The following is a 51,484-nucleotide window of genomic DNA, read 5'->3' on the forward strand; positions in this document are numbered from 1 at the left end:
TGTGCACTGAGCCCCTAATCTCTATTATAAAAAGCCAGTGGTCCTAACGCTGTAACTCCCAAACAACCTGTCACCAGGAGGTGCACTGATGGGTCCTGTGGTGGCGGGAGGGACTCTGGTCTTTCGTGATTTTGCTCGCTGGGCCTCGTCACTCAATAATAGATTATATACTTTATGAAAATTTCCCAGAGCATAATCTATTTTCAGACAGGTTTAAGTTAAGGGTCCTACTAAGGACTATAAACCAAAAGAAAACATGACAGTTACACAAAGACAATTATTTAAGACCTTTATTAACAGGTGCTTGCAGTTTGTTGACTTTTTTGAAAAAATCAAGCTGTAAACTTTTATTACAAATTAAAAATGAGGTTCTTAAAAATCTCAACTTGACCAGATATGAAACAATTTAAAAACCTTTAAAGGTGTATTGAGAAAAACCAGGCTTTTTTTTTTTTTTCTTAAAAAACACGTTTGTCATTACCAAAAAGAGACGTCTTTAGATAAAAATAATAAAAACCCCATGCTGCATAGATAATGCAGATAGTTCTAGTTATCTGGTCAACGGGCAAAAAGCAAGCACTTAAGGTCTTCAGCTCCAATCTTTTGTTCATTTCTTATTGCTGGAATTTCGTATTTCTTCTTGTTGGATGACTAAACTGTAAAAGAAAAAAATAATAAAAGAGATTATCTTGGTAATTCACTGCAATGTTATTTCAATATACCAAATGCTCCAGGTCACATCGACTAAGTAGGGATGTGACCTGGAGGAGTCCACATAAATCAAACTGGTTTATTCTAGGACAGTGATTCACAACAGGGGTGGGCACTGCTGCAACAACACTGTTGCTTGCAGGTTTCTGGATGACCTTTGCCACCCAAAAAATAGCATAGAGGGACAAAACCAAAAAGCATCACTGGCTAAAAAACGCTAATTCCAGCTAGTCCGGTGTAGCTCAGTGAGATTAACATCATCCCATGCACCAAGGGGGCGTACAGGAGGCAGATCAGTGTTTCTGTCTCATCACTGATGGTTCTTTTCCCCTCTCCCCCAAATCAATAAAAACATATTTAAAAAAAGTTAATTCCAGAGCCAACAAGCCTCCCGGTATCAAGTAAAAAAGAATACCGTACTTTTGAAATTGATTAATATGTTAAGGTAACCACTTTCTCCAAAGAGACTATATTGGCCATCATTATCTAGGTTATTAATTTTAGTAGCTACCCCATTTTTTTTGAAAATGCAGAATAACACAAGGTAACTAACATACTTCTTAGGGCAAGGTTATCAAAACTTTCTCAACTGGTGAAATCACAGAATACATTCAGAAAAGTTTGAAAAAGCCCTGATTATTCAAGATACAAACTGAAATGGGCTTTTCTCTTGCATAAATGAACTCATGAGTGCTCAGAGGCTAGAGGTTATTTAGGGTAAATTACCCGGATGATGGTAAAGATGGTAAGCCGGCATTTTTACTCAGCCCCGCCCTGCTCAGCCTCGGGAGCGGACGAATTCTCAGCTGGTGGATCGGCTGCTTTTGTCTCTTTGCCATCTTGTGGTTTAGGGTTTTCTGGGCGTCTGCGTCGGTAATTGAAGTTGCGGCGGTACCGACGTTGAGGTGGCTGCTGACCTTGGGTCTCATCTCCTTGATTTTCCTTATCTTCTTCATTGCCGTCCTCTCTAGGCTGTCTTTGGCGAGGAGGGCCCCTGGAATGAACATTGTGCAAACTTGCAATGATGAAACCTTATTTCTTTAACCACCCACTAGTGTTAACACCATTTTCTGGTTCTTTGCTAAATTGCTTGCAGACCACTTGATAAACAAAAACAAAAGAGCAAATTTATATTTCCCAAACTGAGGGATGACTTGGTACAAGATCTTGGGAGTGTAAATTGGAAGATGAGTCTTTAAAACTGGATTTTGGACAAGCAAACTTTTACCAATAGCATAATCTATTACAAAATTAACCATGAAATGACTAACACTTGATGTCATTTTATAACATTTTTAAATAGGCTTTATAGTAACAAAGTTTGGGAACAAGTGCTACTTAACCTTTATAGATGAACACTGGCTTAAAAGGCAGGAAATCAAATTTAAAGAAAAGATGCCCTCTTCATGTAAATGAAAGTATAGTCCCTGGGGAAATGAATGAGATACCACTTCATACTCACTAGGATGGTCATAATCAAAAGGTAGAAAAATAATCAGGGTTGGTGAGGATGTGGAAAAATTGTTAAACCAAAGTGTCTATCAACTGATCAATGAACAAAATGTGATATATATAGAATAGAATGTAATTTGGCCATAAAAAGGAATGCTATGACATGGATGAACCTTAAAAATAGGATAAGTGAAAGCCAGGTTAAAAGAACAAAAGCCACATTATATAATTCCATTTATATGAAATGTACAAAATAGACAAATCCAGAGACAGAAAATAGATTAGTGCGAGCCAGGGATTAGGGTATAGGGGAATTGAAGAATGCTTTATTGGAAGGTGATGAAAAATGCCTGGAATTAGGATACTGGTAATGGCTGCATAACTTGGTGAATATGTTAAAAAAAAACCACCACTGAGCAACACACTTAAAAAAAAACACAACAAAAACCAACAAACCCCCACAAAGTTCAAGTGTTACATTGCAGCAATTATCCTCAATGGTCTAAAATTAAAGATATCAGCACCACAAACAATATCAGGACAAGACACAATTCAAGACAAGACACTATGATTTATTTTGCTGGTGATCATAAACACTGACAACAGTGATGTTTTCCTGGCCCCTCCTCAATACTTGGCATTGATACTCACAGCACCCCCTAAAGTCTAAGGAACACCAAGATTGGAATCATGTCTTTTTATATGTTCTGATAATCATGGACTCTAATTCCCTATTTAGATCTCTACATTCCATTTTTCACCTGTAAATCCCCCAAATCTACTTCTTCCAACCACTGAGCCTTCTGAAACCCTTTACCCACACTTTCTTTTATTTTAATCCGTACCTAATTTTTTAATCCTTCCATTGATTTTTAGAGAGTGGAAGAGAGAGGGAAATACTGATGTGAGAAAAACACATCAATTGGTTGCCTCATGCATGTGCCCTGGGCCAGGGAGAAGCCTGCAACCGAGGTATGTGCCTTTGACTGGACTAGACCCTGGGACCCTTTGGTCCACAGACCGATACTCTATCCACTGAGCCAAACCGGCTAGAGCCCCACACTTTTTCCTAAGAACTCATGGTCTTTAGCAAAATTGCTGTGGCTTTCTCCTTGCAGCCTTTAAATGGTGGCTGTCCCGTCCCACCACCGTGACTTCTAAATCCATTCTCCCCATTTCTTTCTAAAACCCCAAGGCTTCAAATGTCATGTTAGGCACATTCCATTTACTATCCTTCCCTGTTGTAGCTATGACAGACCCCAAAAGCCTGGGCTTTTACTCTTTACCACCCATCATTTTCTATTTTTGTCTTAATTTCAAGCTTTCCAATCTCCAATCATTCCTTCTTATTTTATCCCTTCTTGTTCTCCCCTACTTTATTTCCGCTAGGACCTAACCTATACATAATCTGATCACCCATGTTCCCAACTCTTCCTGAATCTTTTTCTTTTATCTATCCAATACAAAGCCCACCATTAATCATTATAACCAATCCCAACCCTAGTATCTTCATTTGGATAAACAAATGCTGGACAAATCAAACTCTCTGCCCAGTCTGAGCCTGTTGTTCAAAATGGCTCAAAAAACACAACCATGCTGGTGGCCCCACTTTAAATAACTGTCCTCTTCTACTGCATTTTTCAGTCTACAAATATGCTCTGATTTCTCATAAGCAAAAATCCTTTATAACATATTTTTCTCATTGCCACGTCATTTGTCCTCTTTTCAGCAAAACTCCTGCTATACTCATCTCGGATTTCTTTCAATTTGCTCTTGAACATACACCAATCAGGATTTCACCCTATGTATATGTCACATGCCAATCATTTTGGGAAAAAAAATCCTGGTTAAACAGTTTGGGAAGCGCTGCATTCATTAATAGAGTCATTATAAACTTTAAGGCAATTATGTGTCAACATAGCAATTATCTAGTACTCCCAACTAGTCTATCCATTCAAATGAGACTAAGTCAACTTAACCCAAAAGGCAAACAGTAAGACCAAAGCACTTATCCTCGCCAGTGCGGCTCAGGTGGTTGGAGGATTGTCCCATACACCAAAGGTAGTGAGTTCAATCCCCAGAAGGGGGCGTGTGAGGCAGCTGACTGGATTTCCCCCCCTTCCTTTCTCTAAAAACAAACAAACAAGACCCAAAACAAAAACAACTTAAGCACTCAACAAAAAATTCATCTTCTATTTAAAAATACATATATTTTTTATTGATTTCAGAAGATAAGGGAGAGGGAGAGACAGAAACATCAATGATGAGAAAGAATCGTTGATCAGCTGCCTCCTGCACGCTCACACTGGAGATTGAGGCCAAAGGCCAGGCTTATGCCCTGAATGGGAACTGACTGTGACCTCCTGGTCTATAGGTTGATGCTCAACCACTGATTCACACCAGCTGGGCCATGTTCTATTTCTAAGGACCTCAATGAAACTAGGCAGCTCTATAGTGTTACATAAAAGGTAAATCAAGGTTTCTGGGGGGGGGGGGGGGGGGAAGGGGGGAAGAGAAGGATTCTGTTGTTGTATCATCCATGGATGTAGAGGATAGATTGCTGAGAGCCTCTTTTAGACCAACTTTAAAAACATTTATCACTATTTAAATAAAAAATGACATTGTGATATTTGTAATATAGTATTTCAAAAAGGTATCTATCCCTAGGTTTAAAATAGTTTGAACTGTAGTTCAAGATCAACAAAGACCAACAATCAGTATCAAAACAATCCTCGCCCTAGCTCGTTTGGCTCAGTGGACAGATCGTGGGTCTGTGGACTGAAGGGTCCCTGATTCGATTAGTCAAGGGCACATGCCCAAGTTGCAGGCTCCATTCCCAGTGGGGGGCATGCAGGAGGCAGCAGATCAATGATTCTCTCTCACTGATGTTTCTATCTCTCTATCCCTTTCTCTCTGAAATCAATATTAAAAAACAAACAAAAAACAGTCCTTCCCATCTACCTCCAACATGTAGGATGAGGCTAATGCAATCTTCCAGTGGCATGAGAATTAGAAATCTCAAATTTTAATGAACAGCTGTAACTCCAAGTCCATTTTCATTAATGAAAAACTCAAGACAGGGCAATCCTACCTAATAATAGAGTAACATGCAAATTGACCGTACCTTCACCACACCCACAAAGCCACGCCCACCAGGAAACCGTTGCAGGGATGCTGGGGTGTGGCGGAGCCCAAGGCCGGGAAAGCCTGGGGCAGAGGCTTTCCCGGCCTTGGGCACCAGTGGGGAGCCTGCATGGATCGCAGGCAACCACGGGGGTCGGCTCCTACGATCCGTAGCAGGGAGGCTGGGGTGCAGCAGAGCCAAGGCTGCCGCCCGGGGCCAAGCCCCGACCCTGAAAGAAGGCAGAAGGCGGTGGCCACAGCCAAGGCCTGGGTCCCCGGTGCTGTCAGAAAACTGGTGCAGGCAGCCAGGTGAATGAAGGTCTATTGCACGAATCTTCGTGCAAACGGGCTGCTAGTGATCAATAAAATAAAACATACATTATATATAGACACTGGCTATTACAAAACTCTCACTGCACATTTATAGGTGGTATAATCGCAACTGGATTCCATAATTCCTAAATTTTATTGAGTGCTCCATCTTTGGTAAAATACACAAAACTCCTAGTCAGAAACCTCCCTTCCTGTAAAGTCACAAGATATTTTGAAGACTTCTATATTGTATTTTGGGTATTTTTATAGTAAGAAACTTGTTTCTTAAAACTTATTTTGGCATCTACAGTTAAGGCTGGTATTTAAATGATCATCACTTAGGAGGAGTAATTATTAATGTATTAGTTTGATTCTTGAGTAGACTGTTAGTTTAGAAATCACATCTGGAGACTCTGATTACATTTTGCCATTTTGGGGTGACTAACAAAAGTATATACCTAAAATGAGAAATGATTAATGGAAAATTAGGCTACCTTCAGAAACTGCTCATGTTTGAAAGGTAATGCTCACCTTTACCCTTCTCCCTCCCAAAGGTCCTAAAGATATAATAATGCAAAAACACACACAAAACAACCCTGAATAAGCAGACCCTATCTATGCAAATTGTTTTTAACCAGAGCCAGCAAAAAGGATGTAAGTAACACATTCTCAAAGATAACTGATTGACTTCAGGTTTATCTTCAGGCATCTGACAAAAGCAAATGTGAAGTGTTAACAGAAAAATGATTCTGCAGATTCTTAAAATATGCTCGGGGAAAATTTTAAATACAAACCATACCTGCGGAATCGTGGTCTATAGCCCCGATACATATTCTGTCTCACTGGTCTGCCTTGTTCTCCTGCACCCTGGTTGTCAGCACCCTGAAAAGACAACGGAAATCAAGCCAACTGGATCAGTAATGGAGTAAAAGCCTAACAAGACAAATCCAAAGTTTGAATACAGGGATTAAAAATAAATAAAACCATCTAGTAATTGTGATTATGCTATAAGTTAGTTATTAATCCTGTTGGTTCTTATTAGGAGTTAAAAGTGCTTCTCATTATGATTATATAGAGAATATACCAAGAAAATGCTCATAATGCAGTCCTATCAAGTTATCACATAGTGTTGATCCTTTTATCTTTTTTAAGTTAATCCTCACCCGAGGATATTTTCCCATTGATTTTTTAGAGAGTGGAAGGGAGGGAAGGAGGGCTAGTGAGCGAGCAACAGTCTCAATGTGAGACATGGATTGGTTGCCTCCAGCATGCAGCCTGATCAGCCTAGGGACCAAACTTGCAACCTAGGTATATGCCCTTGACCAGAAATCAAACCCATGACCCTTTGGTTAGAGGGCTGACCCTTTTACTTTTTGGCATAACTTACCTCCATCACTTCTCCCTGTACAGGAGGGTTGGAATACTGTGGTCGACGCCCATAGGGTCTCCGCATGTAGTAAGGTGGGAACCGTCGCCTGCGATAGGGCCGGCGCTGTTGGCCCTGGCCTTCGGGAGCACTCTCTGATCCCTCATTCTTTTCCCCACTCTCACTATTCTGGTAATTCTGCTGGTAATTGCGTGGAGGACCCCTGCGACGTGGATAGCGTCTATAATGGTTACGGTCTGCTGCATATTTACTGCCTTGTACTGGAACTCCACCAGGGCCTGTAACATTTGCTGCCTCCGCACCCTACAAAAAGCCATAATATATTGACAGTGACAACAGAAGTAAGTACACTAAATAAAATTTACATAAAACAAATAAAAAAATAAAAGGGTCTGTGGCCAGGGGTGCATAGAAATGATTAAGTATTAGTTCCTCACTGTTCTGATGAGATTGCCCTCTAACTGCAGCCAGCACATACATTAGCTTGATGCACCTGTGTTCATGTGGTCACCTGACCCATCCATCCACATTAGAGCCACCATCCTAACGGATGAGATCTCCAAAATATTTCCACACTGAAGTCAAACCTTTACACAAAAAGCATCCTCACCTTTTCTCCTTCAACAACATCAAACTCCACAGTCTCTCCATCTCCTACACTGCGAAGGTACTTCCTGGGGTTATTCTTCTTTATGGCAGTCTAGTAATATCACATTCCAAAAATAGATTAACAGGGGAGAATAACGTGCTTTTTCATTTAAAATGTACCAGAGTCAATATTATTTTAGCTTTAAATTAGCTTTAAATAAGACCAAACCATCAATAAATTTACAAAAACAGGGACCAATACTACCCCCAACCTCAACCAAAATACTCCAGTCTTACAATGTCCCAGCATTTTACCACTATTTTCCAAACTAAAACATGTAGTTTTAATACTCAAGAAACAATATATATACATATAATATTTAAATGCTTTTAGCAAAAGCATTGTTACTTTAAACAAAATGAGGATATCAATCTATCCCCCAAAGACTGCACTTAATAGTAGAAGAAGCTAGCCCACACAGGGCCAGTTTAGATGACAGGCGAGTTTAGTTTTGCATGCTTCAAAGTTGACCAAACCAACTTTGTCCCTGTGTTACCGTATCAAACTCAATTACAAATATCAACCAAAATCCCTTCCAACCTGTGATAATACTTCAAATGGAATGTAATTCAAATGTTATTAACTATGCCACTTTTTGTATTATCTAACTGCATGGGACAGCTGGTTATTAACTCCCCACAATACAGTAAATCTCACATTTACTTTTTCTCTAAACTGCTATGACAAAGTAAAAGGGGGAAGAATAGCACCTCACATTTGTGGGTAATACTTCTATAAAGTTCTTTCACACATTATCTATTCACTCTCATAATGACAAATGATATGAGATATTATCATTCCTTTTTTTATTATGTTTTTTACAGATAAAACAGGCTTTAAAAGGTTAGGTGACTTGCCCAAGGTCACACAGATAATAAGTGGCAGAGTATAGACTTTTCTAAATCCAGGTCTTGGGACCCCAAATCCCATGTTAATTCAACTACATCACAGCGATACCATTACAGGATCCCTCATGCGTTTCCATTCCAAAGGAGGCAGGACAACCAACAATCTGAAGCCAATTAATCTAAGTTGCCCAGAACTGCAGTCTCCTTGATAGTACATCACTAAGACCTGAGCAGCCAAAGTCCCAAGAAACAAGTCAATGTTGAAGCCACTTCCAAAATAAAAAGGAGAGCATATTTGGTGACATTTGTGGGTCAGTACAAGTGGGTGACACTCATTCAGCCAAAAACTTGATCTCATCTGTCATCTAAACTGTCACATAGTTTTCAAACCTTTCATATTTAACCAATTCTAAATTACTTGCAGTCATAGGGGATAGCAGAAGCATGGATAATTAAAACCCCCAAACTCTTTCAGTCAACCCCTCCCCAACCCTGTTAGTGTTTCTAACAAATCTTGCTGTTTTTTTTTTTGTTCCTAAGTCTGCATATTCCTTTGAACAGGCAGAACACCCATGAGGATATTCAAATCCAATGGAATATTTGATATAATGTATGGGATATTATATTGAGATATTAGTATTCACAGGGTAGTGGCTTAACAATGAAGCCTTTAATGCTCAAGTATTCGCCAAAATATTTTCCTTAAATGGTACCTGAGAAAGTTTAGCATGTAGAACCTACTATTAGTTCTTTCATCTCAAAACACTAAAGTCAACCTAAAATTTATTTGAGTGCTTACCAACTTTGCCATACTGCCTCTTCATTTAGCCTTAAACTAGCGAGGATTTCAAAAAATCCCAAGCCAGCCAAATTTCTCCAAAGGTAAAAACATATCTTACCCATTCAAAGTGCTTTAGAATGAGCAGAAGAACTAATGTTAATCTGCTAGTTTTCTAGCATTCATTTCAAGTTAATGTCGTACAGCTCTGTTCTACCTCTCCCATGATTACTGTAATCTGTCCTTACCATAGTTAAACCTAATAGCATTTGAAAACATCTTTAAGTTTAGATTAATGGAGGTGTGTTTTTTTTGCTTATCTAAAATTAAGATTTAAAAACTTAGTGTAATGACTTGAGTGATTCTATTTTAAAAAGCTGTAACTATTAACAATATAACAATTTGAAACACCTATCTTAATTAAGTAAACTGCCAATATGTCTCAATGAATAGATTTAAGCATCCTATCACTCTTCCTGTGGGAATTAAATGAATTAGTTGAGAAGACACCCTCCCCTTTCCTCTCAAAAGCCTTGAGTCAGAAGCATAAATATCCACACAAGCACCCACCTGGTGTACAAATACATCTTCCTTGGTGTCATTCCTGAAAGAAAGAGAACCAAGTTGAATAAGTTAAAAATGGAATACATTTCATGATGCCTTTTATGCATTTCCCCCTATTTTCCTATTATTAGAGATTTTGGGCTGCCAACCAGCCATTAGAAAATTTAAAAATGAAACAAAACAATAAAAACAAAACTAGCAAGCCACTGTGGTTTCTGCTTTAAAGACTAAGCAACTGCCAACAGTTGTTAACCTCACCACCTGTAGGAAGGATAAAACAGTCCTAAGAAACCAAAGGGTGACCTACTAAGCCATTAATTAATTAGGAGGATAGCAGTGACTAGAAACATCTACTGCCACTCCTTATCCTACTAAACATTACCAATGTTCCAGCACACCCCATTCTTACCTCCTAGTGCATGGTTCCTTCCATTACTAGCTTCCTTCCTCTTTGAGATCATAAAAATGACCACTAAAAACTCCACAGATGTACAACACTAGGAGGGAATCCTAATGTCAACATGTAGTATAGGTGTTGATAATGTGTCCATGTGAACGCACCAACTTTGGTTCTGGTGTAGGACTTTGTGCATGTGTGGGCATGGGGTATACAGGAACTCTGCTCAATACTGTCATGACTTAAATAAAGTTTTGACTTTTTAAAAAACCACCCACCACAATTAAGTACAAACACAGACACCACCAATATCCACATCATTCATGTGGTAAGCATTACACTGGAGAACTAAGCAGGTAAAGATGAATAAAACTTTCCACTAGCACACACAACCCCTTCTAACCTATTAGGCATCATTTTACATCAATCATTAGTCTAGTCAAACTACTGATAAGTAGTTTTCCACTATATTTGCTTCAGGACTTTAAGTAAATTCAATGCAAACTGAGTTCAAACTGGCTGGAGCATAAAGCGATATGGCTGTGTGGGAGGTTAAGAATAAGAGGTGAAAATAGTCATACAGGTAGAGAAGCCAGTAAAACCTTCTAGGTAGAGGAATGTGGCATGATACCATTATTACATAATAGAGGCTGGGTGCATGAATTTATGCCCGAGTGAGGTCCCTTGGTCTGGCCGGCCATCTCTCCCAGTCCTGATCAGCCCTATTAGGACACGCTGGCTGGGGAGAGGGACAGCGGGAGGTTGGCTGTGGGAGTGCACTGACCATCTGCCCCCTGGTGGCCAGTGCATGCATGTCGTGTCGTAGCTACCGGCCAGTAGTCCAGTCATAATGGTCACTTAGGCTTTTATATATATAGATTAAAATCTAGTGGCTAATATGGAAAATTTGAGGTGTCCATTTAAAAGCTATTTCAGAAATCTAGAAGAGGACTGGGCTAAGGGTCTGTATGTTAATTGTATTTGATATGTCTTGCAGTAAAATGGGAAAAACTTTGTGGATAAATGGATGTTAGAAGTGAGAAGTGGAGAATTATGTGCATTTTTAGGTTGGGGTTAAGGTAGTGATATCATGAGCAAGAACCACCACTGGAGGTGAAACATTCCTAGACTGTTGTGTTCTCCCACCTTCTTCATTCTGTTAGTAAGCCAGAGTGTGAGGGTCAACAGTAGTTCTATTATTTAATGTCAAGGAACAAAGGTTGAGGCCTCGTGCACCTAGGCCCGGGTGAGCCCAAGTGGCCCTGGGTCTGGGAGAGGCCAAGCGTCCCTGGGTCCGGGTGAGACCATGCGTCCCTGGATCTGGGTGAGGCCTCGTGCACCTAGGCCCGGATGAGCCCAAGTGGCCCTGGGTCTGGGAGTGGCCAAACGTTCCTGGGTCTGGGTGAGACCATGTGTCCCTGGATCCGGGTGAGGCCTCGTGCACCTAGGCCCGGGTGAGCCCAAGTGGCCCTGGGTCTGGGAGAGGCCAAGCGTCCCTGGGTCCGGGTGAGACCATGTGTCCCTGGATCCGGGTGAGGCCTCGTGCACCTAGGCCCGGGTGAGCCCAAGTGGCCCTGGGTCTGGGAGAGGCCAAGCGTCCCTGGGTCCGGGTGAGACCATGTGTCCCTGGATCCGGGTGAGGCCTCGTGCACCTAGGCCCGGGTGAGCCCAAGTGGCCCTGGATCTGGGAGAGGCCAAGCATCCCTGGGTCCGGGTGAGACCATGTGTCCCAGGATCCGGGTGAGGCCTCGTGCACCTAGGCCCGGGTGAGCCCCAGTGGCCCTGGGTCTGGGAGCGGCCAAGCGTCCCTGGGTCCGGGTGAGACCATGCGTCCCTGGATCCGGATGAGGCCTCGTGCACCTAGGCCCGGGTGAGCCCAAGTGGCCCTGGGTCTGGGAGAGGCCAAGCGTCCCTGGGTCCGGGAGAGACCATGTGTCCCTGGATCCAGGTGAGGCCTTGTGCAACTAAGCCCGGGTGAGGCCACGTGCCCCTGGGTCTGGGAGAGGCCAAGCGTCCTTGGGTACGGGTGAAGCCAGATCCTGGGTCCGGGTGAGGCCGTGCGCCCCTGGATCCATCCGGGTGAGGCTGGGTCCCAGGCCCGGGTGAGACCACGCGCCCCTTGGGTATGGGTGAGGCCACGTGCCCCTTAGTCCAGGTGACGCCGTGCCCCTGGGATCGGCCGAGACCAAACCAGAGGGAGTCAGACCTCCATTACCACCATTTGTCCACCATCCAGAGCTGAGGGGTCAGTGCTGACATGTACACATAAGGAACTACTGGACATCGAAATTGGGTCTCAAAAGAACTGTTGGTCCAGGGGGAAGCTCGCTACAGATTGATTCATTTGCCTGTCAGCATAAATATTATTGCTCGTCTCACATTCAGTTCTTATTAGTATATATCTAGTGACATTGGATCTCGTTCATCTAGAGGAAATGAGGAACAACATAGACTGAGGAACAAGAACAGAACCAGAAGCAAGGAGGCATCGATCGGACTATCGGGCCTCAGAGGGAGGATAGGGGAGGGTAGGGGGAGGGTGGGGGGAGGGGGAGAGTTCAACCAAAGGACCTGTATGCATGCATATAAGCCTATCCAACGGTTAAGTTCAACAGGGGATTGGGGCATGCGTGGGGAGAGGGGTGGGATGGGAATGGGGGGATGAGGACAAATATGTGACACCTTAATCAATAAAGAAATTAAAAAAAAAAAAAAAAAAAAAAAAAAAAAAAAAAAAAAAAGGAACAAAGGTTAAAATGAACTAGATTGACTGGCTTATTGACTATGGGGCTCCTGGCTGATCCATAGTGCAAAGCATACACCTAAGAACCCATATAACCTGGAATATCATTAACAGGAGGATATTTAACAGGACAGCTTTACTGCCCATCTACAAAGTTTCATAACCACCACCAATTAGTTTTTAAGACCAACATGATGGCAGGGGCTGGAATGTCCAGCCTCAGCAGGCCATTTGGGCTGGCTCTTCCAAGGCATTGGGGTGAGTTAAATATCTGACCAAATAGAGCAGGCTAACCTTTAAGTTGACAATTTTGTATGACCCGTGAATGATGTTATTAACATCCAAACGGCCCTTGGCAGAAAAAAAGATTCTCCACCCCTGCTGTAAGGGGACAAAAAATTGGTAGAAATTTAGAATATCAGTAGAGAAAAATTAGGGAAGGTGGGGGAAGTCTGTAAGAGTGATTCTCAATGAGGGCAGTATTGGCCACCAAAAGGCATTTAAAGTTGTTCCAGAGACAGGGGGCACTATTTGCATTACGGGTTGAAGGGTGTCAGGCTTGCTGGATGACTAGGTAAAAACTATGTGGTATCCTACTCGACTTTCTTGTAAGCAAATGTATAATGTATTTGATTTCTGAATCTAGCATTTTTTTTCTGTTCTAATATGCATTAAAATTTACTAAATAGGCAACTTCCATGGAGAGGGATTTTTAAAATTAATAACGCTGCTAGTGTATCTGGGCAACCAATATAGTGCTTTTTAAAAAATATATTTTATTGATTTTTTTACAGAGAGGAAGGGAGAGGGAGAGTTAGAAACATCGATGAGAAACATCAGCTGCCTCCTGCACACCCCCTACTGGGGATGTGCCCACAACCAAGGTACATACCTTTGATCGGAATCGAACCTGGGACCCTTGAGTCCGCAGGCCGACGCTCTATCCACTGAACCAAACCGGTTAGGGCCAGTGCTCTTTTTATCAATCCATATTTATAGTAGCACTGACTGTTCACCATGCCTTCTAAAGAAGTTGCAAATAGTTATTTATATCAAAACATTATACACTGTAATAAAAAGAAATAAAAGTAGTTTATCTGCCCTAGCTGGTTTGGCTTAGTTGACAGAGCATCAGCCTACGGACTGAAGGGTCCGGGTTCGATTCCGGTCAAGGGCACGTACCTAGGTTGCAGGCTCCTCCCTGGGCCAGGCCCTGGTCCAGGCGTGTACAGGAGGCAACTAAACTCTCACATCGATGTTTGTCTTTCCCTCTCTCTAAAAATCAATGGAAAAATATCCTCAAGTGAGGATTAACAACAACAAAAAAGTAGTTTATCTATGAATTTTATTTCAGGGTTATAGAAGGAATATTAGAAAATGTTCCTAAACTACTTATCTAGTTAGGACAATCTTCTTAAAAACAGTACAAGGAGACTCTCTGCTCCTCCTGTTCAACAGACAGCTGCAACCTTGAGACATGATGGTGAAGGTCAGAGCAAATGGATTTGGCTGTTATTGGGCATGTGGTCACCAGGGCTGCTTTTAACTCTGGCAAAGTAGATATTGTTGCCATCAATGACCCCTTCATTGACCTCAACTGGTCTACATGTTCAGCATGATTCTACCTATAGCAACTTCAAAGGCACAGGCTAAGAACACAAAACTTGTCATCAATGCAAAGTCCATCTCCATCTTCCAGGAATGAGAGGAGATCCTGCCAACATCAAATGAGGTGATGCTGGTGCTGGATATGTTGTGAAGTTCACTAGTGTCTTCACCACCATGGAGAAGGCTGGAGCCAAGAAGGTCATCATTGCTGTCCCTTCTGCAAATGCCCCCATGTTTGGGATGGGTGTGAACCATACAAGTAATGACAACTCCCTCAGTCCACGCCGTCACGGCCACCCAGATCATCCCTGAGTTGAATGGGAAGCTCATTGGAAAGGCCTTCCGTGGCCCTATCCCCAATGTGTTGATGTGAATCTGACCTGCCACCTGAAGAAAGGTACCAAATACAAAGACATCAAGGAGGTGAAGTAAGCATCAGAAGCCCCTTCATCCTGTGCTATCCTAAGAAGCAGGCCAACTCCTGCAACTTAACAGCGACACCAATTCTTCCACCTCTGATGCTGGGGCTGGCACTGATTACTTTGTCAAGCTCATTTCCTGGGATGACAATGAACTGGGCTACTGCAAAAGGGTGGTGAACCTTATGGTCTACATGGCCTCCAAGGAGTAAGAGGCCCTTGGCTATTGGGGAGTCCTTGCCCCAAATCGATCCAACAGAGAATCTCCTGACAACCAGTTTCCAACCCAGACCCCCTGAAGAAGGGAAGGAGCTTAGAGAGCCCTACCTTGTCATGCACTAGCAATAAAGTTCTCTGGACCCAAGCAAAAAAAGCACAAGATCGTCATCTCCTAGAAAACAGTTGGACCCCTACACCTGCAGCTTCCACACCCCGGGATTCAGCCAACCAGGGTGCATGCGGAAAGGGGGTTTCGGGAAAGAAGAGTCACTGATGTATGCTATGTATAGCATTTACTTTCATTCTGATAAATGCATCATTTGGTGATTTTGTCATGCAACCAGAGTGCCTTTACACAAACCTAGACTACAAACCTGTACAAGATGTTACTGTAGGCAACTGTAAACACAATGGTGTTTGTGTATCTAAACAGAAAGGACACCATAAAATACAGTATAAAAGATAAAAATGGTATGCCGGTATATGGCACTGACCATGAATGGAGCCTGTAGGACTGGAAGTTGCTCTGGGTGAGTCAGTGAATTAAGTGAATGAATGTGAAGGCCTAGGGCAGTGGTCAGCAAACTGTGGTTCTCGAGCCGTGATTTGCCGCTCTGTTGACTAATGAGTTTGACAACCACTGCGTAAGGCATTACCCTTACCCAGAAGTTTTGACTTCAGGTTAAAGACATTAGTACATTATTAAAATGTTTTTTTAAGTGTTTTTCCCTAAGGCAGTGGTCGGCAAACTCATTAGTCAACAGAGCGGCACTGGCCTAGGGCATTACTTTCCATTACTTAGACTTTTGTAACAACACTTAGCTTAAAACATAAAAATTGTATAGCTGCACAAAAAAATCTTTTCTTCATCTACTTACACGGTAAGTTTTTAAAATGTTCTTGTTAAAAAAAACAACTAAGACATAAACACACACATTAGCTTAGGCCCAACACAGGGTCAGGATCAACATTAGGGTCCTTCCACCTCCACATCTGTCCCACTGGGAGGTCCTTCAGGGGAAATCACTGCATGGAGCTGTCATCTCGTATAACAATGCCTTCTTCAAGGAATGCCTTCTGAAGTACCTGCTCAATCGAAGCTCTAGTGTGTCACTCGTCAGAAACTTGTCTGTAGTTTCTTTTTTTCATCATAGAATTGTTGTATGCAGATAATGCACCATGAACATTACTCTATTAAGGAAAATCTTTTGATGTGGGGGGGGGGGTCCCATATTTTCAAACTTCTATTTTTTTTTTCTATATTGTACAGCCCCCTTCAGTGCTCACAGCCCAAGGGTAAGGAGGCTGGGCAATGGTTTGAGGCTGCAACTTCCTCTGGCATGGGTCCACTATGAGAGGCCCACAGGGAAGGGCCCCCCATAAATCATGACCATGCAATTTTCAAACTTTTAAACAAGCTTGTTGAGGTCTGCAAAAGCTCCTGCTAAACCCTTCACAGTGAATTTTCTTGGGGGCGGGGCAGCTAGCTTTAACAACTCTCTAGCTTTAACAACTCATTAGTCTATTTCTAAGGAATCATAATTTAAGAGTTCCTCGATGCCATCCTCATCCATACCCAGGTTAAAAGTTGTTTGCTATTTCAACCAGTCTTGATTTTTGCAACCTTTGAGCTCAGTTACAGTAAGCATTAGGACTTGAGTATCCTCAGGATTTTGGTGTGTGTGTGTCTTGAAACCAATACAGGTTGACAAATGATGTCATGTCAAGAAACACAGCACTCATTTATTATGTTAGCCTACTAGGTAAGAATTACAGTAGAGCTCCCTTTCATCCAGTTTGAAAATATTAAATGGAAAATTCCAGAAAGAAACAATCCCTAAGTTTAAAATCACGTGACTTTCTGAGTGGTGTGATCAAATCTTATCTTGAGGAACTTGGACTATATTCCCCATAGACATGGGTGGGGTGGAGAGAGGGAACTATTTCATCATGACCAAAGTGTATTTGATTTTAGAAGGAAATTTGACAGCAACAAATTTAGTTTTTAGCCAAGATAGAATACTATGGTTTAGATGCAGTAAATAAATCTAGCTGCAACTTGTTAAATGACTACCCAGAAATTCCGCACTGCTAACAGGGAAGACTTTTAGCCCTCATTCTACTATTAATAGCTGTGTAACCTTGAAAAGCTGCCTCCTCCTCACTGGATCTTTTTCACCTGCAAAATGGGAAAACTAAACCAGATAGATACATAACAGCTTACATTACTACGGGTTTAAGTTCCAGATACTTTGCCAAGTGCTTTATCTGTATCATTCAATCCTGAGGTAGGTGCTATTATTAACTCCCCATTCTACAAATCAGGAAAATGAAGCATCTGCTCACAGTAAAATTTTGAGTCCACAAGTCTTGGTCTTTACTATGTTGAGAACTCAATAAAAGATCAGTTCAGAAATCTTTATATTTTAGCTTTAGAGGTAGATTACTGTATATTGGTGTCTCCCAATTTTTAGCAAGAATGACGACAACAAGCATCCCTAATACATCATCTGCAGTACGCAAAGTTATTCCACGTGTTTAGACCAGGGCTCTGCTACACCCCTCCCCCAACCCTTACCATTCAACCCAATGCAGCAGCTGAATTACCAATTATGATTTTCTACATATTATATATTACATTAAGTCATACTAATCAGATGAGGCATGGGAGAGGGCAGGCAGAATATAGAGGACAGTGGTTGAGAGCTCCTTACTAGGACCACTGAAAACCAAGGTTGGAATGGTGGCTATTCTATCCCTAACTACATGATCTTGGGCAAGTTGCTTTATTTATAAAGTGGGGACTTTATACCTATTTAATGTTAGATAATTATCACTTTTTAAAACCCTAACCAAGGCCACACTATATAATCAAACCTAAGCTCCTCCATACTGCTGCCAATTGAAATAATCTTAACTTGCATTCTGGGTTCTAGAACTGCTGTCCAACAGAAGTAAAATACAAGCCAAATACTGCATCTAAGTTTGTTTTCTAGTAGCTATAATAAAAGCAGGCAAATTAATCTTATCATTTCAACACATATAATCAAGATAAAAAATTGATGTTACATTTCTCTTTTCATACTGTCTTTACAACCGGATATGTATTTTATACTTATTACTACTGTATTTTGTACTTATTGTTACTATTCCAACAGTGTCATTCTATAGATCACACATCAGTCATCCCATTCTCCTGCAGAGCAAATGTACTCCGCTTATTTTATTAATAAAGACATTATTTACTACTGAAAATTTTTACTGAAAAAAAAAAAAAACCCACAAAAACTAAAACACAAAAAACAAAAACATTGTTGGCAGGTTGTTTTCAACCTGTCTAGAAATAGTATAGTATTGTCAATTCAGTAAATTAGAACACAGTATGACTTCAAGAGAGAGAGAAAAAAAAAAGGAACCACACAGATAGCAAGAGGCTGAAGGAAAAGGAAGAGCGCAGCCGCTTGGCTCAGTGGTTGAGATCAACCTATGAACCAGGAGGTCATGTTTCGATTCCCTGTCAGGGTATAAGCCCAGGTTTTGGGCTCGATCCCCAGCGGGGGGTGTGCAAGAGGCAGATGATCAATGATTTTCGCTCATCATTGATATTTATAACATCACTCCTTCTCCCTTCCTCTGTGAAATTAATAAAAATGTATTTTAAAAAATAAGCAAACAAAAAGGAAGAAATCCTGCTGGATTAAAAAATACCCCCAAAAAACAGAAGTCTCTTTAATAGTTCCTAATGTAGCACAACGTAAAAACATGTAGCCAGCACTAAATTTCTATACTATTAAATCTACCCAGATTTAAAATAATTTTAAGATATCCTAAACATTTCAGGAAACATTTTTTTTACAAACCACAGGATTGGTTTAAACAAGACCTACCATAGAAGCTTATCTAGCCATATGAAATGCTCTTATTGAAGATTACCACACCAAGCCAATTTTAACAGCTTAATTTGTCCAACTGCATAAATTAATTTATAGCCCTTTGGTTACACAAACTCCAGCATTTACCATCTACATGGTGTCCCCCCCAAAATGGAAACACACTTTGAATACCATTATTAATTCCAATGAGTTAAATCTGAAAGGAAACATCCAATTGAGCTATCAACTGTTAAAAGTGCTTCCAAGGGCTGAGATTTGAAGGGTGGGAGACTCAGCAATTAACAGACCCTACTAGGAAAGCCGAAAGTGAATACATTACTTGGCTATTCTAGATTTTACATATCAGCGACTTGGTGAACACTGCAAGATTTCTGGTCTTCATTCAGATCAGTGGCTAACATAAACCAGCATCTAAATCAATCCTAAAGTGCTCTATATTCAAGTCATTGCCATAAGAGCCCAGCTCTAAGTCATGTTTTAAGACATAACTTGGGAACTACTTAAATATATTATTATGCCTCCCCTGTCCCCAAATCTATTCCTTTTAAGAACCATATAGTATTTAAGGCTTTGTGGGGTCACAGACGCTATTGCATGTTTTAAAAAACCCTTTAAAAAGGTAAAACCCGCCGAAACCGGTTTGGCTCAGTGGATAGAGCGTCGGTCTGTGGACTGAAAGGTCCCAGGTTCGATTCCTGGTCAAGGGCCTGTACATTGGTTGCGGGCACATCCCCGGTAGGGGGTGTGCAGGAGGCAGCTGGTCGATGATTCTCTCTCATCCATGTTTCTAGCTCTCTATCATTCTCCCTTCTTCTCTGTAAAAAAAAAATCAATAAAAATATTTTTTAAAAAATTATAAAAAGGTAAAACCCATTCTTAGCTCAGCCATACAAAATCAACAAAACAAGATTCAGAAGTGAAATTAAGGCTCGATGTTCTCTCCTTTAATTCCTTAATTGCCTCCCAATATTAACTATTAAGCAAGTCCTTTAATTTGTAAAGCCAATCTTGTATCTCAAAGGCTTGCAGATTACATCGATTGGTTCATTTAAGGCATTTAAATAACGGTAAGTATTTGATAAACATTACTTGTACTTATTGTGTGAAGGAAGTCACCTTTACACACATGAAATCACCAAAAAGGGACACCCACATTCCCCCACCCCTGCCAAGAGCTATCCCTCTTTACAAAAATACTGTACTTAGTCCTGTCAATGTTACGACTAAGTACAGTATTTTTGTAAAGAGGGATAGCTAAGTGTTGTTTCTTAGCTCATGGGTAATACATTCAAATGCATACACAAAAGCCAGACAGGAAGGGAAATCGGTGTCTTCTACTGGACTGGTTGAATTTCAATATAACAGTATGCCTCATTTAAATGTGATAATAATATTCATAGCCAGAAGAACTTTTTATTTGCCTGGGACTATAGGTCCTAAAAGTAAAATTCTCGATATTTTCGGTGCTAACTCCTGAATTTTAAATGACAGAAATTAATCACATTTCTTTTTAAGACACTGTATTGTCCAGCCTGGCCAACATTGATCCATGAACCAGGAGGTCATGGTTCTATCCAAGGTCAGGGCACATGCCCAGGTTGTGGGCTTGATCCCCAGCAGGGAGTGTGCAGGAAGCAGTTGGTCAATGATTCTCATTCTTGATGTTTCTACCTCTCTCACTCTGAAATCAATAAAAAATTACCCGGGAGAACAGAAGAGTATTCCTATTCTGGTCATTATAAAAGATACACGTCCCATTGAAAATTTTTACTTATTCATGCCAACCTTTTATGAGTTTGGTAAACATGGATCAATCCACAACAGCTAGAAGCAAAGGACAAAACCAGGTTTCTAATTTAAAAAAGCAGAGATTCAAATCCTGAAACCACTGACCCATGTGGTATCCTTCTAATGTCGCCTTTAACAGTTTTGAGTCAAGTTTTTCATAGTAAAATTTAAAAATTAAAAATAAGGGGGGAGGGTAAACAAGACCCTATTGGTCACATTTTCTAATTATCTTTTGCAGACTCAGTATACAAACAAAATGAATTTCTCAGAAAAACTAGATGAAAAGGCAGTGCCCCCGCCCTCCCCAACCCCACGTCTCCAGGTGGCTCTACATACTTAACCAACTGTTAGCCTCAAGAACTTTAGTTCTTTGAGACATACATTTTCCCTTAATCAAGGCAAACCTCTCCTGGATTTAGCCGCAGTCAGATTGTAGAGTGTCTTATTCAAGTCTCAGAATCATTGAAACAACTAATTTAGAAATATAAAGCTCATTTGAGCCAGTTAATTTGACAGAATAGTTGAGGTTTGGACATTCCAAACAAAGGATCATCAAAAACCAATTTACATTTAACTTGCCCTGGAGGATGACCAATTGTGTTGATTGCAAGTCAGAACAGAAATATTCAAGCAATGGCATCTCATCAAATAAAAATTTAGAAATGTAAAGAGCCACTCTTTCATCTTGAATATCAATTATTCACTTCAAAAAGATTATAACCTATATGCATTTAACAAAATACAGCCAAACAGAAGGCACATGCTACAATTTTAAAAGCACACACAAACTACAATCTACAGGGAAAGGGCTGCAAATTACAGTCCATTCTACTGTGCACACCAGTGATAGCCTTTGATTATATTGGGTCAAGGTTAAAAAGCAGTTTTTCAAGGTATTACCCACAAGCCATAATCCCTTGGCATTCTTATTAAAAATGTACCCTAGACCCAGAGAATCCAAGGCTGGGTAGGAAGAGTGCAGGAATATGTACTCTTCCAAAGTAAGCACACAAATTCAAAACTCACTGTTAAAGGTTATTAAGATGGAAATACTAACTGAAATGCTAGTAAGTTAAGAGATCAATCAACTAAAAAGTGGTTAATTATAAGCACCAAAGTATTCCCTTCCTTGCTCACTGGTAACCCATTATCAAAAAACTGATGAAAAAATGTAGCCTTGGCCTGTCGCAGGAAGGCAGTGTTAAGAACAGACGGAAAATTCCTAAAGATTTTGGAACAAAATATTTCCCCACAACTGCAAACGTGGAAAGCAGACCATCAATACTTACAATTTCTTTTGCTCTCCCCAACAATACTTTTATGGTTGAGTAATGAATGGTTTTTCATCAGCCAATTATGTCTGTCTTTAAACTTGATCTTGCCCATTTGGTTTTCTGCAGTGTTGTCCATTTCACAAGCATTCGGTTATTACTTCTTGTGTTCTTTTAAACCTCTAGTTGTTTAATGCCTTCTAAAGTAAGGATTTAAGAAAATGCTGAGATGACTGTATGGTGTCACTACTGAGACTACTATGTAAGATGCTGAGCCTACTACTAGCACGCAGGGTGCACTACACCCATGTAACTAACTGCACTACTAGCCTTGGCAGCCATCTTGAAAATGATGCCTCGCTCACAAGGGAGACCGTGAAAGAGCACTGAGCAAACTGCACCTTACCACCACGGTTGCTACAACCAATCCTAAGCATTATTCCCGAAGATGCAGTCTGTACCCTTGCCTTCAAATACAAAGAAAGCTGTTAGGATGGACTAAGGCCTCTATGATTATTAAAGCTACAAGCAAAGCTTTAATAAAATTGATCTAATAGATATGATTTGGGGACAAAGGAGTGGAGGAAATAATTACTGAGGAAGGCAAGGGCCATTTTATTCCAGATGTTACTTACTCTATGAACAAATGAAAACAGCTCTTGTTGTCAAAGCAGTCCTAAAATAAAATTCATCGAAGGCATTCAAACAGTGTATGTTGAAACGTTAAACAAAGGCACTATAACCTTAGTCAATTTGATGACCAGACCTCACATAATTGAATTGTTAAATCCTGTTACCTCCAAAGGTTAACCAGTTGTAATAACCTATATACTAATCAATGGGTCACAGTTTCAAACACCAATTTCAGTAACGTATAAAACAATAAGCATAAAAATGTGGTGGGCCGGAGTCTTAACAGAATGACATAGATCTTAGTTACATCAGTTTGCCCTGAGATGGATCACTCATTCCACTTGCCTTTAAGTTAACTTCAAATTAATATTTGTTGCAAAACAAAGACAATCTCTAGATCCACTAATCGCTTCAGTCCTAAAGGAAAACAGAAATCCCACTCACACACCAGAGGCAGCAACCTACGCACGCATGCTTAATCCCAAATTCGCAAAGCCTGCAGCTTGGAGCAGAGAGTGCAAGCGGTAGGATGGTCAGCTCACCTGTTGATGAAACCATATCCGTTCCTTACATTGAACCATTTTACTGTTCCCAAAACCTTCGTTGCTGGAGGAGGAAAAAAACCACGATTACCAGACACCCTTTTTTTAAAAAACCGCCACGCTTCAGCATCCGGTCCCTCGGGCGCTTCCCGGTGGCGGCCCGAGGCCACCTGACAGCCTTTCTCTTTATCTTTAGAGCCTGCTCCGGAGCCGCGATCCGAGGCCCTCGGCGCCTCCGCGGTCCACGTGGGTGAGCTCGAGGACGCCACCGAGAGGGGCGCGGGCCCCGGCAGGGTGCGCACGGAGGCAGCGGGCGGGGGCTGCGGGGCGCGGAGCACGTGAGGAAAGGGGAAGCCGCCCAGCCCACTTCGGCCTGCGTAGGCGGCGCGCCGCGCCCTCAGGGTACACGCGGAAGGGAACGGGTGGGGGACGGAACAACGGCACGCGGGCCCCGGCGCACGCGGCCCACGGGGAGGGAGGGACCCCGCCGCACACGCGGTCGGTGGCGCGCGGCCGCCTGGGGGGAGGGGCGCACGGCCGCGGGGTCCAGGGGCGCAGGAGGCGGTGCGCGCGCGCGCCTGCCGGGCACGCGGACCGGGCGGGCCTGCGTCCGCGAGGGCGCAGGCCTGGGGGAGGGGCGGCCGCGCGTCACCGAGTTGGTCCCCGCCGGTCGCGCGCCCGCCGGCTCGCCCCGCTTCGGGTAACGGTTCCGCCGCCAGGCTCTCCTACGGCCCCACCCCTGTTCCCTTCCGGCTCTCACCGATGACCTTCTTGTCCCCGCCGGCAGGCGCCGCCGATGTGAGGCCGCCCGGGCCGCCGCTCCCTGCGCCGCTGCCCGTGGTGCCGGGCTTGGTGTCGGCAGCGCTGAGGGTGGGGGCGGCGGGGGGGGGCGGCGGGCGGCTGCTGGGTTTCGGCCTCGCTGCTCATGGTTGCGGTGATGGTGACTGGGGCCGGCTGTGGCAGCTGCGGCTCCTCCCGGGGTGTGATGGTAACTAGGCCGGCGGCGGCGGTGGGGCTGCTCAGGGCTCTCTGGGGTCCGCTCTCCGCTCCCGCTACCGATCGAACTAGCGAGAATGGCGGGACGGGCGGGATATGCCCTGCGATCGACCCGCCCTAAGCATCGTTCACTGGTCAGGAGTGCTGTCAATCTGGCCACCTGACCCCAAGTCCTGGCTTGTATTGGCTAATACTTCATTACTCCTCCACGTTCATTGGCTCTTAGGCGGCTAATTCTGCCGACCTACAACCGTTCCTGCCTCCGCCGCCGCCATAGAGACCGGAACTAGGATTAGAGTCACCACGAGAACCATAGAGTACCCGAGAGGACGGGCAGAGGGAACTTGACTTTCACGAGGCTGTAGCATGGGCGGGCGGGCTACACGTCCGCGGTGGTGTCCTGGCCTGAAGAAAGGCACGGCCAAACGCCCGAGCCGGAGTTACCCGGCCATCCAAGGGCTTGGAAGGGGGCTCGTCGATACCTTAGCCCCAGGTAGAGAGAAGGCCTCCCACCTTCCCTGCTCGGAAGACGGTCCTTGTGACCTCAGACCATTACTGCGAATAGAGCCGTCTTCTACAATGGCCGTGTCCCCGCGGCACAGCCGAGGGTTCCTGAAACAGACTTAAATATATGCATTCAAAGAGTGTCAGTTTTTGGGCGGAGCAGTCACCTTGGAGGGACCACGCGGGCTCTCATGCGGTCCCGGCTCGGTATATTTAGGGCGGAGGGCGGAGGTATATTCCAGGAGTACCTGCTTTCCCATCCATCTTACCAACAGGCACATAAGGACCGTCTTGTTAAGTATTCACGTCTTTTTGTGTTGGCCACAAATCAGATTTAACTTCACGTCTACGGAGCAAACTAGGATTTTTTTTCTTGCATTTTATCCTTACACCAGCCACGTGAAATAGGGGTTACTATCTGCGTTTCACAATTGATTTATAATTGAGGTTGCCACATGCTGTAAGCTGAAATCCTCCACCTTCATTCCTTATTAAGCGTCTATGATCTGGGGGTGGACTAGTTCGCCAGTTTCTGCCTTCTTAAATTCAGTCTAGGATGAAGGTAGAAATTTAAACACCCAACACTCCAGTGCTGCAAAAGCACAAAACATTTTGGGAGTGGAGAAGGTGGAATGCTGATTCCAGGCACATGGAGGTTTTAGGTAAGGCCCACAGGCAAGATGGGTCTGAGAAAATGCAAGTAGAGTTGTCCAATAAAACTAGAAGACACTGGGTTATAGAGGTAGGCAGGGTCAAATTAGGGATATTTTATTGGAAATTTATCCTAAGAGCAATAGTGACAAGGGTAATTTAGAGTTGTAAGTAGGGAGTGACATTTTTTTTTTAATGGCTGCTGAGTGGAGAATGGGTTGTAGAAGGGCAGAACTGGAAGTAGGGAAAACAGGTAGGCCTGTCAATTCCACTTTAAAAGCCTCCCTGAATCAGTCCTAAGAATCTTTGATCTCTTAATTTCTACTGCTACTACTCTACTGTAGGCCATCATCATCTATTGCTTAGAGCAAAAGTAGGCAAACTTTTTCTGCAAGGGCCGGATAATAAATATTTTAAGCTTTGCAGGCCAGACAATCCTCTCTCAGCTACTCAGCTTTAGAGCCTGAAAGTAGCCATAGCCAATCAGTAAACAAATCTGTGATTAAAGAAAAACTTTATTTATGGACATTATAATTTGGATTTCGTATAATTTTTACAACACAAAATATTCTTTAGATTTTATCAGCTAAACATTTAAAAACTACTCTTATCTCGAGCCATTGAAAAATAGGGAGTGACCCTCTCCCTTCCTCTCTGAAATCAATAAAAATATATTTAAAAAAGGCCCTGACTGGTTTGGCTCAGTGGATAGAGCGTTGGCCTGCTGACTGAAGGGTCCCGGGTTCAAATCCGGTCAAGGGCATGTACCTTGGTTGTGGGCACATCCCAAGTAGGGGGCGTGCAGGAGGCGGCTGATCGATGTTTCTCATCATAGATGTTTCTAACTATCCCTCTCTGAAAAAAATCAGTAAAAATATATTAAAAAAATATATATATATATGGAAAAATAGTGAGATAGATGGCCTGCCCACTGGCATAGAGCACTGCTGTGACCTCCTGGCCACTCTCTCTCTTACTCTAATATTCCCCACCACAACACCCAGAGTGTTCTTTAGAAAACCTCTATTTGATTATGACAGTCTTATTTAAAAATCTATCAAAATTCCTTAATATGGTTTATAGGACTGCCCAGGACTTCTCTAAATTTGCCTCCCACTCTTTCACATTCCTTGTCCAACCTTCCAAGTGATCATTTAGCCATTGCTTCCTTTGGATTATCACTTATTTCCCTCTACTTGTAACACTCTGCCTTTCTCCCTTCTTTTCCTTTGCCTGCTTAACTGTTCATCCTTTAGGACTTGTCTCAAATGTCACTAGGTTAAGAGACCCTCCTAACACTTCTTAAACAAAGATTTAATACTAATTAAATCTTCCCAGCCAGACTATGAATTCCTTTAGCATCTAGCATAATACCTGAGACAGAGTATCTTAATAAATTTGTTAAATGAATGAGATAGTGTAGAAAGTGGATTGGAGAATGAGGTACTGGCAGCAGAGAGGTCATCTGCAGCTGTGCCAATATTCCAGATGAAAAAGGCTTGCAGCAACAATGTGTATGGAGAGAAGTAGGTGGATTCTAGAGTTCCTATTCCTCTATTTCAGCTCTAGGTGACCTTTGACTGCTAAAAAAAAAAAGTTTCCTCAAAAGGCAGTTCTGCCAACACTGAGGACATTTAAAGGTCCTATAGGCTTGAGAGTTTTCCCAAAGTGGAGTTACAAAGACAGAACAATTGCAGCAGCACCTCTGAGAATATATGAACAACCTTCCCTATATAACAGGTTTGAAGAGATGGCTTCTCAAGCAGAAATACAAATTCTGTAACATTTGCCTTTAAAATGTTACTTAACAGTATCATTACATACTCATCCAATCACTTCACTAAGCTCTCTTATGATCAGTGGACATAAAGATGTGCTATTTCCTACTAGTTTTCTTGTAGCCACCTCTTCACCACTGCAGAAGTGGCTCTGAAGCACTGGATGACATACCATTGATGCCAAAATGCATCTCCTATTCCTGGGTGGGAGTTCTCCACTCTAGAGTTCTGCTAGACCCCCTCCCACCCTGAGAGTTCACACTGCCCAGCATGGTGATCACAGTTCAGACAACTCCAGTGCCTACCTTTAAGTGATGTGAAAGGCAAGAAAAGGGGTTCATTCCAAGAATCTCCTTTGCAAAATAACTTTCACCTTGTCCCCCATCTCTTAACGACTCTGGCCCAAGGACAGTTCCCTCTTCCTAGAAAGCCCTCTCCACCTTCATCTCCTAGCTAATTACAATCTGTCAATACTTACCTTGGATGTTATCTCTCTCTCACCCCCCGTCTCTCCACTCCTCTCCCATAGCATCTGGTACAGACCATTATCATTCATGCAATGAATGTTTATTGAGCACTTACTAAGTACTAGGTGCTGGGGACACAGCAGTAAACAAGTATTGACCAAATTTCCTGCCCTCATAAGGGGTCACATTCTAATAACACATTGTATCAAAACTGTGCCTATCTCCTGTCACAAGCACGGGACACATCTTACACATCACTGCAGCTCCAGTGCCCAGGGCAGAGACTGGCACAGAATGCAGGTACCAGGTATAACTGACTTACCTGAATGACCCATCACAAGAACATTAGCTCAGGATCTCAGCTGATCATTCTCCTTCCTATCTCTTTATAATCTACCCTATATAGTCACGTGATCACGGTTCTTTCTTCATTGTGTCCCATGAACCCCGTTTACTTAGCTGTAGAGTTGTGAATATCTATACTCTAGCTTCCTTGTCCTGCCAATACACTGAAATGGCACTTTTAACCAGGTTCTATTGTCATAGAGTTCAGCTCTCTGTTGCTGCCAATAGTTACGAGTCATCCTATCCAAGTTAGGAGAAAGTAGAAACGGGAGAACATAGACATTGCCTCATGAAAGGAACATCAGGGAAGTCTTTATCTCTTGAACATTATACTGTGGGAATTTTTTATATTGGGTTGTTTCCTTTTAAAACTAACATTTGCAAGGCCTGATGCTGTTGACAAGTTACCTTCATATCCACTCTCTTACTTGACCCTTTCAACAATGCTATGAAGTAGATAGGTATTATTACCCCCATTTTATAGGGATAATACTTCTCAAGACCTGAACTGTTTTTTATAAATGATCCAAAGTTCAAACCAAGATTTTTGACTAAATTATTCCCACTTTGTCATGATCAAGATACATTCTTCCCGATGGTCTGCCATCCAAAAATATCCCAAGTTAGTGATCCTCTTCCCACAGGCTTCGGAACTACCAAACTAAACCTACTGGGAACACCCTTGGAATACATTGGGGCTTTGCCTTCTTTGCTCAATCAGCTTGGACCTACGGAGGGGAATGCTATAAACGCTTATAAATTTGAGGCATCAACTATATATAGCAAGGGCGTGGCTCTGGTCAACACTGGCCTTGCAGTTGGAGAACCAGGTCCACACTGGCCTAAAGCTAAGTTGTGAGGAGATGGGGCTATCATTACAACAACACACATACTAAAAAAACAAACAAACAAAAAAATAACTTTATTTACAGTTGAAAAACATGGAAAATCCTGGGTTCTGAATTGTGATACTTCCAAGGTTTCTTGATCAAACAGGGCAACAGCAGGCCAGGAAGCAAACACAGGGGCCAATCCAGATTTTCCTACTCATGAGCATCACCCAGAGCAAGGGCAGGCCTACAATGGCAGATACATGGAGGTCTGTAAGGGATGGAAGAGATTAGCAGCTCAGATGATTGGAAGGGGACTTTCCATAAGACAACATTCCCACCTATTCTCTACACTCCTGATCCTCTTCGCAAAAGTGTAAAACCGGTCTGATTCTTGCCATAGGCCAGACCTTTGGTTCTCCAGAGCAAAGTTGAAAGTAAAAAAAAAAAAAAATTATATTACACAAGAACCAAGAAGAAACCAACATATACTGCCAAGTATATTATCTCATTATTTACCCTTTACAACTCTGTGCAATATACATTATAAATTAAGCAAAGGAGAAAACTAGGGTCCCAAGCAGTTCAATGGCTTGATAGTGATGGGGGTTCCTGATGTACTGGTACCAAAGCACGTGTCTTTTGCCAGACCTGTAGCACTCTGTGGAGCTGTAGAACAAAGAGCAAACCTCCTTACTTTTGGGTTTTGGTCCCAGGGTTATACAGAAAGGAAATTGCACTCCCTCTGTTTATGGCCTTTTAGTTAGTTGTACTAAAAGAACAGGGTGAGTTCACTTTGACACTACTCTCCCCTCTCCCCAAATGTGGCCACACACATCCCGTCCGGAGGACAGGGAGTCCTGGTGTCATACTACAGGCTCAAAGAGTAGTTTATGGGCCCTAATGCAGAACGTACAAAAATGTATAAATGCACTTATAAGTTGCATTGTGCTCCAGGACCCAAGCTCTATCATAGACCAGGCACTGGGTCAGTCAGCATGGTCCATGCCTCAAGGAGTTCTCAATCTAGAGAAAAACCAAACACATTTGTGTTAAATGTTGTAATAGACTCTATTTAAATAGAGAGATGAACCAAGTACTAGGAGCTCACAGGAGGGGATCACTGACTGCCTAGACCAGGGAAAAGGAGATGGAGGGACCAGGGAATGATTCAAATTGATGTTAGTCACATGCTCCTGGGGAGGGGCCAGGAGGAAGTAGGATTAGTTAAACCACATATATACAGTATGTATTTATTATAAGACTAGTAGCCCATTTGCAGGAAGAATCCTGCAAGCAGCCGCTGTGGCCGCTTGCGCTGCCCCTGCCGCCGTTGCAGCCGCTGCGCCTGTACCCGTGCGCCCCTGCTTCCCAGCCCGCTCTGCCCCGCTCCGCCCCGCCCACACTTTCCCTCTGGCAGCCACCTTGTTTTCCGCTTTTCCTCCCTCTTCCTCTAAGTTGTCTTCAGTCTTCACTCCTCCTTCCCTCAGTGTATGCAAATTAACCACCATCTTTGTTGGGTAATTTTCATACTCGCCCTGATTGGCTGGTGGGCGTGTCTCTGGCTTATGGGAGTGGCTTGGGCATAGCGAAGGTGCAGTCAATTTGCATATTACTATTTTATTAGGTAGGATATGTGCTTAATATAGGAAATTCAAGCATCTACAGGACAATATAAATTGAAAAAGTCTCTTTGCTATCTCTACAGAGGTAACCATTATTAATAGTTGGCTACATATCACTACAGAAATTTCTGAAATAGTTATTCAAAATAAATAGTAGTATGGTTTATATAATAGACTATTTCTTGATGTTGTCACATAATTTACCTTAAAAATCTTGCCAACATATTCAGATCTACCGCTTTCTATAAGACCTGGTTCCAACACAGGGAGCTTTGCTTTTGTATAGCCGTGCACCACACAACACTCCGGTCAACAATGGACCGCATGCATGATGGCAGTCCCATAAGATTTTAACAGAGCTGACAAATTCCTGTATCTAGTGATGTCGTAGCCACTATAACTTTGTAGTGCAAAGCATTACGTGTTGATGCTGCTGCTGGTGTAAACAAATGTACCGCACTGCCAGTCACACGAAAGTACAGCACATACAATGATATACAATGATAATAACAATAAATGACTATGGTTTATGTATTTACTATACTGTAGTTTTATTGCTATTTTAGAGTGTACTCTACTTAGGAAAGTTTGCTGTAAAACAGTGTGCTGTGCTTCACCAGCAGCATCTCATGCTTACCACATCTCCTGATGGCATCATTCTCTTGTGCTTGATTTAATCTCATATTGTTTTAGAGATTTAGTGTAGCCTACGTGTGGAGCGTTTGTGATGTCTACAGTAGTACACAGTAATGTCCTAGGCCGTCACATGCCTCACACTCACTCACTGGCTCACCCAGAGCAACTTCCAGTCCTGCAAGCTCCACTCACGGTCAGTGCCCTGTACAGCTGTACCATTTTTAATCTTTTACACCATATTTTTACTATGCCTTTTCTATGCTTAGATATGTTTGATACACAAATACTTATCATTGTGTTACAATTGCCTATAGCATTCAGCACAATAACATGCTGTACAGGTCTGCAGTCAAGAACCATGGGCTATACAGCCTACGTGTATAGTAGGTATTATCACCTAGGATTGTGTAAGTGCGCTCTGTGATGTTTGCACAACAGAACTGCCTAATGACACATTTCTTATGTATCCTTGTTGTTAAGCGCCTGTGGCTGTACTGGAGTGCCCTGGAATGGAGCCAGATGTTCTCCTCTTCCCTCCCTTTTTAGCTGGCAGGGTTTCTGACTTTCAGGGCAGGGGACAAACCGTGTCACACACCCAGCAGGAACACAAATATTTGTTGCCAAATCTCTAGTGCTTCCAAGACCTATATTTTCATGCGGAACCTCCTCTCTCTTGCCTGGACTACAGCAGTGGATTCATCACTGCCCTCTACCCCATCCTCCACATTGCTGCTAGAATCAACTTCTAACTAAGAAAATGCAATCACAATGTTCTCCTGCTCAAAATCCTTTAGTGGCTCCCATTGATTTGGTTCTTTTTGCAAAGTCAGGCCCCCTTCTGAGAATTTCAGGAGCACAACGGACTCTCACCCAGGAAGAAAGAAAAAAAAAAGCACATAATGCCTGAAGCCCATCCCCACCCTCAGGATAACATATGAACTCTCAGCCTACACTGGTTCTCACAACTGGCCCTGGTCTCTGCCAACTTCACCTCTTACTGTTTGCTTTTCCTATCTTCCTGCTTTGGCCATATTGAATTTGCAGTCTCCCACACACTGTCTGCTGTTTCCTGCTCCTGTGCTTTGCTCATGCTGTTCCTCTGCTTGGAATGCCCTCCCCAGTTTCAGCCACCTGACAGGTTCTTATTCTTTCTTGTACTCAGTGGAAGCATCACCTCTTCTGCAGTCTTCACAACCATGCCAGGCAGACACAGGCCGTCACACTTTCCTCACTTTGTCCTAGAGCCTCCAGTCCAGTGCTTTATTGTATTGTAACCGTCAGTTTCCCAAGACACTGCGAGTTCCCTGAAGGCAGGAACTGGGCTTTTCAAATTTGTAGCCTTATATGCAGTATGGGACCTGTCTTCTTTGGAAACTTTTTTTTCAATTACAGTTGACAAACAATATTATATTAGCTCCAGGTATATGGCATAATGATTAGACATTTATATACCTTAGGAAGTGATCCCCAGTATGGGACCTATTTTAATTAATTAGTGCTGATTTGTACAATGAAGGACCAGCGAATGTGCCACCAACATGTCTTTCATAACCTTTCTCTGCAGGCATGTATCACTTCTACAGGACATCTCAGAACGGGGAGCAGTGTTTCCTAAATCTATTATTCCAAATAGCACTTTCACAACTACTACCGTATCCACTATCCACAGGTATGATTAATTTCCAACCTAAGCACTATTTGAACTTCAATGCCTCATTATAAGCTATAATAATTATAAAATTACTAGAGGCTCAGTGCACGAAATTCATGCACGGGGGGGGGGGGGAGGGGGAAGGGCGGAGGATCCCCTCAGCCCAGTCTGCATCCTCTCCAATCCAGGACCCCTTGGGGGCAGTCGGACATCCCTCTCACAATCCTGGGCCACTGGCTCCTAATTGCTCACCTACCTGCCGGCCTGGTCGACCCCCAACTGCCCCCTTCTGCCGACCTGGTCAGCCCCAACTGCCCCCCTGCCGGCTTAGTCACCCCTCACTGGCTGCCCACCCCCACCAGCCTGGTAGCCCCCAACTGCCCCGCCTGCCAGCCTGGTCACCCCCAACTGCCACCCCCTGGTCGCCCCTCAAGGCCTGCCCCCCCACCGGCCTGGTCATCCCACGCAGCCTGCTGTTCAGTCATTTGGTCATCCCTCACTAACCGCCCTGCTGGCCTGGTCGTAGGCAGACATCTTGTGAGGGTTAATTTGCATATTACCTCTTTATTATATAGGATATGTTGTGCTAATTATATATTTTTTACTCACATGCAAATATTAAAAGACTTTCATTCCAGCACCACTGAAAGCGGCATTACCCACATTCCTCTGATAAGCATTTGAAATGCTTGTTACAAACATAGAATCCTGGGTCCCACCTTAAACTAACTCACTCAAACTCTCCAGAAGGAGGGACCTGGGAATTAGTAGGTTTTTCAAATGCCCCTAAGTGATTCTTCTCTGTAGGGGAGTTTGGGAAACAATGAAGTAAAGTAAGTTCTCTACTGCTTGCCCAGGTTGGAGGAGCACAGGGAGATGAGCAGCAATTCAGACTAGCAAGATTGCCAGAACCAACAGCCACTCCCTTTTCCAAGAGACTCTCAGGCTTTCAAAACACAGGTTCCACCAGCCCCTATGTGATTATAAGTAGCAAAGAACACAGTTTGGACTATGACAGGAGAATCGTGAGGGCCATGATTCACCTATGTATCTATGTATCAAATTGATCATAAAAAGCTTTCACAGGACCACAAGATAAAACCAAGGTTTCTACATCTAAAGCTGTACAGAAAACTTCACTTTCACTAAAATCAAACTCAGAATCTAAGGCAAAATACAAGAGAGCTCTAAAACAAAGTGTTTCAGAAGCAACCAATGAGTGCATAAATAAATGGAACAACAAATTGATGTTGCTCTCTGTCTCTCTGCCTCTCTCTCTCTCTCTCTCTGTCTCAATAAGTAAAAAATAAAATAAAAATGAAACAATTATTCAAAAAAATATTCAGATGTAATAAAAAATAGGTAGGTAGATAGATAGATAGATAGATATAGGTGAGCAGAGCAACAAATCGACATTTTTCTCTTTCTTCCTCTCTCTAAAAAATCAATTAAAAATCTTATAAAAGATTAAATAAAATTAAAAAGTAAGTCTCTCAGTCACATTAGCCACATTTCAAGTGTTCAATTGTCACATGTGGCTGGAAGCTACCATTAACAGTACAATTGGAAAACATTTCCCCCATCACAGAAAGGAATGTCTCCTGGACAATACTGGTCGAGAGGGCCTCTGGAACAGCAAATCACGCCATGGAATCCGTTCTGCTTGGGTTGCAGGCTGAGAAGAGGGGCTTTCAGGGGGCAAAGGTTTACATGATCTTTGCTAATAGTGGGTGAGGAGGGGAGGGTTGACGATTACCACCCTCAGAAATAAAACTCCCAACAAGGATTTCTACTAACTTTCTATAAGAGACTCAGAAAATATAGAAAAGAGGCCCCAAACATAAAGAATTTCTAAACTTTATTCTTTTTATCTTCTGTCCTCTGGTGTATGATAAGTGGTCAATCTTTAGAAGGATAAGGACCTCAACTTTAGTTACAGCAAAGAAATGAAGGGGAAAGGGAGGAAATGGCCAGCAGCTATTTAAGGGGAATACAGGTTGTGCCCTAGGGGCCCCCAGTCCTGGCAGAAAGGAAAGCTCAGGTGACAACTGGGCATGAGAGGGGACCATCTGGCTGGATGAGAGAGAAGTCCATGTGCAGCTTCCAGCACACACTTGTGCATTCCTGCCTTAGCATTTGCTTACACCAGTTCCCTACCCGAAATGCCTGACATTCTCTGTCCCTATTAACTCACGTAACAACATTTTACTGAATGCCTGTAAATACTACATACTGTGAACACAAAGTCACAGACAGAGATATAAACAGTCATTAAAGTGGTCTGGAATTTGACTAGATCCCCATTTTGGAAAAAGGCGGAATTCAGAAAAATAAATTCTAGATAATTTTCTAAGTATACAAATAGAACTAAAAAAATATTAGAAAAAAATACAGAAGACATTAGGATCTGAGGTAATAAGGACCTTCTTAAATAAGATAAAACACAAAAGCCGTAAGGGAAAGACTGATAATTTGACCTCATCAAAATTTAGAACTTCTGTTTAACAAAGGATATAACCAAAGTTAAGATAAGCCACACACTGCCCATTTTTTCTTAAAATATATTCTGGAGAAAATAGTCACAACATATAAAGAACTAAGACTTGGAATGAATTACTTTCAAATCATTAAGAAAGAAGAAAAATAAACTATATGCTACAACCATCTTACAGAATGTTATGGCAGTTTTGTTTTTTTAAATGAAGTAGTTTTACTTGAACAGAAGAAGTCTTCAGACATAATGCCAAATGGAAAAACAATGATGAACAATATAGTATGATGCCATTTTAGAAAAACAAAATCTCCCAAAATTAGATAGGCAAAGAAAAGGCCCTGATGGATACACATCAAACTGATAAAGAAGTTACCTCTGGGAGAGGAGTGGGATTGGGGCTGGGGTAGTAAAAGGGGAGTTGGGGACTTTAACTTTTGTGTGAAAATTTTTACAAGATTATATAATGTTACTTAATAACCAACCAAATGAAATATGTGAACCTTGATTGGATGAATTTTCCTACAGGTATAAAAGTTACATTGTGAGTAACTGGGGGAGTTTGAACAGGTATATTAGATATTATTGTGGTTATGTAGGTTGTTCTTGTTTTCAGCAGTTGCTTACTGAAGTATTTATGGGTAAAGTGTCAAGAAGTCTTCAATTTTCAAATGCGGAGAAATGAAGGAAGGAAAGCAGCAGAGAGGAGGAGATGGAATGGGAACATGAGGGGAGGAGAGAGGGAAAGAAAAAATCAAATGTCAAAGCAAAATGATAAAATAAGAATGTTAATCATTGATGAATCTAGGTGAAAGGTATATGAGTGTTGAATGTACTATTCTTCCAGCTTTGCTGCAGGTTTAAAAATGAGAGAGAGAGAGAGAGAGAGAGAGAGAGAGAGAGACCTCAGCATTTTAGCTGAAAGGGATCAATTTCTCCCTTGAATTCTTATGACACTTAGCAATGTCACTCATATTACTAGTGATCACCTCTCAGAATGTGTCTTCTTCCCTGTAAGCTCCTGAAAGGTAGAGGCCTCTTTCAATTCTTTGCACTCCTCTGCATGCCTAGCATGATGCCAGCACAGAGCTGGCAGTGGCAAGAATGGGTAGGAGTTGAGGTTGGGAAATGTGTCATGTTTATCTGTGAAGCTGGCAAATACAAAGTCAGGACCTGAATTGCCCATCAGTTCTGATGAGAAGCATGACAGGTCTGTCTCCTGGCCACTTAGGCTGACCCAGCAGGGAGTCACCCAGAGCTGGTGCCAGATCTTTCTAGTAGGACTACAGTCTGAGAACGCTATCAGAAACTGCCTTATGGCTTTTAGTTTGATACTTTGTAAACTACAAAGTGGTAGAAAAGGAAAGTGCTCTAATAACCCTTTCTCTTTTGTCCTTACAGTGACCACAGGAGAGAGGATTATCTCCATTTGACAGATGAGGAAACAGGCTCAGAGAAGGGAAGTGACTTCTGCTAGGTCACCCAGAGAGGAAATGGGCTCAATCCCATGTCTTCAAGTCTAAGGTTCTCTCTGTTCGACCAAGCTGCCTTCTCTGGGGTGACTCCAAACCAGGAAGAGAAAGACACACTTACCGGATTCCGTCTTGTTCTGGATTACATCTCCCCACACTGTGAGATCACCACAGGCAACTTGGGCTTATTGTTGGGGCCTGTGGGAACATTCTAAGACAGAAAGCACAGCGGAGATTCAGACACTCACCAAACATTTACTGATGTCTGCCAGCCCCTGTGCTAAGGACTGAGGGCTCAGAGACGGACATGACAACAGTCCATGTCCTAAGAGATAGGTAAAGTATATAATACAGATAAAAAATAAAACTGTACATTTAAAATATATCAAGTCTATGATATGTAATAAGTTATAAGAAAGTGTATACAGAGCAGAGGAAGCAATTAAATGTTGTTTAAAGAGGTCAGGGAAGGATTCACAGAACAGGGGATTATCTGACCTGGACCAAGACGGATAAATGGGAAGAAGGAAAAGAAAGGAGAAGAGCATTCCAGGTAAAGGAAACAGCATGACAAAGGCTCAGGGGCAAGAAGGAAAAGGAGGCAGGGATGTATGGCACATTTAGAGGAAAGCTCAAGTAGCCTAATGTGACTGGAACATGGAGGTGGCAGTGGCAGAAGGGCCGTGGAGAGAGAGCAGGGACGAGGTCAGGCGGGATCTTGAATGCAGTGCCGAGTAGGATTTTATCAAGTAGGTGAAGGGGCCACCACAGCCCAAATCGCAGTGTGCAGTAAAGCGGCTAATTATAGGCCAAAAGCACTTGGGAGGCATGTAGTCTCTCCTCCCTTCCCTTGAGGAAGTCCATGCAATAGAGGCAGTGGATGAAGACTGGGCCTAACAAACTGAAGTCACTCAGAATTCTCTAGCTCTTGATACTAGTCAGGTAGTACTAGACCAGAATGGCTGAGGAAGAGGAAACCAAAACAGGACTTACCTCAATCTTTCTCATCACTAGAAGTCCATCAATGATTTTTCCTGTAGGAAGAGTATGAACTGGATTTTACTATTCTCATTTGCATAGCATTTTCCAGTTTCCAGTGCCCCTTCTCACACCACTGTCTCATTTGAACCCCATACCAATTTCAGGAAATTGAGATTCAATGGAGGTGAAATGACTTACCCAAGGTCACAGATAGTAAGCAGCAGAATTAGGGCTCAAACTTAGATCTGAGCGATTGCAAAGCTCCACTGCACCATGCTGCCTGTGTAGTATTTCTTAAACGCTACCATCCAGGGGTTTTCCCCTCAGACATACATATCACCCAAGTGGCTATAGACTTTATCAAGTGGCCCCTTTGTCCTTTCACACATCCCCCCCACCTCCCACTTCCACTTTCCCTACTACTGCACAGAGAGCAGTTAAACAAGTCAAGACCTCTGGGTATGAGAGTGCGGGGACTGGCTCTTTTGGAAGTCCCACTTTGGGTGAAGGAGACCAGGACCATAGGACAGGAGTAGCACTCACCAAACACTACGTGCTTCCCATCCAGCCAATCACACTTAGAGCAGGTGATGAAGAACTGGCAGCCGTTTGTACTGGGACCGCTGTTTGCCTGATGGAAACCAAACATACTTGCCATGCTAGCTGAAGGGCAAGATTCCCCAAAGAGCCTGTGGCTCTGATTGCTCCACACTTTCTTTCAGCAAAAGTGACTGAGCATTTATGAGCCAGGGTCTGAGCTAGGATATAGAAATGAGGAGGCTACACATCTCTGCCCTCAAGGAACTAGATCCATGAATAAATGTACTTTTCCCCTATAGTATGAATTTTTATAATGGGAACAACTGTTTACGGGACCTGACTTGCTCTATTTAGTCCAATACTAGTTATAATGGAATTATAGTTATAAATTAGCAACTAGGTGAGAAAAGGTCTATTGTCTAAGCCATAAACTGTTTTGTCTGAATGGTTTTTCTATAACAATGGTAATTTAAAAATGTTAAGAAAGTGCACTAAGTTGTCATTCCTATGCTAGAAAAAAAGATGTTTGCTTTTTTACCAATACATCCCAAATCCTGTATTATTGAATTTTGAGGAAAAGTGTTTTTTAAAATAGAGAATTTGAAGCTCTCTAGCCATATCCTTCCAATTTTCCTCCCTTAAAATTGTTTTTACATCATTATATTTAACTAGAGGCCCGGAGCATGAAATTTGTGCATGGGAGGGGTCCCCTCAGACCGGCCTGCACCCTCTCGCAATCTGGGATCGCTGGCCCCTAACCCCTCTGCCTGCCTGTCTGATCGCCCCTAACCCCTCTGCCTGCCTGTCTGATTGCCCCTAATTGCTCGCCTGCCTGCCTGATCGCCTCTAACTGCCTCTGTCTCAGCCTCTGTGGCTTCACCCGGAAGGATGTCCAGAATGACATCCAGAAGGTTGTTTGGCTCTCCAGTCTAATTAGCATATTATGCTTTTATTATTATAGTCTAGAGGCCTGATGCATGAAAATTCGTGCAAGAGTAGGCCTTCCTTCCCCTGGCTGCCAGCACTGGCTTCCCTCCGGCACCTGGGACCCAGGCTGGCTTCCCTCAGGCCACCTGCAGGCACCCAGGACCCGGGCTGGCTTCCCTCTGGCCCTGGCTTCATCAGGAAGGACATCTGATCTAATTAGCATATTACCCTTTTATTATTATAGATAACACATTATAAAGAGACATTTGACTGTCATATAAAGTGTACTTTTGTCCATTATATATTGATCCCCCCTAAACTGCCTTTAATATGCTAAATTCAGACTTTTGTATTATCAGCAAACCCAAGTTAAGTTTCAGCAGCACTGTCTTACAACAGTGTCTGTGTAACTATGAATATATTATCGCATACTTCCCTTATTTTGGAAAAAAAATGAATAGAAAATGGAAAACTGAAAGTACTAGTACTATTAAAAGCATAGGTCTCATAAAACTACTACTGCCCAGCCAGCATGGCTCAGTAGGTGAGCTTTGACCTATGAACCAGGAGGTCATGGTTTGATTCCCAATCAGGGCATATGCCCAGGTTTTGGGCTCGATTTCAGTGTGCGGCATGCAGGAGGCAGCCAATCAATTATTCTCTCTCGTCATTGATGTTTCTATCTCCTTCTCCCTCTCCCTCTCTCTCTGGAATCAATTAAAAAAAATAACACAAAAAAACTACTAGTGTGCAAAAACTGTACATTATTAGATAGATAACTAGACTTAATCAGATATTCAACTTAAATTGGTTGATTCTGTGTTCAACTGTAAAGGAATAAAAATGTTTATGAAATAGTAAAAAAACATTAAAGACATTGTCTAAGGGTAAGCTCTAATTAGAGATTTCATATTACACTTTAGAAATTCCCCATGTAAGATGAGGTTAGTTTTTTTGTATATGTATTCAGAAACATCTCATCTGAAAATAAAGCACTATCTGAGACAGTCAGAGTGATGAGGGATAGGCTTCCCAGGGATCCAGAATCATTCTTTCATTCTATCTACTATACTTATCTATTTATCTACCATCCATCCATCCATCCAATCAATTTTGCTGCTCTATGTCTAAACATTTATTAGGAAGCAGGCAGGCAAACAGTCATATAACATGTTTTTATAGCTCAGGGGACACTCTCTGCCTATAGCCATTTCTTTATTCATTCTTCAAGGCAGTATAACTAATTGGTTTAGAGAATCAGCTCTGTCTGGAACCCTGGAATCATATGACCTTGCTTGAATCCCAGCTCTACCCCTGACTGTGACTTAGTTTAGTGATATAATATCTCTGTGCCTCAGTTTCTTCATTTGTACCTATCTTAGAGATGTTGAGAAGATTAAAATAAATTAATGCAATTAAGATGCTTGTTGAGTAAGTGCTCAATAAACATTAGTCATTATTCTGATTATCTTCCACTCACTAATTAAAATCTGCTCAACACCTTTCTGTATCAGGTAGAAGGCTTAGAGATCAATGGGACCCAGTCCCTGCCCTTGAGAAACTCAGGATTTAGTGGAAGATAGAAGCAAAAACAATTATGCTACAAGATATGTGGCAGGCCCTGGCCAGTGTGGCTTAGTTGGAACATTGTCCTGCATATGGAAAGATCTCAGGTTCAATTCCTGGTCAGACACATACCCAGGTTGCAGTCGGGGCACATAGTGGGAGACAATCGATGGATGTTTCTCTCTCACATCAATGTTTCTCTCTCTCAAAACCAATGAATATATTCTTGGGTGAGGATTTTTAAAAAAATGTATGTGGCAGCACAACTCAACCAATGTAAGCCTGAAGGGCGCATAGACCAGGACTTCCTTCCATTTTCCTGACTCTTCCATAGATGCTAACATAGTGGCATGCACTTAGAGGGGTTCTAATCCTAGGGAAGATCCAAGCCACTTCTCTACTCCTCACATGCACTTGCCCAGCCTGGCTTTCCTAAAAGGGGGCTTGTATATTGTTTGCTGTGCTAGTCTCCCTCAGCTCCTGACTGGCTTCTCTGCCCCCGCCCCATTCCCACCTGCCACTCACACTGCAGCTAGGGTTTTTGATCTAAAACACAAAGTTGACCAACTCTCCTCAAAAAAAGTGTATGGCTCTCCATAACCTATGAAAGAAAGTCCACACACCTCATCCTTATTCTGCCACTTGAAGCCCATCAAGAGCCAGATAACCTGCCTCTGCAGTGGTCTCTAATGGCCACTGTGTCCATCATTCGCATCCTGTTTTCAGCACCTTCCTCACTTTCTGTCCCTTGACTATGTCTCATGTCATCTGGTATAGAACTCTTTCAAGAACACAAATGTCCCCTCCTCTGTGAAGCAGCCTTGCCCAACCCCCAGCAGCAATTATTCTCATTCCTTGGGGCTCTCATGGGATTTTTACATGCAGTAAGGTGCCCTTACCTTAATACATTGATGGCATGGATTACACTATACTAGACTTATCATTTTGCATGTGTGAAGCCATTAGATGTTAAGTGACACAAAGGCAGGGATCAGATCTTATGCCTTACCATGAAGCCTGAAACAGAGTGGATATCGACAAATCTTTACTTGAATGCCTGAGTAGATGAGTGGCAGAGCAGGCAAGCAGGGCAGAGAATGTGCATGTAAATATTGGGTCTAGGGGATTAAGAGTTGGGACATTGACAGAGGGAAATGGGTAATGAGCAGGGAGGAGGGAGAAGGTAGGAGAGTGAGAGAGAAACAAAGTGGGAGGGTAAGGGAAAAGGAGGAGTGAAGGGTGAATAAGGGGAAATGAAGGGGGAATGAGCATGAATGAGAGTGAGCAGGGGTAGGGTACATGAGGGGTTTCAAGTGAGGTGGGCAGGGGGACTGTGAAAGCGGAGTGACATATGTGAGTGAGTGTTATATGTGGGGAGGGAATGCAAGGACAAGGGAGGAGGAGTGGTGAGCAAGGAGAGGTAAGTGAATGAAAGAGAGTGACCAGCCAGTAGGCAGTGTGAGTGAATGGCACTGAGAGTCTTGGCAAGCTGAGCAATGAGGGAGTGAACACTGGATCTTGAAAGCACAACTGGATGCATTCTGAGCAGCAAGGCTAAATGCCCAGCCACATGCTTTGACTCAAACAAAAGGCCATGTGGCTCAGTTGGTTGAGCATCAACCCATGCACCAAGAGGTTGCCAGTTCAATTCCCGGTCAGGGCACATGCCCAGGTTGTAGGCTTGATCCCCGTTGGGAATCATACAGGAGGCAGCTGATCGATGCTTCTCTCTCATCGATGTTTCTCTCTCCCTTCCTCTCTTTCAGGAAATCAATAAAAACATTAAAAAAAAAAAAGGAAGGAAACACATAGCAGAGTTCAGTTTCACTTCCCCAGCCCAACAAAATCAAACCAGACTGATGAAAAAAGTAGGCATGACAGAGGTAAATCCTGGGTTGAGCAAGAAAAGAAAAGCATTTGCTTCCATTTAAAGAGATAGCACTGAGCCTCAAGAGGGGCCCAGAAACCAGCTGGCTATAAATCTAACCCAAAATCTTGATTGGACCTCACTTACCATGGAAAGCAGGCCTGGAGCTGAGTGTCTAAGTTTAAAATTTTCATCTGCAAATGGCCCCCGGTAAATACTGGCAACTCCAGTACCATCTCCCTGAGCAAACAGAAGGGAAGTGTTAGCAACTTGTAAGTGTTGGGCCCCCCAGAGGCTGGAAAAAGATAGCTGCTGCACCTAGATGGCCACTTTGGGAGCCACACCTCTTTGTTCCTATCCTGCAATCAAAGCAAGCCCCTTTCAAGGCACCTGCAGCCCACAAACTGGTCAGGCCTTCTCACAGATTGGGTAAAAGCAGTCACAGCTGGGCCTCTAGAAAGATAGGTGGCTCTGAGCAATTGCTTCTCTCTGATACTCAGCCTTCTGGCTGACCAACTATTGTCTAATCCTGGGGCTATCAGCAAGTGATTGGATGTGCCTAGCAATGACCAGTAAAAAGTTGGTCCTGTCCCTGCTAGGCCAATATGGCAATATAGGAGCTTATGGTAAGAAAGGAAAAAGGCAGAATAGCTTCGCAGCATTTCTTACCAGCTAACAAAAAAAAGTACATGGCCACTCTAAGTCCTACTACCATCAGTAGTGGCCAAGGGTTGCAAACTTAATTGCCTATGGAGCAGGTTACATAAATAAGGGAAGCAGATGGTAGGGACTATGGTAAAATGGCAAGGACACACCTTGCCTAAAAGGAGCAGTTATTTAATTCCAACCAATTGTCACTGCACGAGAAACACAAGCCTAGTACATTTTCCATTATTTAGAGAGAAAACCAAACTCCAGAATTTTTTGATAAAATTTACCAATTTTACAACATCATACAGATAAAACATATCTGAAAGCCTGATTTTCCCTAAAATCTGCCACTTTGTAACTTTCCCTAGATAGGAAAGAGAGAGATCTTTAAAAACTCATAAGTCAATAAATAAGTATACATGTGAAAGAGAAAGAATGTCTCCCAGATCCAAGAAAACAGCAACATGGCTACTTAAATGATACTAATAAGAAAGACCATGTATAGAAGTGGGTGGGTTTGGACAAAAGTAGGTTTAAGATAGAAAAAATGGCTCTGGCTGGTGTGGTTCAGTTGGTTGAGCGTCAACCCATGAACCAAAAGACTGCCGGTTGGATTCCTAGTCAGGGCATGTACCTAGTTACGGGCTCCAGTGGGGGCGTGCAGAAGGCAGCTGATTGATGTTTCTATCTCACATCAATATTTCTCTCTCTCTCTCCTCCCTCCCTTCTTCTCTAAAATGAATAAAAACTTTTTTTTTTTAAAGAAAAAGAAAAAATGTGGTTTATACAGCAACCTCTAAGGTCAGGGGGAGGGTAGAAGACTTAATATGGGGAACACACACACACTCTTTCACAAGAAAGTCATGCTTAATAGAGAAGGACTATTCCATTGGGCTCTCCCAGTGATTAGAGGAAACAACCCTCCAGAATTACCTACCTCTCCTGCTGATTCCTTGTCCACTAATCAACTTCTAATTAAAAACTCAGCTTTCCAGGCACTGTGATGCCAGAAGTGGAAGGGAAAATGGGACATAAGCATTTAGCTCACTGGAAAGGGACTTACTACTATTTTAAAATATATATATATTTTATTGATTTTTTACAGAGAGGAAGGGAGAGGGATAGAGAGCTAGAAACATCGATGAGAATCATCGACCAGCTGCCTCCTGCACACCCCCTACCAGGGATGTGCCCGCAGCCAATGTACATGCCCTTGACCGAAATCGAACCTGGGACCTTTCAGTCCGCAGACCGACGCTCTATCCATTGAGCCAAACCGGTTTTGGCGACTTACTACTATTTTTAAAATATATATTTTTATTGATTTCAGAGAAGGGAGAGGGAGAGAGATACAGAAACATGAATAATGAGAATCATCAATCAGCTGCCTCCTGCATGCCTCACATTGCAGATGGAGCCCGAAACCCGGGCATGTGCCCTGACATCGAACCATGAACCCCTGGTTCATAGGTCAAAGCTCAACACTAAGCCACGCCAGCTGGGCGGGACTTACTACTACTTAGTTAAAACAAATTGCATCTGATTCCTAGCTAAGTTTCATGTAATTAATTAATTTGGATCTGTCCTGGATCCTCTACAGGTTTGCTGGGAAAGTTCAGTTTCTGGCTCTAAAAGTGCTGATCAAAGTCTGTCATCTAATGGTACAGTGAGTAGTAAGTAGTAGCCAGCAACATCCAAGGGCATTCCCATCCCCATTCCCCCATCCCCACCTCCTCATCAAGCCTGGCTATTGTTCTCAAGCCTTAAGACTGAGTTCCGGTAGTAAAAACAGTAGACCTAGCAATAACAAAAAACAAAACACCAAAAACAAAACAAGTGTATAAGTCCTTGATAGGAAAGAACAGTACTTACATTAACAAAATCTCCACCCTGAATCATGAAATCCTTTATGACTCTGAAACAGAGAACAAAAGATTCTGAGTAAGACTCAGGTTTAGAAAAACATGACTTAAAAAAAAAGAAAAGAAAAAGAAAAACACTGAGTTGGTCATTGTAATTTAAATTAATCAATCCTTGAGTTCTCAAAAACATTGCTTCTCAATATCTAAGAATTATCCTACGGTTTTTATTTTCCTCTAAAGAGACTAATCCCCCAAGGAAGTAATCCTAAAAGCCCCCAGGATGTTTGCCATGGGCCTTACCTGTGGAAAGTGCTTCCTTTGTATCCTATAGGAACCCCATCTTTTCTATAACCAAAAAGAAAGATTGGGAATGACGTCAGGTACCCATAGGCCTTTCCAGCTTACCACACATTTGAACCAAAGGGACTCTCCTAAAGATGGTAGGGACCAGAGAGAGAAAGGCAAATGAACTGAAGATAGACCCGCGGGGTATTACCTTCAATTACTGTCACCAGCAATCATTCAAGGCCTTCGTGGTTCCCCAATACCCTCACTGCAGCCCCAGGACACCCCTCAGGAGCAAGCAGATAAGTCAACCACGTCTGAGACTGACCTGAATTCCCCAGTGCAGAACTGCCTGAAAGGGAAAAGAGTGAAGGGCTCAGTCACCATGACATCACAGCTGTGAGCGCCCCTCACCTCCGGAGGGGAGAGCACAGACACTGTCACCAGCGAGCCCACCGATCGGCCAGCCAGACGTGCAGACCCCCAGACGTACAGATTAACAACATAAATTGACAGGGGACAGTCAAAACGAAGGCTGCTCAGGCAGAGTGCTGCCCAGAGGAATCAGATCTACTCCGCAGGCCGAGTTCTGGTTCGGTTTACCAGGCGGAGCTTGGAGTATATCCTCACCTAAAGTTCTCCGCTGTCTTAGGCACAACGTCTGCAAAGAGTTCGATCTTCATTCGGCCAACTTCCTGCAACCGGCGGGAGACGGTCAGAAAGCCCAGTCCAAACCGGGAAGGCCTCACGGAGCAGGGACCACGAAGGGCTGACCCCTCCCTCCCTCCCCCCAGGTACCGGATCTCTCCGCCTCCTTAGCCTATCTTTCCGTTCCGCCCAGACCTACCTACCACACGCGGGGCGCTAGGGAGGGCAAGACTCGTCCTCCTCCCCTCACCACGCCCCGCAGTTCGGAAGGCTCTGGTACAAATTCACTGTCTGGTTTCCCGAGCCCGCTATCCCTAGGCGGGTGAGTTCTGCCTGCCTAGCCCGGTGCAGTTTCCCTTCGGCGAAGGGCGGGTGGCTCCCTGGACCTCACCTGGCCGCCAATGCTGACATCGAAGAACACCACGGGGTTGACAGGGCTTGAATTTGCCACCGCCATGGCTCTGACCCGGAAGCAGAAGTCGGGAGCATGGGCTTCCGGGGAATCTAATCCCAGGACCGCGGGTTTGGTATCCCGCGCAAGCGCGGGAAGAGCCGCTGGAGACTAGGCCCCGCCCCCTGGAGCCCCGCCCCCGCCGCGGAGGACTCCTTGGTTTCCTCTCGGAAACTGGGTGATGCTGCGGTGGCGGGGCGTTCATTCGGTCCTGACCTTGAGACTTCCACTATCTCTTAGCTCACTTGACTCTTCCCAGAGACGGGAACGAGGAACGGGGTGGGGAGAGAGGGGGACGCGGGTGCAAATGGAGGAGGTAAGAAGAGGAGGAATGCCTGGGCCTTTTTTTGCTCAAAGTCGGCGGGCATCCCAGGCGGGCATCCCACTCACATGGCTACAGATTATTCTCGCTCAGGCTAGCGAGTTTGGACTTGGCAGTCTTCAGGGTCTTTATCAGCCCTTGCAGCTAAGATGTCGGCACCACCGCACATGCTGCTTCTTCCTGCCCACTACTCTGTCGGCCCCCGGAAGGCAGAAACTCTGTTCATCCTCAGCACTTAGAACAGCCAGGCAAGCAAGGTGTGCTTAGCAAATACTCAGCCCTTCCTTGAAGTCAGTAAACTAGAATTTTTGTTCCCAGTTTTACCACAGCTTCCATTTTTGTCACCTCCAATTCATTTCCAGCAGAGTAGCTAGAGCTTTTAAAATAAGCCTGCTAAATCACTCCTGGCTTCCCGTATTTAGACTAAAATCCAATTCCTTGCATACAAAGGCCTACATTAGATTATCTGGCTGCCACCGACTGGGCCTCATTTTGTATTACTTGCCCGCAGTTACTATACTCTGGCCTTTCTGTTCCTCAAGGTAATGGGGTGGATACAGTCATTCCCGGCTTATCTTGAGTTTTCACCTTCCTACTTTCAGTTATTTGCTGTCAACTACAGTCTGACAGTTGATCTGATAACCAAGACACTTATTAAGTGACTAATGGGCAGGTAGTATATACAGTGTGACTCATAAATTAAAAATAGTAAATGAGCCTTGCCTGGTTTGGCTCAGTGGATAGAGCGTTGGCCTGTGGACTGGGAGATCCCAGGTTCAACTCCAGTCAAGTGCACATGCCCAGATTGCAGGCTTGATCAATGATTCTCATCATTGATGTTTCTATCTCTCCCTCTTCCTTCCTCTCTGAAATCAATAAAAATATATTTAAAAAAAATACTAGCCGAAACCGGTTTGGCTCAGTGGATACAGCGACAGCCTGTGGACTGAATGGTCCCAGGTTCGATTCCGATCAAGGGCACATACATTGGTTGCGGGCACATCCCCAGTGGGGGGTGTGCAGGAGGCAGCTGATCGATGTTTCTCTCTCATGGATGTTTCTAGCTCTCTATCCCTCTCCCTTCCTCTCTATAAAAAAATCAATAAAATATATTTAAAAAATAGTAAATGAAAAATTCCAGAAATAAGCAATTCATAAGGTTTTCTTTTGTTTGTTTTGTTGTGGGTTTTTTATTGTTTTTGTTTTTTTGGTTAATCCTCATCCAAGGATATTTTTTCCATTGATTTTTTTTAGAGAGAATGGAGGGAAGTAGGGAGGGAAAAGGGAGGAGGAGGAGGAGGAAGAGAGAGAGAGAGAGAGAAACACTGATGTGAGGGAGACACATCAATTGGTTGCCTCCCACACATGTACACATGTCCCAGCCAGACTGAGCCTACAACCAAGGTACATGCCCTTGACTGAGAATTGAACCTGTGACCCTTCAGTGTGCAGGCTGGTGCTCTAACCACTGAGCCAAATCCGCCAGGGCTTCATAAATTTTAAATTGCATGCTTGGATGTGAATCATTGCTTTGTGCAGTGTATTCACCCTGTATATGCTACCTGCCTATTAGTCATTTAGTAGGTGTCTGGGTATCAGATCAACTGTCAAGGAATCCCAGTGCTTGTGTTCAAGCTATATCACAAGGCATATGCCATTCACCCTACTTCATCTCATCATGTAGGCATTGTATCATCTCACATCATCACAAGAAGGGTGAGTACTGTAAAAGATATTTTAAGACCACATTCACATAACTTTTATTACAGTACTAGAGACCTGGTGCACGAATTCATGTACCAGTGGGGTCCCTCGGCCTGGCCTGAGGGATTGGGCCAAAACTGGCTCTCCAACATCCCCCAAGGGGTCCTGGATTGTGAGAGGGCACAGGCCAGGCTGAGGGCCCCCACCAGTGCATGATCAGGGCCAGGGAGGGACACGGGAGGTTAGCCAACCAGGGAGGGACCAAGGAAGGGCTCCAGGGCATGTCTGGCCCGTCTCACAGTCCCGATTGGCCAAACCCCAGCAGCAAGCTAACCTACTGGTTGGAGTGTCTGCCCCCTGGTGGTCAATGTACATCATAGTGACTGGTCAACCAGTCAACTGTCTGTCCCCTGGTGGTCAGTCCCATCATAACGAGCAATTGAGTAGCCTTAGCATATCATTAGCATATTCGCTTTGATTGGTTGAACGGCCATTCAGCTGACCAGCCACTTAGCATATTAGGCTTTTATTATATAGGATATTAGGGGCCCAGTGCACGAATTCATGCACCTTGAAAGGACCTGTAAGCTGCGAGGCTGCAGTGGGCACAGGGGTGGGTCTCAGACCATCCTCTGCGCCCCCACCTGGCCACTCCCGCCATGGCCCCCTGCTCCCACCACCGCTGCTCCCATGCACGGAGCAATTGGGGCCAGTGCCAGCAGCAGGTGCAAGTGGGGCTGGTGCCGTCAGTGGGTGCGAGTGGCGGCTGCTGCCCCGATCGCCCCTCAGTAGCAGGGAAAGGTGGAGAAGCCCTCAGGGGCGATTGGGGCCAGCAGCCACCACTTGCACCCACTGACGGCACCGAGCGATTGGGACCCGCGCCGGATACCAGTGTTGCAGAAGACCAAAGAAAACCAAGGATGCTTCAAAGAAAAGGAGGGACACTGTTTAATACGCCGGAGGACTCAGGGAACAGCCTTCCAAATCTGAGTGAAGGAACACGCATGGGGCTTTCCTTTATATCTCCCTCCCTGTGGTCTTTGTCCCGCAAATATGGATTATGCTTCCGGTCCTTTTTGTGGGCCTTGCAAGAAAGCCCCCAGGTGTTGGGGGTCTCCAGGCCATATCTGATGGTCTGGCCTGGCGCCAGCATTAATAACCCTCCCTCCGGGCAGTGCACTGTTCACAGTAACAGGTTCTGCAAGACCAGTATCTGGGGAGGAGGTAGGGACTTAATTATAGGTTATCAGGAATGTACTCTGAGCTTGCTGGCTTGGATTCAGATCACTATCCCCAAATATCAGGGTTACATTGGAATTAGCCCTTTTTAGCCTTCTCACCAGCAGCGGGTGCGAGCGGTGACTCTGGTACCAGCAGCAGGTGTGAGCGCCAGGCAGGACTGCAGCATGCGGGAGCAAAGAATTTTCAGTAACCATCAGAGCCTCGCCCCAATGACAGTGACCGGCACCCCGCCTTGGTCTGGTGCCCCCACTCACCTGCTCCACCATCCCATCACGGCCACACCTGCCATGGTCCGTGCTCTGCTGCCTGCTGCCGATGCCTGCCATGTTCCGCGCACACCCTCTGGTGGTCAGTGCACATCATAGCGACTGGTTGTTTGGTTGTTTGGCCATTCGGTCTATTTGCATATTAGGGTTTTATATATATAGATTATTGCAATTGTCCTATTATTGTTAATCTCGTACTGTGCCTAGTTTATCAATTATCTATCATAGGTATGTATGTCTAGGAAAATATATTATATACAGAGTTCAGTACCATTCATGGTTTCAGGCATCCACTGGGGGTTTTGGAATGTATCCTTCTCAGATAAGGGGAACTATTGTACTCTCTTAAGGACCTGGTACTAGCTGTTAACTGTCTTTAATACTTTTCTAGATCCTAATGGGGCGAAGAGTGCGCCTTGTAGTTTACATTTCACTCAGATGTCACTTAGATGGGAACGTTGCATCCAATCTAAAGTAGTCTTCAGTCACTTATACAAATACATCAGTGATTTATTTTCTTCATGCCACTTACCATCCAAAATTATATGGTCAGTTTCTCCACCTCACCCCCTGCCACACAAGCATACCTTCCAACCTAATAGCATATTAACTATGAAAACAGAGACTCTCCTTGTCTATCTTCACAGGTGTGCCTAGTGTCTACTATTAAATAGTAGACTTTCACAGCAGCATAACCTTTAAATAGTGAAAAAGTAGGAATTCAATAAATGGATTCAATGAATTAAGTGAAAGAAGGTGAATGTGGGCAAGATTTGGAGTCAGAGCATGCATTCAGTATCATACCTATTATTTCCTATATCCTTTGATCATCCTTTTTAGTTGGTGGTCTGAGGAGGCAGGGGTTACACATAAAAATTCAGTATGTCTCAACTTATGGGGTCTCTTTTATTTCTGTGTTTTTCCCTCTCCTCCTCTATCTCCAATTGAAGATGGAGGAGAAGGGAAAAGGGGAAGAAGCAGCAGAAATCACCCTTCAGTATAGTTTTATTCCAAGTATTTTTAATGTATTTTTATTGATTTCAGGGAGGAAGGGAGAGGGAGAGAGAAGAAAAAACCATCAATGATGAGAGAGAATTATTGATCAGCTGCCTCCTCCACACCCCACACAAGGATTCGAGCCCACAACCTAGGCATATGCCCTGACCGGGAATCAAACCCTGACCTCCTGGTTCATAGGTCAATGCTCAACCCCTGAGCCACACTGGCTGGGCTATACCAAGTATTTTAGAATAAAAATTTTAATTGATAATATCTAATGTTGATGAGACTGTAGAAAAACTAGTACACACAAACTGCAAGTAAAAATAAATGACGATCTCTAGCACTTATTGAACAATCATTCAGTGCAAAATACACTTCATTTCATTT

At 43.4% G+C, this 51,484-nt stretch overlaps 2 protein-coding genes, 1 long non-coding RNA gene and 1 other non-coding gene across 6 annotated transcripts; 1 reads left to right on the forward strand and 3 right to left on the reverse strand.

Moving 5' to 3' along the window:
* Positions 1–276: 276 nt before the first annotated feature.
* YBX1 (Y-box binding protein 1) lies at positions 277–24,412 on the reverse strand. Its single transcript, XM_008151279.3, is given in 9 exon segments — positions 277–656; positions 1,438–1,705; positions 6,398–6,480; positions 6,986–7,288; positions 7,596–7,685; positions 9,831–9,864; positions 23,338–23,401; positions 24,098–24,224; positions 24,226–24,412. Coding segments are annotated over 8 exon segments (975 nt in total). The 5' UTR covers positions 24,265–24,412; the 3' UTR covers positions 277–656; positions 1,438–1,470.
* Positions 16,471–16,606, reverse strand: LOC114235073 (small nucleolar RNA SNORA42/SNORA80 family). The gene has a single exon (XR_003621253.1). It is a non-coding gene; the product is annotated as a small nucleolar RNA SNORA42/SNORA80 family (small nucleolar RNA).
* A 150-nt stretch (positions 24,413–24,562) lies between the features above and the next one.
* LOC114235057 (uncharacterized) lies at positions 24,563–46,173 on the forward strand. Its single transcript, XR_008556887.1, has 4 exons — positions 24,563–24,826; positions 32,734–32,838; positions 36,713–37,119; positions 46,115–46,173. It is a non-coding gene; the product is annotated as an uncharacterized LOC114235057 (long non-coding RNA).
* On the reverse strand, positions 28,986–46,614 carry PPIH (peptidylprolyl isomerase H). Of its 3 annotated transcripts, XM_028160240.2 has the most exons (10): positions 46,502–46,612; positions 46,093–46,157; positions 45,791–45,814; positions 45,478–45,522; positions 45,188–45,230; positions 42,812–42,904; positions 38,308–38,395; positions 37,777–37,817; positions 36,905–36,994; positions 28,986–29,179 (listed from the first exon to the last, which is right to left on the reverse strand). In XM_028160240.2, the coding sequence occupies exons 1-9, from the start codon at positions 46,565–46,567 to the stop codon at positions 36,926–36,928; spliced, it is 534 nt and encodes a 177-aa protein (XP_028016041.1). In that variant the 5' UTR covers positions 46,568–46,612; the 3' UTR covers positions 28,986–29,179; positions 36,905–36,925. The 3 variants fall into 3 exon arrangements, with proteins under 3 accessions (XP_028016041.1, XP_028016047.1, XP_028016046.1); XM_028160246.2 differs by lacking the exon at positions 42,812–42,904 and having other exon boundaries at positions 46,502–46,614; XM_028160245.2 differs by lacking the exon at positions 45,478–45,522 and having other exon boundaries at positions 46,502–46,613.
* Positions 46,615–51,484: the final 4,870 nt, after the last annotated feature.

This window comes from Eptesicus fuscus, chromosome 9, assembly GCF_027574615.1.
Source record: "Eptesicus fuscus isolate TK198812 chromosome 9, DD_ASM_mEF_20220401, whole genome shotgun sequence".
Classification (NCBI taxonomy): domain Eukaryota; kingdom Metazoa; phylum Chordata; class Mammalia; order Chiroptera; family Vespertilionidae; genus Eptesicus; species Eptesicus fuscus.

Coding starts and splice junctions, on each gene's coding strand:
- PPIH (XM_028160240.2), bottom strand. CDS start 46,567: ATGGCGGTGGCAAATTCAAGCCCTGTCAACCCCGTGGTGTTCTTCGAT. Junction 42,905..45,187: donor AGGGTGGAGATTTTGTTAAT/GTAAGTACTGTT, acceptor CTGTTTGCTCAG/GGAGATGGTACTGGAGTTGC. Junction 38,396..42,811: donor CTCCAGGCCTGCTTTCCATG/GTAAGTGAGGTC, acceptor GGTTTCCATCAG/GCAAACAGCGGTCCCAGTAC.